Source organism: Tauraco erythrolophus, chromosome 1 (assembly GCF_009769465.1).
Source record: "Tauraco erythrolophus isolate bTauEry1 chromosome 1, bTauEry1.pri, whole genome shotgun sequence".
Classification (NCBI taxonomy): domain Eukaryota; kingdom Metazoa; phylum Chordata; class Aves; order Musophagiformes; family Musophagidae; genus Tauraco; species Tauraco erythrolophus.
The window spans coordinates 104,801,270-104,862,217 of record NC_141465.1 but is presented as its reverse complement, the minus strand read 5'-3'; the positions used below and the strand labels follow the sequence as shown (position 1 = coordinate 104,862,217).

At 41.9% G+C, this 60,948-nt stretch overlaps 1 protein-coding gene across 1 annotated transcript; it reads left to right on the top strand.

Moving 5' to 3' along the window:
- Positions 1–436: 436 nt before the first annotated feature.
- On the top strand, positions 437–22,676 carry SUCLA2 (succinate-CoA ligase ADP-forming subunit beta). The gene is made up of 11 exons (XM_086620550.1): positions 437–524; positions 2,434–2,614; positions 13,494–13,593; positions 13,792–13,954; positions 16,671–16,799; positions 17,240–17,378; positions 18,734–18,895; positions 18,977–19,119; positions 19,692–19,812; positions 20,116–20,204; positions 21,882–22,676. The coding sequence occupies exons 1-11, from the start codon at positions 438–440 to the stop codon at positions 21,954–21,956; spliced, it is 1,389 nt and encodes a 462-aa protein (XP_086476676.1). The 5' UTR covers position 437; the 3' UTR covers positions 21,957–22,676.
- The last annotated feature ends 38,272 nt before the right edge of the window (positions 22,677–60,948 follow it).

Here is a 60,948-nt window from a genome sequence, read left to right as displayed (position 1 = left end):
ACCCGAAGCAGGGATGGCAGAAGGCAGCTGAGGCCCTCTCTGCCTGTTTGAGAAGACACACGCGACGCCGGCCAGGGCCAACGCGGGTGGGACGGCTGTTGGGAGGACTGCAGCCCTTTGTAGGATCCCTGTTGGAAAAGAACCCTTTCGTAAAACAAGATCGCTGACAAACGAGAGGCTAGGAAGGATGGCGGTGAACCACCTCCCCGTGCGCAGTCCGCCCCGGCAGGCGGCAGCACGGCCGGTCCGGGCACGGCACGGCACAGCCCTGGGCGGCCATCGCGCCGGCCCTCCCCTGGCGCCGCGGGATGCCGTCATTGCGGGAGCGGAGTCGCGCGAGCGCTTCCTGCTCCACCCCGTTCCCTCTGCCTCCCGCCCCGTCCCGCTGGCGGCGCATGCGCGCCCGGAGGGGCACTTGAGGGCGGAGGGGCTCAGCCATGGCGGCCTCCATGATCTGCAGCCGGGTGTCGGCTGGGCTGAGGGGCAGCGGCCTCCGTGCCACGCTGGGCACCGCCACGGCGAAGGTAGCGGCCGCTCGGGATGGGGGTGGGACGGAGCGGGCAGGGCCGGGTCAGGCCCGGGCCGGCTGGGGTCGGGGTCTCTCCTTGCGAAGCGACGGCGGGAGGAGCGGCCGTCCTGCCCTGTCGCGGCGGCGGGGCTGGCAGTCATGTGCCCGCCTTTGGCGTGCTTTCCCCCGCAGCTGCTCTTCTTGCTTGCGGCAGGTCTTCTCGGCGTGGTTCCCTTTTCCTTCCTTTCCAAACCCCCCCTCCTCTAATTTGCTTGGAAATCCCAGTGTTTCCATCTCCGCCGTCCCCTTACTCGTACGAGGGGTCGGGCTGTGCCAGTAAACTCTTCTTCCAGCTCACATCTCCCTAGTCTCTGCTCTTGTTTCCTGCGAATGCCTTTTCGAGGTCGTTTTGTTGGCTGCAGAACCCCTGGGAAGCGGCGCAAACAAAAGCGCTGGGGAGTCTGGAGCGTGTGGCTGTCCAGGAGACTTCTCCTTCCACATAGGGAGGAAGGTCGCGCTGAGTTCCCCTCTCGCGTTACGCGGAGCGTCCCGGGCCCCGCTGGTCGGGCAGCGCCAGCGGTCAGCACCTCCCGCCTGGGTTTCGTGCCAAGGAAAGGGCCGGCTGTTTGTAGAAGGAATCCTTGGGAGGTTAAGTAGGCTCTTGTGGATTCACTAGCTTGAAATGCCACAGAAAAGCTCTTGTGTTGTTTGTGTGCCTACTTTATTTAATAAGAATCCAGTCCGTTAGAAACTTCCTAATACAGGCTGATTTTTGTGGTGCTTGTGCCAATGGTACATACCGACAAAAAATTTCCAAGTTTTCCTTGTATCAAAGTTTGTTTTGTAGTCTTTTTAGCTTGAGTCTCTCGGTGCTAATCTGTGTACATGGATTAGCTGAATTCTGTAGGTTTGCTTTTTCGTATGTGTATCAAGTTTATGTCCCGTTCCTATATAGTGAAATATGAAAAACACCGCAAACGTTTTTGACTTTTGTGGTTGATAATTTTCTTGTTATGAAATACAGTTGCTTTCCAAGGTACGCTTTGGAAGTCTGCCTTCTTAAAAGTCCATGGAGTAGCTGTACTTTTTTAAAAGGCACTGCTCATGTAGTACCACATCTGATGTTTTATAATAAAAATAGTTTTCTCCCTTTTTTGCTTTATACAAATATCTATCAGAAATTGTTGGAGTTCTGTACATCACTTTTGCAGATGAAATTAAGACTCATTCCACAGTGGAATTTTCAGGACTGAATATTAGGCATGTTTTATTTTATATAGCCTTTGAAATGTTAAAGTTACTTTTGGCAACCCTCTGATTCACTGTAGATGTTTGAAATAGGTCATAGCTAGTCTTTTCTGTTTCATGATAGTCATCTGAAGGCTGAATAGTCTGTTCTGTAGCAAATTGAATTCACTGTGTATAACCACTGAAGGTGGTGTAACTTAGTTGCTGCTGCTCCTCCTCCTCCCCAAGACCTAGTTCTTCGTTTGGCAGAAGGAGGTGATCTGCCAAAACTTTTGAACGAACCTATTCTGCATGCTTTTCTCTGTTCTCTTATGCTTCCAAACTTCCTCGAGGTTCTTCCTACAGAGATATTCCTTGATGCACTTAAATGCTAACTACATAGTCAAGAGTGTTTTAATCCTCCAAGTCCTTGTCGCTGCTAGCAACTTCCCCAGCTCTTTCCCACTGCCTCGATAAAACCTCCAAAAATCAGACCTGACACGAATGACTAACGTGGAAGGGTAATGTACAAATGTACGATAAAGTGTTCAGGTGTTTGCATTGGTACACTAAACTGTACTTTTTTAATATGTGGGCTTATTAACCTAAACAAAGAGAGCAGCTTTTCAAAACACAGTCATGTTCTTTTTTTGTTTGTTTTCTCTTTTTTCTTTCTCCCCCCCTTTCTTTTCCTTCAGGTACTTGGTGGAAGTCCAGGAATACTCAATAATGGGTTTCAGGTGCAACAACAGCAACAGAGGAGGCTGTCACTACATGAATACTTGAGCATGGGACTGTTGCAGGAGGCTGGCATTTCTGTTCCACATGGACTAGTTGCCAGGACACCAGACGAAGCTTACAAAATAGCAAAAGAAATAGGTATAATATTAAAGAGAACATATACAATACAGGCGTGGGATTGATACAAGGTGTAACTACTTTTTCTGTCTTTCCTGGTAAGACGTTTCTTGGAGTTCTGAATATACTGTCTCTTTAAGAGAGCCTTTCCTGCGAAGCAGCTTTCTTGCAGATTTGAGCATTTACTTTGGAGCTGATACTTTCCTAATATGAAGTTTTCTGATGTTTAAGATTGCTCAGTGCAGAAGCACACGGTGAAATCAGTTAAGTGACCTAGTTGAAAAGACACTTGGTTGTGTATTGCGACTGGATTATGAAGCTAAACTGCGTACATGAGATTCTAACAGGGAAGGACTTGACCCTACTTCCAGTGAAGGCTGTGAACATATGTTTCAGGCATCATCTTTCCCATATCCCAAATGCTGCAGATACTTTTCCTGTAACCTGTGAGTCTTGTTTAAAAGGAATGGGCAGGTATAAACTGTGTTAGCCTAGACTCATGCAACTACTTGAACTTCTTTGAGAAGTGTAATAGAATGTACTTTGTGCAAATCCTAGATTTCTTTTCACTCTTAAACAAGGTTAGAGGAAATCTTGTGTGAAGAGCTTCAGTGGTGGTGGTGACAGGTAAGGCTTCTGTAGTCTAAGACCTTCTGTAGAACAGAAGATGTGAAGGATGCTTACCTTTAGGCTGCAGAAGAAGGGTAAAATCCTATTCATTTGTGAACATGCTGTTCTGACAGAATGCAACTATATGCAGGAGGGGAGGACTTTGATAGCTTGTAGTTATACACTGAATTCCTGGCTTGCTGATGGAGAAAGCATCCAATCTCCTTTCCTTGGTGCTTCAATAGTTTTTGTTTTTGTTTTTTTTCCCTTGAGAGCTTTTTTTCCCCCGGGAAAAAATGTAGTAGGCCAGTCACACAGTTTTAATACAGGATGTTACTTGTCATATTCCACTTCCATATGCAAATACCTAAATCCATTTTAACCTCCAGATGAATACATTTTTAGTGATTCCTGAGGTTATAGGTTCGGTTAGATTATTTTCAGTTTTGTGTGTAGATTTAATGGAAGAAATGAGAGCTGAAAAAGAAGGTAATTTTTTTTCTAGAGCAAGTTATGCTGCTTTGTAATGTAGAAGGGAGTTGAAAACCTGCTTTTCCTTCAGATCTGATGTCCTAGAAATGCAGATATCTTCTGCCTGCCTTATTCGTCTTGTTCCCTTTAGAGAGTAAATGATTCAAAATTGTAACTCCATTAAAATGGAAAAAAGGTATTAAAATACTTCTGTTCTGAGAATGGTTTAAAATTCAGTCCCTCATGTTCAGTTAGGAGTGAGCTTGTAGCAATGATCTAAACTTCATAAATTGGGCATACCCTTTTGCTTACATTAATACCTGCACAGACCTCCTGCTAGTGGCAAATGAGGTAACCTTTGCCTATGGCTCTTTGATAGACTGTAGGGGAACTCGCAGGTCAGGCTTCATTTTGTTCCTTGTTCAGGGAGGAGACCTATAGCAAAGTAGGCATCTCTGCTGATTTATAGCTATGTCTCATCTGTGTGGCTTCATAGGTCTGCCTTTTGTCTGGAATATGTGACCTGATGCCATTTCTCGGGGGTCAGAAAAGTGAAGTTGTGAAGTGTATGAGTTAGCATCCTTCAGTAAGCTAGAATTGAGTCATTCAAGGGTTCTGGTTGTCAGCCGTGTACTTGAAGTTGGTGTGTGTTTGATACTAGAGATGAGGAAGGGAAGACTTCCCTAAAGGAGAACACACTGAAGGAGCTTGTGTTTTCAAGACACTGCTCGAACATTGTCCAGAACTCACTCTGAATGGTTACAAATTATACTTTGCTGCAGTGTTTTGGATTTCTTTGTTATTGTAGCCGTTTCCCTGTTAGTTTTCATTTATCATGTACTTAAAGAAACCCAAACAAACCAAAACCAAATGAAGCCCTAGCAGAATGAAAAAAAAAAAAAATCTCACTTTTTTGGGCCACCTGCTCATTGTTTATTGTTGTTGTGTAAGAGTTGTTGCCAGTAGATATGAGATTATCTTTCGCTGCTTTTTTTTGTGTGTTAAACTGGTTTTTCAAATGTTTGTCTAAAGTGTTACAAAGATAGTGGGTAACACTGCTTGCTCTGTCTCCCTAGTGCTGATTGATGTGCTCCTGATAACCTTTAGTAAGAAACCTGCTCTCTGTACGCTTGAGTTTGGCATTGGATTTCTTTCCTTTTGCAGATACCTCACTCCAGTCAGAAATGAGTAACCTTTTATCCTAGTGCATGGCAAGTACAACCTTGTCATTAGCAGAGATTAGTTTAGCTGTGACTGTAGCTAAATCTGTTCCATGAACGAAGCCAAAGCTTAACCATTCGGAGGATTATTATTCCTGCGAGGTAACTAGTGTGTGGTAGAATCAAGCTGAGGCATACGAATGTTGCAGTTTGTCTTAGAGCTTAGTTAGAAAAGTGCACTAAATATTCTTTAAGTAACAAAAATAATGAAATTTGTTAGAATTTAATTCTCAGTTATGCTTATCCTGAGGTCTGAAGTTAGATGAAATAGCCTGGAAGCCAGAAAGGTTGCTTCATCACCCCACCCCCTAGTCTTTTTTGTACTAAATATTTTTTCTGCTAAAGACCAAAGTGTCCTAAAGAGGGCAGATTGCTTACCTATATGTGAAATAATTTTGAAAGATACATGAAGTAAAATACAGTATTTGACCTTGCATTGTTTTCTTCCCTATAATGTTTTTCTAATATTTTTGAAGGAAACTGAGATGAAATTAGATGCTGTGAGCAACTTTTGAGCAATGATGACAGATCACTTATGGTTTGAGTCTTCAGGAAAACAAACTGATTTTTTTTTGCTATTTTAAAAATTCGATTTCTGCTGCAGCTATTAGTTTTCTTAAAGTGCTGGTTTCAACTCAAATTTCTATTGTAACTGGATGCTGCAAATGATTATTGGTTTGCTTCTATATTTTAAAAATATCTTCTGTTGTGTCATGGGAAGGCTGGCCATTGTAATTATTACAACATTGGTTTGCATATAGCTTTTTCTTTTCCTATCTGTCTGGCTGTTGAGAGTCATTGTTGGAATTTGTTACTTATCACAAGCAGCTTTTCCCTATAAAGAGCCCTCCATCTCATTTCAAGTAAATTGTTCTCGCACACTGGTTCATGAAACTATTATTTTAAAATAATCACTACTGAGTAATTCAGTCCCTGAGTGTAGGTTTGGACCTCCTTTAAACGTCACTGCTTGCTTAGTTTTCCTCCAGTAGTTCAGTGTCTCCATTCAAGACCTCCAGATCTTTCCTGTGCTACTGAAAGAATGCATTCTACTCAAAGCTGAGAAGACTTGTATCTGGTGAAGTCTTTAAAGTCTTTATTGATATAAAAAAAACCCCAAACTAGTAAAGTATTTTTAGTTATTTGTGAGCTTTGCAGTATGTGGCTCTTCATATGTTACATGAAAGTCTCATTTAAATTTTGAAAAAGTGAGCTGAGTAAACTCTGTTCCAGAGTGCTGGTAAGAGGCTGCAGTATGTCTTGATGATGGCCTCGAAGTTTATGGTTTACTCTCAGCCTATGATGTGTGCATTCCAGCTAGCACTGTGACCGGTCATGATTTAGAAGCTGGTATGCATTTGTTGTCAAGAACATGACTAATGAATCTAAAGACTACTTCTTGAAAAACAGATGCTTCATCAGTGTGATAGCAGATAGCTCAGCAGAACACACTCTGAAATGTATATTGTTGCTGTTTGTCATCAGACATCACCTATGAGAGCGTATGTATTGCTGTAACTGAAGTTTTGAAGCTTCCTGACACCTTCCTCTGTTAACAGTTGTGTGTGGGGGAGTGACATGTTGTGTGCCTGTAGAAAAGCCTGCTTTTCTTTTATGTAAAGCATATATTTCTATTCATGATGATTTGAGAGGTAAAACTTCTGCAGTGATTAATATCTTGAAGCAACTTTTGCGTTCTGGTAGTTTTGCAGGATTTTAAGATAGTGAATCTCACGGCTTTATGCTCATGGCAGACTGTCAAATTTTAGTAAAATAAAAAGCTTTACAGAAGAGCAGGTGTTGAGAAACTGAATGCATAACATGTCACCTTTCTACACTGGAGTTCTTGAAAGGCAGCTGAAAGCAATGGAGCCTGCTGCTACTTGTGCTATTTGAGATCTAGTCCATCCCATTATCAGTGTGGTTTGTAAGGAATGATCTTTTTTGGTATGCTTTCTACAAAATGACTCAAGTAGTTGGCTTGGCTGTATTCCTGCAGGCAGTTCCACGATTAATAGGTGTTTCTTCTCAGACCTTTTAAGTTCTTTTCAATGTTATTTTATTTTTCTGTCTGTTGCTTAAACCTACAACCTGTATCTGTTAAAAAAAATAAATTAATGCGTAAACCTGAGTAGACTTATAAATAGTCTTGTTGATCTAAACTTGATTTAGTGAGAATCCAAAGTCTAGTATGATATGTGCAATGATTTTCCCAGGTAAAATACTAGCTGTTTCTTTATTAGCTCTTCAAAAGAATAGGTATTCCAGGCACAGTGGCATAAAAGGTGGGATGGTTTTCTCCTTACTGTATGCCACAGCTTCCTTGGTAGTCCGATTAAGTTGTTTTTTCTTTGTTCTATGTCACACTGAAAACTCACATCTAGTTTTTTTGTTCCTAGTACTTTTTGATTGTTTTGCTATTACCAGTTTTCCTGGTTTTTGACTTATCTGCTTGACTGTTAACTGATATCTTTTTGGTTGTCTGTAGAATCTGAAGCTCCAGAGTGTTTATTCAGATGCTGTAGGACATGGATCATGATCTAAGGTGGTGAACTTGTGCAGAAATCTCCCAGGCTTTAAAAAAAAAAAACCCTGCTGTAGTGGTCAGTGCTAAGTAGTTTTTTTTCAATTGTGTTCCTACTTACTTCATCAAAATTTCTAGATAACCAGCAGTAGTAGTCTAGAAACCCAGCGTTTACTTGAATTCTGGCAAACACTACTTTTTTGGCATCCAGAGCTTACGTTTTGCTTCAGCCTTTGCTTTCTTCTATAGCATTTCACACCTTTGAAGTTCTAATGTTAAAGCATGTTGTCAATAATAATTCACTAATTCAAATAACTTGTCTAACCATCAAATTTGAATTGGCAGCTGTATTTTAAGTTCTTAACTTAGGTTTGTTTTTGGCAATAGCTTGTCTTGTGAGTTGATGAAAAACTTGATGCAGTTGATTAGTATCAGGAAGTATTTGTGTAGAAAATAATGTTTTGTAATAGGCATGAAACTTCTTGTTTGCTCTCCTGACTGGTGTGGTCCTTTAAGTGAAAGTATGAAGATTCCTGGCAAATAATTATTGCAGTAATCATACTTTTGATTTGCATGAAATGATCCTTCTAACACTCAAGGGTTTCAAATGCTGAAAAAATGTAATTTTGACATGAAATTTTAAATAACCATTCTTATTAACAAAACACAGACAGTATACCCTGAAGAGATTCTCTGCTTCTCTTAGCAGAGTTAGGGTCGTCATAACTCTTTATGTTGAGACTTCTGTTGATAATACATTGTTAGTTACAAGCCCATGTTTTCCCTCCGTAATTCCAGTAAATACAACAATTTTGTTTAAACTTAGAGTTTTTAGTATATCTGTGCAACAAGAAAAAACTGGTTTGCATTGCAAATAGAGAAATATTCTTCCTGGAACTAAAAACTTTTAAATACAGAGTAACTGAGGCAAAAGTTACGGGTCTCTCTCTCTCCCCCCACTCCTCCCCTGGGGTGGGTTTGCAGTTGAATGGTAGTTGAGAATTTGATTGGCACTTGTGTTATTAGTCTATCACTACCTTTTACTGTTGTCTGTTTTGCCAGAACACATTAGCCTTGCATAGTTATCACAAAGGTGTTTATAATATGCAGAAAGCAGTACTGCTGGAACGATCAATATCGGGCAGAGAAGTGGCAATTAAACTGATTTGACAAAAGTCAGAATGGAACCTATCAAGCAGAACATTTTAACAAAGGTTGTCTGCCGTAATCATCAGACTTTGTACTTGCACAGAAAACTTCAGAGATACAATAGAACAAGCCTTCTTGCCTCTTAATGAACTTATGATAAGATTGTATTTTACTTTGTTCGATGCATCCATGCAAGAAGGAAGAGACCTTTCTCCCAGAGTGAAAGCTTAGATTATGGAGTCATAAATTATTCCTTCCAGTCAATAAACATCAGAACTGGTAGAACTGAAGATTGGGCTGTTTCCTGGCTGTGTTACTCTTTCACTGTTGTGTTTTAGCCCAGCCTGCAACTAACTGCCACACAGCTGCTTGCTCACCCTTCCTGACCTCCGGGGAGTGGGGAAGAGAATTAAAGGGGAAGAGGGAAGGAGACACGAGTTGAGATAAGAACAATTTAATAATAATATAAAATTAAAAGTAATAATGATAAAATAATATGAAAATATATATATAACACAATATATGCAAACAAGTGATGCAGAGTATAATTGCTCAGCACTTGGTGACTGATGCTCATCTCGTCCCAGCAAACAGTCCTGAAACAGGTAGGTCCTGATACTGCAATCCTGGATGAGTGAGAGATCTGAAAAGAGTGAGAGAGAGAGAACTCAGAGATTGAGAGTCCAAGAGTGCCCTCAGAAGAGCCTTCTAAGCTTCCCCACTACACTCCTCTATGTGCTAGGCACAGCGTTGCATGATATGGAATACTCTGTTGTCCAATTTGGCCCTCAATCTTAAATTTAAGTTCAAATCACAAGGGCAGTTGTGGACCCTTTGTCCCAGCCATGCTCCCCCCCAGCCTGTTGTGCTCCTGTGCACTGACAAGAACATGGTAAGCTGAAGAGTCCTTGAAGCCTCAGTGCCAACTATAAGCATCAGTGCACTATCAACACTCTTCTCATAAAAAATCCTGTATGGAATCCAAAGCACAGAGCTCTTCTAGCTGCTAAAAAGAGAAACTAACTCCATCCCAGTCAAAACCAGGACAACTGTCTAGTTAATAAACCATTGCTGAAGGCGAAACCTGTAGTGTTAGTACTATATAGATTTTTGTTGTCCTGAACAGATTGATGCTAACTCAGTGTTCTGTGGATCATTGGTATCTACTCGTAATTTTCTGAACATTTCCTGGTTCTTTTCAGGCTGTTTTAGTGCTAACTACCATTAATACGGAAATGCAGCCCTTAACCGTTGCTTGTTCTGAGTGTTGTGCATTGGTCTGTAACTTGCTTGCCTGAGACATTAGCTGTACTAAAGGTTTGTTGTTTGTTCTAGTGCCCTGTGTTAGGGTTTTCCAGTTTGTTACTGCTGCTGAAAGCAGGTATCCTGCTTTCCGTCCCGCTCGCTTCAGTGTCCCTGTGCATGTGCTTGTCACGCAGTGCACAGCCTTGCAGAAGTACCGTCCGCTGGATTAGCTTTTGCCCTCACCAGAGTCACTTTTCTGATATGCTTCAAGACGTGTGATCATGCACATGCTTGTGCTGGCACAAGGGAGGCGACTGGTGTGAAAAGCCAAGGACAGGAGGCAGTATGGGACTGCTGCTGTGGTGTGGTGTTGGCTGGCAAAAACTGCCCTTAACTCTGTATGTGGGTACCTGCTCTAGGGCAGAAACTGCTGTTTGTCAATGAAACAACAGCCTGGCAGCATTTCAAAGCAGTGGAAGCAAAACAGAAGGGCACAGCTGTTGATACTGAGTAGAAAACTGTGTTAGCTGCTGGTTTCCAAATTTTTTTCTTGAGTTACTATGTATTAGCAGTTCTCTGCTGTGTCAGATTGTGTGATAGTGCTGCAGCTGTGACGCTGCAGGTGAGGTGTGTGACCAAACATTTCTGTCCTTTAGTTTTAGGGTTACTTTAAATAGGAGCTGTAGGAAAAAATGTTTATCTAACAATAAACTTTCTGCATGGGTTAAGTTAAAGTTTTCTCAGGTCAGGACATGTCATCTTAAATTTTGTTTCAGGTATATCTATGCAGCTTAATTGCTTGTAAACATAGCTGGTCAAATACTTGCTGAAGTGTTACGTGTTTATGCAGCCAAGCAGCTAGTTTGCTTGCAGTGCTGTAGGAGAACAAATTATAAATCATTACTATCCTGCTCATTTAATGCCACAATCGTTGCATTCTGTTGCATAAGGGATAGTCTAATGACAACTTTGTTATGACCAAAACTGATTACGAAAAGTTTAAAGTTTTCTCTCACACGCTCTTTTTCAGACGTCGTTCTATGTTACCAAAGCGTAATCATGCATAATAAAGAAATTCTTAAGAAATATCCTATGGGATCAGGGCAGTGGTGCATCTAGCCCAATACTCTGCCTCTCATGGTGGCAAAAGAACAAGCTGTTTAGGGAGATTGTTAGCCTGGCTATTTTCTGCAGTCCATACCCCTTATTTCCCCCCAGCGTTCATACTTGTCTTGGGAATATCAGAGGGAGCATCTCTACCCGGTTACTTTTGGGTCTCCTATTCTTCCTTCCTGTCAGGCTTCACTATCTTCTGTGTGAAGTGTCTTTTTTTCTTGCAGTTTTTAAAAATTGACTTCCCTTGGTAGGTGTCTTTTGGTTTTGGCTGGTGCAGAGCAGGAAGTATGATCTACTTGTAGTTGTGTATTCTTGCTCCACCCCTCACCAGGTACGACTAAAGACTGTAATAATGTTCCTGCTTTGTTCTCCTTTGAGAGATTTAAAGTGGCAAGCTCTTTCAGTCTCTTCTTGGAAGGGAAACTTTTCATTTCAGTGATCATCCTAGTAACCAGTCTTTCCCATTGAAAATTACTTTTATGATCATGCCCAGAGCTAAATGTAATGTTCCAGCTGAGATCTTACAAGAGCTTCAGTTGGCATCTAGTTCTGACTTGATCAGATTTTAGGCTTTATTGCTAGGAGGAGTAACACCTACAAAGAAGGTGCCTGTAAGTGAACTTCATGACTTTCCTGAAAACTTTTCTGTAGAAAACAGCCTTTACCTCTGGACTTAGTGTAGGAGATGAAAAATAGGGTAGAGAAATAGGACCCTTTCTTCTGAACTTCTTAGTAGACTGTAACTTAAATCTCTTAGTCTTGATTGCTAAGTATATCAGTTCTGAATCTTTGTCAGATATAAAACTTCCACAGAAAGCTCAAAATAGTAAAATAATACTGTGAATATTTTAAATCTTAAATATTTGAGTCACTTCAGATGCTTGTTTAGGAGCCCAAGTGAATTCTGTGTGAGCCAGGGAGCAAGTGTGGGGTGTGTTGGTGGTGGTGTTTTGTGGTGTTTTTTAAGTCTCTTCACAGAAAAGAAAGTATTTTTCTCTGTCTTTTATACTAACAGTAAGAAGTCATGCTCTACTAAATTTTATGTTTGAATGTATGTACAAGGTAAATTATTTTCAAATGGATGGAAATTTATTTTTGAGTTCACATGTCAAAGTACGTGACTTCATTTATCCATGACGCTACTATTTATAATCTTACTCATACATGAGGCTTCATGTTTCCTAAAACAAGCTTGTGCTCAAAGTAGTTACACAAAAATTGTCTTGTTTTGTGTGGCTTCTATAAAGCATGTTAATTTACTTGATTGCCAGTACTTAGTAGCTATAAAAAATAGTTATCTTCAGGAACTGAGTTAAATATTAGATAGTAAATCAACATAACATTTATGCTTCTTGTGCCAAAGAACTTTGTGTCAATTGTGAATTCAGAAATCTGTTGTTATACAGACAGTCAAGAAGTAAACTCTACACCTAGCTAGTTGGGAGTAGTAACTTGAGCATTCCCTTTGCTTATAGCCACCCTGATGTATGGTATTATACAAGTTTAATTTTATCTGGTCAGGCAGGATGCAGGTCAAAATAGGAATCAATGCAACTTTTTGTGTCTGTCATACTCTTTTTCAGGATGCATAGCAATTAGTTTTGCTTTAGTACTTTAATTTTTCTTAGACTTTTCTGTGGTTGTCTATTCACATCCAAGAGAACAGCAAGTTCTTTCTTTGCTTGGAAAGACCAGGGTGGCATGAGAAAAAATGGGATGTGCCACACAAATGTGAATGGGGCAGGTCTTAACATCTTGCAGACCAGCTGCTCTCTGCAATGTAACTGAACTTGAACAATAACTCAGGGCTTTGTTTTTCTTCTGTTATCACCTTACATGACCTGATGAACTTTTTTCTTTGCGTTTTGTCTTTCAATGGCATTTCAGAATATTCCAGTTGATTATGTTCTCCTACTTTACGTTTCAAACCCAAATGCACAGTCTCTCCTACCTAGAAGAATATTTTGTAGAGGATTTTCAAGAGTTAAAGGCAAGTAAAGGGCTTACTTTGCCTACTCTGGGAAGAATAGTGGATTTGCTTAGGCCTCTGACTTCTGCAAAGCACTGAAGCTTATGCGTCAGTGCTCTGCTGAATGGAAGCCGTAGTGGACCTGCCAGTTGACTTAGGTAAGTGCCATAGTTACATATCATTGCTGAGAAGATAGTGGTTACAGATATAGGATACTTGATTGAGGAAAATCTTGGATTATTGTGTGTCTTGTTAACAGTCTGTGAGATACTGGCCATTTCTTACTGGATGCTTAATCATTCATTATTCAAACATATGCTAAAGATATATCAGAACAGTCAAAGTACCAACGCTTTTGGATGCTACCTCAGCAAATTTTGATCATAGAACAGCATAAAGCCCCAATTTGTGGATGGTTTGAGTCTTTTGGAATAACCTATATGAGTTACAATACAGTCTTTGATTCACATATTTGTGTTTGGAATCCAGGGGAGGTGGAGAAGGGGGGATAAAATGAAAACAGCATTTATTATTCTACCTGGGGCAATTTGTTTTAGTAGTCACAGATGACAAATTTTGGGTTTTCTTTCATTCTAGGTTCAAAGGATCTTGTGGTAAAAGCACAGGTTTTAGCTGGTGGTAGAGGAAAAGGAACATTTGAAGGTGGCCTCAAAGGAGGAGTGAAAATAGTTTTTTCGTAAGTTGTTTCTAAATTATCTGACCGAGTGGAAAAACTTCAAAGTTTCACATTATAAATGGAACTTTTTGCTTAATTTAAACCCAGTCTTTCAATCATTAACCTTAAATAATAAAAATATAGATAAGATTTTTTTATTATGCTACTTCTGTTTTTCCAGCACTTTCTTTGTCACATTCTGAGCTTCTTTTATTCTAGTCCAGAAGAAGCAAAAGATATCTCCTCCAAAATGATTGGAAAGAAGTTGTTTACCAAGCAGACAGGAGAAAAGGGCAGGATATGCAATCAAGTATTTATCTGTGAGCGCAGATATCCCAGGAGAGAATACTATTTTGCAATAACAATGGAAAGGTCTTTTCAAGTGAGTAATATTAGAAATAGAGGTAAAGTAATTAACTTGTTATAGCCGAATTTAAAAAAACAGAACTGTGTACTGTACTGGTCACTTTTGAAAATCAGAAATATACATGAGCTAAATTTTGTTTCTTAGTATCTCTGACTGTATGATTGCCTTAGTGTTTAAATACTTTAAAAATGTAGTGCTACAAATTAAATTTAAGGAATAATAAATGAGTATCGGTAGCCCCAGCTGAAGTTCAGAGTCGTATGGCTGAAGGGGAGGTGAGTGGAATGAGAGAGTTATTTTCACTTTGGTTTGCAGTTATCTATCAGATGCTTATACTAGAGTTTACATTAAAAATGCAATTATGTGTGTGCATGTGCACACTATTTAAGAATGTCAGGAACAAGATAAGTGGTCCTGGAGAAATCAAACATCCTTTTTTTTCCAATGTGTGGAGGTTTCTAGTGGTGCAGAGGTGTGTGTCTCAATTTTGAGAGTGTTGGTAGCTTATGCCAATACTCCTCAGCAACTGGTTGGACAACTTGGGCCTAGAGGTCTGTCTTTAAAGCTTTCAGGAGGACAAAGGCCATAGTCTCTTCTGCTTGTATGTTCTGTGTGTGTGTGAGTATGTAGCTTGTTAGGCTACAATTCAAACCCAGTTACTGAAATGTATCAGTGTTTTCTGACAGACTAGTGTTCCATTGTGGAGCATAGAGCATAAATTTCTAAGTAACTTCAACAAAGTCACGGTAAAGCAGGTCTTGGAACTTTATTTTCTGAAGCTCAACAAAAACCGAATTTGGTCTGTTCAGGTGCTTAAGAGTTTGCAGAGGCACTGCTCTGTGTAATTAGAGGTGTATCTCTGGCATGAGTATGAAATAAATTTTCTGTGGAGGAATGAGGAAACTAGTCTTACTCTTTTGTTGTTGTTCAAAATTAGGAGTTAAATATTGCATTTATTCCATCCTCTTCCTCTGTACTGTTCTTTCTGATAGGAAAGTATCAGTTTTGTTGGGTTTTAGTACAATTATGTGACTTGGGCACCTACGTCCTCTGTAATAGAGCAGGGAAGACCTAAATGTTACAGTACACACTCCAGAGTTACCACAAGGTGGCATTAGAATACTGTAAATGACTGGATTTTGTAATTTGAAAATTGTGTAAGCAATAAAGCAAGCATCCTTATGGAAACAGAATTTACTGTAACTGATTTAAGCAAATTAGATTAAGAAAGAAAATATATTTTCCTGACTTGTTCTTGCTGTCGTATAAAAAAATAAATCTTATTAGTGTATATTGAGCATAAGTGGATTATTGTCTTTTGATAGGAATGTGCTTTGTTTTTACTGCTGACTTTATAGATCATGTTTTTAGATGTGCTTGTAATTGCTGTGTCTTGTCTTGGATGCTTTTGATGAGGAAATGCTTTTCAAAAGAAGGAAGTGTGAAGGTTGAATAGCACATAGTGTGTATTCCTGATGTTGTTGCAAACCTTTTCCTTTAAGGCTGGGAAAAAGTCTGTAAAATAATCAGTTGAAAGTGGAACTTGATGTCTCGGTGGTGTTTGCCAAAAGGGGCAAGAATTCTTATGTTTTAAGCAAAACTGTTCACTTTGGTCAATTCTGTGGAACATGAGTTATTTTTATAATGTGTTTGTAGCTTCCTAACTGTTCAGGATATGAATATCTAGAAATGTTCGTTGTATTGAACCTTAGTATTAGATGTAGGATAATTCACCATCTATGTGTTTCCATTTGGAAGGATGGTGATGGGAGGGGAAGGGTGTGGTTATTAAGCATGTTCTCTGAACCAGTGTCATGCTTTCTGTAATTAATTGTCAGCAGTTATAAGGCTGTTTAATGTTTAAGACCTGTGCTGATCATATGAAATGCTGCCTTAGTACACCAGCTGTCATAATCCATGCAGGAGTGGTGACAAGGCAAGGTAGGGTGAGATGATACAAGTGAGTATGTCTTTACTGTAAACTGGAGGACTGTTCTCATGGAGGGAGGTTTTTAGGTTCCATGGTAGTGAGTCCTTGATGCTTTTGTTGAGATTTAGATAGATTTTTAAAAAAAACCTCAGCTGCAAATTTTATCAATTCTGGTTTCTTAATTTCTTTTATTATAGAATAATTGAGTGCTATTTTGTCAGAACTCGGTGACTTACTTTTAGTGTAGGCTGTAGTTACTGGGCTTTGTGATGCTACTGAACAGGAATAGTTTGCAGTCATTTGTCACTAGGTTCTGCAGACCTGGATTTGTCCTTGGTGTTGGAGCATAGCGGAATGAATAAACGAGTGCCTGGCATTCGATGTGTGTTTGTGTAGGGGTGAGATGAGAAGACTGTTCTTTTTCTGCTGACAACCTGGAAGATAAAATGCATGAGATTGCTAAGTTGAATCTTTCTATTAGAATTTAAAACTAGTATGTCTGTGTTAATTGCTCTGTTGCTACAGTGTATAGAAAGCAAAGTTTTCCTTGTTAAAAGAAATTGGACCCAATATACACCTTAAAACTTGAAAAGTATTATTAGAAGGTTTTATGTAGGTGTGTTGAATAGAGAGTAAGATTGTCCACAGAGCATACGAGTAAAATGCCCAAATCAAAAAATTTCCAACTAAGAGCAAGGTTTTATTACTGTGAGGTATGGGAAGAACTAACTTTCAATTATGTGGTATAAAATTACTTACACTGTTTCTTTTTTTTTTTTTTTTTTCTCCTTTTTCTTCTAGGGTCCTGTGCTGATAGGCAGTTCTCAGGGCGGTGTTAATATTGAAGATGTTGCTGCAGAGAATCCTGATGCGATAATTAAGGAACCCATTGATATAGTAGAAGGCATAAAAAAGGAGCAAGCTGTTAGGGTAATTGTTAATGTGGAAAAGTACACATTAGTGAGGATGGGAGGGTTGCTTCTAGATTTTGTAAAGTGTGCATGCATTTAGCCTGCTGAGTTGTCTTAAACCCTTTTGACATTCTGAAACAGAATTGAACTAGATATTTAAGTATTTTCAGGTGATAGTCAATGTAAATCCAACTCTGCATGGCAGTGCTTTACCTAGCTTTGTAAAGGCATATAATGGTGCCTTTTTGCTAGCTCTTTTTTAGGATAAGTTTAGTGTTTTTTATTGAAAACAGTCTTTTCAAATGCAAGAGTTAACATTTTTTCCATGAAAACAGGAGAGGTTCTGCATCTACAAATTCAATTGACACTGAAATAATAGCTATAACTGGGATATTCTTAATTTGTAACTAAATCAAACCCTGAACATCAGTGAATTGATTACCAATCTTTTACTTTCAGCTTGCCCAAAAAATGGGATTTCCTCCTAATCTGGTGGATGAAGCAGCTGAAAATATGATCAAATTATATAATCTCTTTCTGAAATATGATGCTACCATGATAGAAATAAATCCTATGGTGGAAGATGCATCAGGAGTTGGTAATGTTTCTTCTTCATATTCTTCATGTAACAGCTTGAAATTTTTGTAAATCTTAGTTGCTTTGCACTGCTAAAACTTCAGCTGTATAGAGCAAGAAGCCTTAGTATTAACACGGCATGTTCAAAACCGAATTTAATAGAGTATAAATTGAGAATCTAAGCATAGTAGATATCTGTTCTAAAGTGCTAAGTAGGTTCTTAAGTTTAAATAGTCCCCTTTTAAATTTTTTTTCTTTATTTAAAAAGAACACATCTTCCACTCATGAGTATTTGGCTACCCAGCATACAGCATTCCTAGAAGTTAGGTCTTTTCAAAATTCATAAGTTGAAATTTGAGCCATCTTGTGTATTGAAAGTTGATACTGAAAAGGTAACCAGAATATTAGCACCTTCTGGAAATCTCCTGCCTTTACTAGTCAGGCATCAGAATGACTGACTGAGTTTGGTGTTTGATGTCTTGAAAGACTATAGATGTCTTGATGTTTATCAGATTTTTAGCATATCCAGTTGCAGAATAGTTAGTTAATATTCAATCACAGCCAATTCACCTCTCACCAACAAATAAATCTGTGGAGAATATTTGTACTTGAACTCAGGTACAACAGTTTTAAATTTAAACATGAACATAGCTTCTTCATTGAAGCTTACAATTACTGTTTTTAAAAAATAATACTGCTTAGATGAACAGTGTGGAGCAGTCTCTCCCATCTGTTTCTCATGCCTTGTCATTTTTATATCATCTGCAGTGAGGGGTAGAAATGAAGTCTCAGATTTGTACAGACAGAAACTTTGTTCTTATGTAAAGAATACTCTAGGGTTTCCACGTCACCTGCTATATCTAAGTGAAACTCACTTTTGTGTATGTTCTTCTGATGCCTTTTCTTCCAGCTCAGATGTTTTTTCATTGTGTTTATCTGTGCTTACATGCATGCACACACACTATATATTTAATCTAAAAGCAGAAAACTAAGAGGGATTAAAAAAAAAACCCAAAACAGAGACCTTCTATAGGGATTAATTTTATTCCAATTACTGAATCATAATTTATCCAGATTTATCAAACAGCTTGTTGTAAACTTTTTTGATTTTTAGAATGTCTCAAGAAATACAGTTATCTTCCTTTTTCATGCAGTTAAAGAGACTTAACTGATTGTGTATGTGTAAACTAGAGACAAACTTGTATTTACATGAAGTGCTAAGTGTGTCTTTTCTGCAAAACTTTGGGGGGCGGGGGTGAAGGTTTGGACTGCATGAGCTAGCTGCCGAGTTTGACTTAACATACTTTAACATATTCCTGTAGCAGTCGAGCTGTTATTCTAGTATAAAATGATGGTTTGGGTTTGTTTTCCTTTCAGTGATGTGTATGGATGCAAAGATAAACTTTGACAGTAATTCAGCCTATCGTCAGAAGAAGATCTTTGATATGCAGGATTGGACACAGGAAGATCAAAGAGACAGGGACGCTGCAAAAGCAGATCTCAACTATATAGGATTGGATGGAAACATAGGCTGCTTAGGTATGTGCTATTTAATGAATTTTAAATGACCTAATGGATTTGTAAACTGAATTCCTAAATGTTGTCTTTATTCTCATATAGTCAACGGTGCTGGTTTAGCTATGGCCACAATGGATATAATTAAACTTCACGGCGGAACTCCAGCAAACTTCCTTGATGTTGGTGGTGGTGCTACAGTGCAGCAAGTGACAGAAGCCTTTAAGCTTATTACGTCTGATAAAAAGGTGAGGGAAGAGTTGGCGTATCAAGGTCCTACGGTGGTAAAACAGGCTATGATTTGAAAGACAATACTTAGCGCATGTTCTCCACAAAACATGTTTTTATAAGCATAGAATTAAGAAGAGAAGAAAACGGAAATGTTAGCAAAAAATTAAAGGGCATCTGGTTGATTTTCTGTCTCAGGGAAACTTAGAGTTCTGAATCTTTTTTTTTTTTCCCTAAAGAACCACTTAGTTATAATATTTGATTCTAAGCAGGAAATAATTCACAGAGAAATGAGTAAGAGAATGGCTATTGCCTGCAACTCATGCTGGTTTGAAGGACAATGTGGAGGTTTCCTGCGACGGACATTTTTGCAGTAGGGTTTTCCTAAAGTAACTGTTCTGCTATGTGTGACTTTACAGAACTGTACTTTTGTTGCTGATGTTCTCTAGAGCAGAAGTGTTCCCTGTCTTTTGCGGAGTCCCTTATTACACTTACGGAGCTTGACTTTTTCTTGGACTGAAAGGCCGACTGGCGCTTTTATCTGATGTGCCTCTGGCCGATTTTAATGTGAATATTGTCATTGATTCTGTAGGTACTGGCTATTCTGGTAAATATATTTGGTGGCATAATGCGATGTGATGTGATAGCACAAGGCATCGTTATGGCGGTAAAGGATTTGGACCTAAAAATACCTATTGTGGTACGGTTGCAAGGTGAGTGTGCTTCAGTATGTAAATACATTTCTGTCCATGTTGACAAATGTTCTTGAGCTTATATATTGCATAGCAAGTTGCCTGTAACCTGAAGACTATGGAAAAATAAGGCAGACCTTGAATTTAAATGGTGAAGATTGGCAAGTTAATAAAAAGATATTTCCTGCTTTTATAACTACTGAAGTTGTCTTCTAGATTTATTCACTAACTTACTTTTGGAACAGGCTTCCTTGAAAATATGAAAATACTTTGGAAGTAGTAGTCCCCTGATCAGTGAGAGTGGCATTTTATCTGTTTCTTAAGGTACACGAGTTGATGATGCCAAAGCTTTAATAACAGCTAGTGGCCTCAAAATCCTTGCGTGTGATGACTTGGATGAAGCTGCAAAAATGGTAAGATAGCTGGTTAAGAATATTCTTTTTGGAATACTGAAAAATTGAAACCCCATTCAATCAACTAAAGGTAGCTTAGGATAAATCACAGTGCCATTTATTATCAGGATCTGAAGCAAATGTTTTACAAGTACATATTTTATAAGGAGAACTAAGCAGTCGGAAGCTATTACACCCTAGAAATTTCTGTGTTTGGGACTTAGACTCCACTCTGCCCTCTGAAAAGCCGTTCAAAAGTAGTTTTTTTGAGGAAAAAACCCCCACCATAAACCAAACAGAAACAGGTGAATGACCGGATCAGTCACCCTCCTTGGTAGGAGAATGGCTAAGAGCTTAGCTTTGTTAATTGGAAGAAAATACTTAAATTGAGGTAGCTGAAAAACGCAATATAACACTTCCTGTGATAGACCACTGTATTTCAGTATGCATGATTAAAACCAAACGTAGTCGACCATCCAGTTACCTCATAAGGTAATTAGATAATCAAATATTCAGACAGGTTGTTGTGAGGTTTTTTATTTTTTTTGTTTTGTTTCCTGAAGTTGAAGCTCTAGAAGCAGCTGTGGGTTGCTTGGAGGAAAAACTTGCCTAGCCTCAGTGTGGCCCTCTGTTTTAAGGAATAGTGTTAAGTCCTGCTAGGCTGATCAAGCTTTGGTTAGGTCAATGGAAAACTTCCCTAGTAGTACATATGTGTTTTTAAGCTATATTACATCTCTATAATGCATCTTCTAAAGCTCCTGATGAATTGAGTTCTCAGCTGAATCATGGAGTCATGCAAATGGAGTATAAATTAGTTTGGTGATCTCAAATTATGTGTATCTGTAGAACCACTTTTTGAAAGGTTTATAGTTGTTTTTGTATATTGCCCATAGGTAATTCTTTAAACAGGTTTATGTAAGATGATGCAATGAGTGAGATAAACAAATGGATGAGGATAGATCAGAGTAATAAGCTTAGCATTTGAAGCAGTGATTATAACCAGTGGTGTTAAAAGTGTTTCTTTCTACCTAAATATTCAACAGATGTCTACAAATTATTCTAGCTAGCTAGTATTTTAGATTCTTTTGAAGTTAGGTAATGTGGACAAGAAAAACATACTACAAGTGTAGCAACAATGAAGATGAAAATTTTTCATCTGCAAAAAATTAAAGGGCACCTAGTGGATTTTGTATCATGAGGAAACTTATAGTTCTGAATCTTTTTTTTCCCTAAAGAACCATTTACTCAGTTATAATATTTGATTCTAAGCAGGAAATAATTCATAGAGGTTTTGAGTAGGTATGCAAGAGTTGAGGCTCCTTAAGTTATCAAAATAAGATTCAGAAATTCTTGCAACAAAACCTCAGAGGAGAGATAGCTTCTAGTTCTTGTGAGTGGATACTCCAACACCTCCCAAGAAAACAACATGGCACATAAACTTTAAAACTTGTGGTGTTTTATCAGGATATAGATATTGGATTGTAAATGAGAACTAGACATTGTGTGAGATGTTTTCTGAAAAGGACTTGACCGATCTTTCGTTTAAAGGTGATTAAGAAGCACTGGACTAAGTAATGATCCCCCACTCCTTTAAGATCATGCTGATAGTTCTCTGGCATTACTTGGTTTAAAAAGATTGGTTCAGCTCACTCACGTTAGGATTGTTTTGAAATTAAGTCTTTATTTTCTGTTTTTCAGGTGGTGAAACTCTCTGAAATAGTAACCTTAGCAAAACAAGCTCAGGTGGATGTTAAATTTCAGTTGCCGATTTGATCTGGGAAATGTCATGCCAGTGTCTAACATGTTCTCTGAAATACTGTGTTCTGTGGGATATTTTTCATTTTTTTTGTGTGGAGGTTTTGATTGTTTGACAGGCGCACAAACTGAAGTACCTGGTCTTTAATGTTAACATTCAGAATGGTCAGAGTTCTTGCAAGAGCATGTATTGCTGATATTTAGTCCTTCTTAGTTGTTGTTCTCAAGCCTTCAGCTTCTGCTGCAGAATGTCACTTGCAATATACTTCTGCGTTGTCCAAAGCAAAGCCTCTGGTTGAAAAATAATTATTCTGAATAAAATCTAAAGTTACTTTACTTGTAAATTTGTATTAGCCTTGGTTAAAATAAATATGACTAGATTATCTAGTTGTCCATGTGGATAAAAGTGCTGAAACGGTATTTTATATTGGAGACAGTTGTACTTAGCAGTGTAATGGACATGAACACACCAATCATTATTTATGAACAGGTGCATTTGAACTTGATCAGAAACATTTTTAGAAGTGCTTCACTGAAGTGGCTGGTAACTCTTCTGGACGATGTGTTTAATCACTACAAAATATCCTGGTAGCACTTAGATTTTCATGATTTCCAGTCCTTACAAAAAAAGCATTGTGTAGTTTTATATATGAACAAGCATTTACCAAACTTCAAGGAGACGGATTACATAGAGAATTAAAATGTCTATTGTACCTCGCTAATAAAATTGTACATTAATAAAATATGTCCCCAAACTTCTACTGTCTTTTTCTTTTTATGTTACCATTTTGATAAATTGCATAAACTCATAGATTAAACCATAATTTGAGATAGCAAGCCAAAAGCTTTTTAGGAGTAAATTTACAATACCACGTATGTTAATTTTTTTTCCTCCTTGAATTGCATTGTGTGATTGAAACCATGTGAACTCACTCTGTGTTGAAAAGGTTGGACAGATATCATAGAATCATAGAATGGTATGTAGAACATCTTGCTAAAGTGGCACTAAGTGATGTCTGGACAAATGAATATGCAGGAAAATGTTGCTTTTTGGGGAAATGTTACTTCTACTAACAAATCTAGTATTAACCACTAATTTTTTGTCACCTTACAATGCTGTTGGTTTTGACATTACATGGAACTTGGCTGATGATACATTTCCAGCTTAGTTTCTAAATGATATTAAATTATTATTACTAATTTTTTGTTTGTGTTTTGTAGGTTTTTTTGTTTAAAATGCTGTTGTCTTGGCTAAGGATAGTGTAGTTTTTATCAGACAATAATGAAGACTTGTCTATGATGGGATTTCAAAATGGGGAATCCTATAATAATGAACTAAGGACTTAAAGAATTATATGAAGTGTAGGGAAACTTACAGTCGATCAGTTTTGAGGTAGGTAGGGTGATAAATGAAGAAACTTTAAACTACTGTGGTATGTTTCAGTAGTATTTTGGCAGTACTAAAGAAAACCAGCAGAAATTAAACTCGCTCCGAATTCAGACTGGATTGTTTTCAATCCTAGTTGGTCTCTCACAACTGACTACTGTGTGCTGTCAATCCAGCATGCTAAATTGGGCTTGTGGGTATGCTTGGAAGTGGGTTTATTCAATGGCCTTGAATGGATTTGCAGAGATAACTAGTTTGAATAGATTTGTTAAGCATTGAATAATTTAGAGAATATAATTAACTTCTAGCATGTGAGTTTGCTTCTAGCCTTGCTTTTTTACTTTTAAAATCTGTGTGGAATGGTAATGTTCTAGGTTCATAAGGGGATCTCTTTTTTTTTTAAAAAAAGAAAAAACATACCAGCCTAATTATTTCTAAATCAGAGGGAGGAACAATAAGAAAAAAGTGACTTGATGTTGCCAGAAATGACAAGTAGAAATAGTCTTAGTACAAATACTGGACTAAAATGGAGGCAAAACTAGATCCTGCTGTTAGTCTAGAATTTCCTTATACCTTACTTGAACTGTTAAATGTAGTTGAATAGGGGAGAGGAAGCCGAGGGAAAGTAATTTCATTTTTGAGAGGAATGTAAAATACTGACATTCTCAGTAACCTATTTAACCAAGTAATAGACTTGACAGAAAGCAGTGTTTTGCTGTTAGGGTAGGTCTGAAGCCCATAGTATTCCTTTAACAAAAAGTGAAGAATAGGTGTGGGGTAGGAAGGTGGCTGCCTACAGTTCGCTGACGAGAGTGTTCAAAATATACCAAATCACTCTTAATGCTAAAATAACTGTGTAGAGTGGAAGATGAGTTGTAAACATTGCTGAAGTAACTTAAGGCTTTGTAATCCGAATACTTCCTGATTGGAAAGAACTGCATTTGCCTTTGGAAACAGCATTGTGTAAGGGGTTGAATATGGTGTCAGAGATGGAGTGGGAGGCATGGAAGGAGTGTGAACGGATGAAGGACTTGTGACCAGGATGGTGTATATAGATGGCAGGCATGCCCCTTTCCCAAGATAGATGTCTGGAAACATTATTTCTTGTTATTTCACATGAAGAAACAGAATTAGTGATTGTCTGATTTGTCTTAAGCATCTTGAAACTAAGTAGGCGTACGGAGATTGCTTTAATTAACAAGGTGCTAGAGTGCTGTGGGACCTTTTAATTATGTGTATGTTTTAATCGTTCTTCAGACTGTTTCACCTAAATCAAAGTATGTTGCAGCCAAGGAATGTTAATCCATTTGGTGTGTAGTTGATAATTTAAAGGCCCAAAGCTGATGTAGGAACTATCTGAATAGTATTAAAAAATATATTAAAAATATGTATTTATATATTATAATATATCAAAAATATAAAATTAAAATATATCAAAATATATATTTATAAAATATATTAAGATATATTTAATATATAAAAATATATTAAAAAAAAGTATTAAAGCCTTGTAAACAACTTCCTTGCTCATACTGTATTGCAATATTAATAATCAAAGATGTGTAAGAATGGAAGCTTAGTAAAATTAGTGTACACAGCCAAAAGCAAAATTTATAACAAAGTAAACAAAACATGAAAAATGTGTAAATAATTTCTTACAGATAAGAGCTTCAAAGGAACAGGAATTTTAATGGCATTAAATATTAAAAATAAAAATGTATTGGAGGACTTGCTGCCTTTTGATGCAGTTGTTATCACTGCAGAGTTTTGTAACTGGTTTGAGCTATCATAAAAACTAATGCCTTTTTGTAAAAGTAATGTAACCACCACCAACCTTGGAATTCAGAAATTGGCTGTTTTCATGTTTCACAGCTACCTCAGCGTTAAACTTGTAGCATGTTGTAGCCAATGGGCTTGAAGACAGCTCTGGTGGAAATTAAGGATAAATCTTATTCTATAAGTGTTCAAAAAGATTATCTCATATTTTTTATTTTTTTAGTATGTTATCTACTGAACCAGTTTCTATTTAATGTATTAAACCACTTTTTACTGTGATACTTCAGTGAAATAATTGACTTTCATGGAAAAACAGACAGTAGGATTCTAAGTATCTATTAATATAGATAGTGGATGTACTCTGATTTTGTTACTTATGCTAGGATTCTGATGATAAACAGTTAGAAAGAAAAGTGAAAAATGAAGCACTGAAGGAGCTGAGAATAAAGGTGTGTTTTAAATTAGTAATTGGTCTAACGCCTTTGATGTGGGGAAGGCCTGTTATAGTAACCCCTTGAAGAACTCCCTGCAGCAGGGGGAAAAACTCCAGTTTACAAAAGTGAAACTGCTTAACTTCAAGTAGCTAGTGAGCTTCTTACCTTGCAGCTGAAAAAGTATCCCTGGATTTAATGGAGGCTTAATTGCAAGGAAATAGTGCTATTTTAAAACAAATGCTTAAATTCAAATATCAAGCTGATACGTACAAAAGAGAAGGTTGATGTAGGATGTGGACGAGGCAGTAGCTCACCTTAGAGCTGTGCAGGGTCTGTAGGCAGAAGGTAGTGAATTGCTACTATTTTGTGGTGGGGAACCCATGATTCAGCATACCAAGGCTTGCTTCTGAAGACAAGGTGTCAGTCTGCCTGGGCAACCTCTTTGCCTGACAGAGACTGCTGTCACAGGTGGCATCTTTAACATCTGCTGTATCCCACTCATGGGAAGCTGCAGTGTAAGAAAACTTCTGTACTGGCCAGTGTTTTGTGAAAGCTGTGTTGTAAGGTTTTCATCTTGGGCGATGAGGTAGGGAAGAGGAAAAAAGTGCAGCTCGAGCTCCCTAGTGAATAGAGACTGAGGCCAAGGCAAAGGAGGAGGTGCCAACGAGCTATCTGTTCTTCCCAGCAAGTTATCTGGCAATTGGTCGAAGTACCAACTGCCTGAGGATGAAAGAGAAGGCTTTTATTACTAGATTTAATTTGAAGCCTTGCTGTTCCTGGCTACTCTGGATAGACATCGGCAGCCTTGGTGTGTACTTGCTGCAAAACTTTTACAATGAACTATAAATGCCACTGAAATTCAGTTACTGCTGTTGTTTGTGACATGGACTGACCGCGTGGGTTAGGCAGAATGTTCATCTAGTAGGGGGTGCCTGAGAAAGGTATTAGATTTGGATAAGCAACAAATGATGCCTTGCAAATATACTCTTCCAGTCAGCAGCGATTTGGGGTTCGGAATATTGTGAGTCAGAGATGGAGGCAACTGAGGCAAAACTACTCAGAACTGGCAGTGGCTGTGCCCTGGAGTTCCTGGTCTGCAGGTGAGCTTTAGCACATCAAGTGCATTTATTTTCATTTGAGGTGAACAGCTGAAACACCCTGCAAACTAAACTACATTTTTTTTTTTTAGTCAATTGAAATAATTCGTTTTGTAAGATGGTATGTCATAATTAAGTAGTCTTTAAAATGTAATGAAAGATTTTCTTCAAGTGTGTGTTAAAGTGCAAGAAACCTAAAGAAGGGCTTACACACAGGTGTTCAACTGCTTGATTTGTGGTCTTTCTTTCCTCTCCCATTTACAACCAGTGGCAACATACACCTGTAAGCAGGGAATGATAAGGCAGGCAGGCAGGTGTTTTTTCCCATCAAGAGCAGGGAATAGAGGAGTAAAGTCACTCAGGTGTAGTGGATGATACGAGGCCAGTAAACATTTTTGCTCATAAAAATAAAATCTAAAAGACAGACCTTACTGATAATTGATTTCTTGACAAAGTGGTTTGTATTTTGTTTTGTTGTGTGTGTTTTTTTTTCCCTGACTCCAAATTTCCCGTGTTAAAATACAAGAAACTCTACAAATGTTTACAGAGACAGAGTGAATGAGATGTGAGCAACAGATACACAGTGATGGGGATAGTTTACTCCTAATACAAAGTTGTGGTCTTTTGTGACTGCAGGGCAGACAGTTTCTGGAATGCTGTCTCTGGTTTCACAGGCAGTAATTAGCTCCTTGGCTCTAGGAAAGCAGAAGTTTGAAGTGCAGGAAGAGAGTTTGAGGTGCTGTGTATTAGATGCTCCTCCATTTCTGGTAATTCAGTTTCCTTAAGGGTTTTTTATTCCTCCCCCTCACTGTCTTCTGAACTTGTATCACGCTCTGGACTGAAATGATCTTGTTTGGTCTCCATCTGCACCAAAGTTAAAAAACACTGTGAGGGGCCTTATCTATATTTCAGTTTCTGCCTCCTGTTGTAGCTTCCGCTGCTGCTTGAAGTCTTCACCAGTCTGTCCTTTCCTTCACAATGATTGCTGATATCTGCAAATGTTGAGCGGTAACGTGGAGGGAAATGAGAAGGGATCTGAATGGGTACAGCTGGAATAAAAGACTTAACTGCAAATAAGATCAAACTATTTGTATTGTTTTCATGTTTCACTCAGAGAGTGTGTGCCAGTAGTTTAATGTATGTGTGTGTATATGTATCCGTGTGTATATATGTGCATGTGTATGTATAAACATATTGACAGCGAGGTTAATATTTATGAATTTGCAAACAGTGTTTATCAGTTTACTGTAGTGCAAAGTACACTACGTTAACGGTAAGTGATCTCATTATTTGTGGCCCACTTAAACAGAAAAGATGTATTGGTTGGGGGAAAGAGCCAGTATTGCTTCTTATTTTGAGCATCACCCGAGAGAGGTGATGTGCAGTTGTTGCACTATGCATCTCTCTGCTGCTACTAACTTTGTTACCTGTTTAAGCGCTGCTCACAGAAGGTCTGGGTTGGCAAAGCTGTCAGGAGCATTGGGAGTGAGCTGTGTGCTCAGCACTTCACAAGTTCAGTCTGTAGAGAGAATGGAGTTGTGTTCATTGAAAAATAACATCGTACCTGAGGGAGAAAACCAGGACATGGGAGGTCCTCAGTTCTATGAGCTAGCAGTAAGAAAGCTCTTTCCTCTTTGCCCACACTTGACCTTTCCTGCACTAGGCAACTTCAGATCTTTTCCCTGAAAAGAGCCACACCAGGTGTTGGCTGTGACCTGATCTTGTGGCTCAGCTTGGTCTGCTGACTGCAGCTGAGCAGGTGAACAACATTTGTGGTCCTCACAAAGTTGGCTGGTACTGGAAGGCCCAAAGCTGCTTCCTTGCAAGCAATCTTCAGCAACAATTTTCAGGTCTTTGCCAGCTACTTTCACCTTTTCTCTGAACTGATCATCTACCTTGCCCAGGGGAACAGCAAATAATGCTTCTAATGTTTTCCTTGTATTCACTTTTAATGTACCAGGATCCCAAAGGCAAGCAAGCTGCAGTGTTCCAGTTTATGATCCTAAACAGCTTATGGTGTTCTTACACTAGAAGGGCCAAAAAAAGAAGATAAATCTAGTGAAAATTGCAGCTGTGGGATCCTGGGTGGTGCTCTCATTGCTGTCACAAGGCTAATGTACCCTTCACCCTCCTGGTCTCCCCAGCATGTTCTCTACCCAACCTGTCATTGCCATGGCAGGTCTATTGCAATTTGGAGCAGCCCTGTGATGGGTGTCTGCAGTGCACCATCACTGGTGGTGGTGAGGCAATCCTCTACTGTTCCTTAGCTCTCTCTTTTACGGAATGTGGGGAATGTTCTTAGCTCTTGGAGTGGATTTATCCCCATCCTTAAGCCTGTAGCACAAGAAGGTGAGGGGAGACCTTATCACTCTCTACAGCTACCTGGAAGGAGGTTGTGGTGAGGTAGGTGTGGATCTCTTCTCCCAGGTAGCACATGATAGGATGAGAGGAAATGGCCTCCAGGAGAGGTTTAGATTGGATGTTGGGAAAAATTTCTTCACCAAAAGGGTTGCCAGGCATTGGAACAGCTGCCTGGGGAAGTTCTTGAGTCACCATCCCTGGAGGTATTTAAAAGATGTGTAGATGTGGTGCTTAGGGACATGGTTTAGTGGTGGACTTGGCAGTGTTAGGTTTATGGTTGGACTCTATTATCTGAAGGGTCTCTTCCAACCTAAATGATTCTTTGGTTCTGTGATTCATGCTTCTGGGACTGAGAGGCTCCTGAGAATCCTCTTGATGAAACTGCATTTATTGCCTAGTTTTCCTGGACTGGCGTCACTGAAGACAGCTTGATCTCCATGATTATAGCTATACTCGTAATTAAAAGCCAGGTGTAGATTTGCATTGACCCTTCTTTGGGCTACCTTCCTCCAGGGCAGATATGTCTTGGAGAAAGCTGGTTAGAGCAGCCCAAAACAGAAAGGCAGTGATCTAAGAAGTAATCAGTGTGGACAATGAGGGGTCCTCAGCCTGATTCAGCTTAGCAGAGCAGATGTATGTTAGATCTCACTTCACCTCCCTCCTTGTTGGAAACTGCTTCCTTGTTTCTCGCTGGCTGGGAAGCCCATTGCCTCCCTCAAATTTTCAGCCTCTTTGACAGGAGAAATCAAATTCCTTCAAGTCCCCTGACACTGCTGCTCTCAAAAACACAGTCTGTGTTCCACAATTAGAGAGGATTTAAAGGGAGAGAGAACCATTTTCATGTAAAAAGAAAATAATGTAGCAGCCATGGAGGAGAGAGGTCTGGAACTACAGCTGCATGACCCTCGGGTTTAGCTGCATCATATTTGTGTTGCGTTATCCAAATGTTCTACTGAAGTCTTTCCCAGCTCACGTTGCTCTGCTGTCCTTCACTGTGGGAAGCTGTGACCTTCTCGGAGGGCTGCTGGCTCTGTCCTAGCACTCTACCTCTGCCATCAGCTCGCTCTGGCCACATACCCCTCCGGACGGCACGGCTGCTGGGTTCAGGTTTCCCTCATTCAAGTAGTGTGCCTGGCAGCAGAGCGTGGGCATGTTGCATGTGAGCAAGAGCGGGGCAGGGAGAACATGACGGCGCTTTCTTTCAACTAGCAGTCCCAAAGCTGAGAGGCTTGCCTTGCCTTTTATACAGTCTATATTACCTTGCCCTGTATTATCCATTTACTGTCTCAGTGATTTGCATAATTCATACAGGCTAACGTGGCTTCCTACATGTCTACCTGTTTACATTGCTCTGAAAGTGCAAGTTGGTTGGAAGTATCCTGGGTTTACCAGTCCCTGCCTGCAATTACACAACTTCATCAATACTGTGAGTGTTAGCACAGCTTCTTATACCAGATCTGTAGTTTCGTGCGTGTAAGGATTCTGACCAGCTGACATGCACACTGAAGGGGTTAAATCATCCCAAACCTGCTCAAGAAGCGTGACTTTGTGTTTCAAAACACCCATCAGATTAACACACAGACACAACTTTATTTGAGGCTCTTATCTATTTTCAGAGTTTGTTTTCCTCTGCTTTCACCACCTTTTTCATGTCCTCTTTTAATTTGGACAAGTCCATATTTGACCATTCTGAGGAATTTTACCCGTGTCAAGAGGGGCAGGAGATATAGGACTTGGTGGTGGCAAGTTAGTAGGGAGTCAGCCAAGTCTGGAGCTTTCTAGTGGCTTCAGGTGATACCGCCTACCCTAAGCATGAGCTGACACCAAGTGTATGACAATGGTTCCTTGGAATAAGTGGAACTTCCTTGCTTTTCGTCTGGATGCAGCCTGGAAAAATAGTGAAGTATTCGTCAGATGGAAATCAGGCTGCGGAGAACAGTTTAGACAGTCCTGGTCTGCACCTTGTAGGAGATCTGCATCATCGACTCACATCTGTTTGCAGCACCAGCCTGCCAGGAAGGTGGCCATCCTGCAGGTCCTGCATGCCAGGGTTGCACACCTCCTGCACGTGAAGGTCCCACGTGCTCTGCACACCAGGGCGAAGTGACTGAGGAGCATTGTGGCTGCATGCCACTCTCCTGGGCATCTTCAGGGACTGGAAGTTCATCCTGAAGGAATGGAGTAGCCTGCTAAGAGAGAGTCTCAGGCCCCAAGACTAGAGTTGAGGTGAGATGATGCGAAGTGACTCAAAAGACAGTGCTGCCCAGATGAATTTTTAACCTGTTAGCAAATATAAGTGTTCAAACTGATTAAGGCCAGATGCGGTAAAGTTTTAACACTTGCTGCCTTCTTTGCCTCTTTTTGTCCTGTTCAAATACCTGAAACCTTGACTGAATTAAAACCCGAGCTTCTGGTCATGCTCCAAAGTTGAATTTTTGTCAGCAACTGCATTTTCTTGGTATTATACACTTCTTGTGCGTAGAGACATGCACATGCTGAGCAAATGCACTATATTTGGAAAATAAACCAAATGCCCTAAGTTCATGCAGCTACTAGGCAGCAATTGAAAAAGAAGAGATGTATCTCGTCCCCTTGTTTGCGGTATCTGAGCAGCGCTCAAATGCAGCAGCAAACAGCTGTACCTGCTCCAGCAAAACTCCTCTACGGCACCCGTAATCCTCTGAGGCCATGTACACAGCAGCCAAGGAAAGGTGTGTGGGACCTCTTTCTAGCTCTGAGGCTGACTGATGTGGGATGGCCTGTGCCTGTGAAGTTTGACTCTCTCACCCTTCAAAACGGAGGGGACACGAAATCATGCCTGACCAAATGTTGCCTTCTGCGATGAAACAATGAAGTTACTAGCTCAGAGGGGAGAGCAGCAGATATTGTTTATCTTGACTCCAGCAAGGCTTTCAACGCTGTCTCCCATAACATCGTCATAGAGAAAGGGATTAAGTTCACAGTAAATGAACAGTGAGATGGATTCAAAACTGGGCATAAGGGGCTGTGATCGGTGGCAGATGATCCAGCTGGAGGTCAATCACTAGCAGCATACCCCAGGGATCCATGCTGGAGCTGATGCTGTTTAACATCTTTGTTAATGACTTGGATGGCAGAGTGTGTGCTTAGCAAGTTTGCTGATGACAAAAAGCTGGGAGGAGCAGTTGATAGACCAGGTGGTTATGCTGCCATCCAGAGAGGCCTCAACAGGCTGGAGAAATGGGCTGACGGGGACATCTTGAAGTTCAGTGGTGGGAAATGAGAAGTCCTGCACCTGGGTGAGACAGTCCCGTTCACCAGCACGCACTGGAGGGTGACTGACTGGAAAGCATCTCTCCAGGAAAGGCGTTCAGTGTCCTGTTGGACAACAGGCTGGCTATGAGCCAGCAGTGTGCTCTTGCAGCAAGGATGACCAACAGCCTCCTGGGCTGCATTAGGCAGAGGATCACCAGCAGGTCCAGGGAGCTGATCCTTCCCCTCTGTTCAGCACTGGTGAGGCACATCTGGAGTGCTGGGTCCAGTGCTAGTGAGGCACATCTGGAGTGCTGGATCCGGTGCTGAGCTCCGCAGTACAAGAGAGATGTGGGCTTACTATAGTGAGTCCAGTGCAGGGCTGTGAGGATGATGAAGGGACTGAATCATCTCTCATTTGAGGAGAGACTTAGAGAGCTGGGCTGTTCGTCCTGGAGAAGAGAAGGCTCAGGCAATCTCATCCATGCGGGTGAATGTCTGATGGGAGGAGTAAAGAAGATGGAGCCAGGCTTTTCTCATTGGTGCCCAGGGACAGGACAAGAGGCCATGAGCACAAACTGAAACAGCAAATTCTGCCTGAATATAAGAAATTTTTACTGTGAGGGTGGTCAAACACTGGCACAGGTCGTTCAGAGAGACTTTGAAGTCTCTAGCCTTGGAGGTATTCAAAATGTGCCAGGACACATCCCTGAGCAACCTCTGGGGTTGTTGGGTGAGAGGAGTCTTTGTAAAAAGTTATTGTCATGCTGGTAAATTCAGCTCGAAATGAAGAATACTTTTCCAATGAGACAAATTTTTTGGCAGTATTTGTTATTTGTCATATATGTTTTATCAGTGTTTCCTACCAACCAAGAAGGGTTAGCTTGAAGCGTCATATTCTCACACCACTGATGTCTGTAATGTCACTTTTCATAGGATGAAAGCTTCCAAAATGTAACACAGAAACATCACTTGTAATGAACCAATTATTTTACAACTATTCTTAGGGTGGTTTTGTTTTTTTGCCTACTTAGACACCTACTGTTCTTCTCCAAACTTCCAGATTTTTGGATGAGCACTTTCTCCATTTTTATTGCATTTAAACAAGAGGGAAAGTTTGTAGCTTGGATGGTAATTGCTCTCCTGTGCTATGTTTTCAATTCGCGTTCCAGCTGCTGGGTCATAAGGAGCAGTTTGAGTTGCAGAACAGACAGAGGGATTCCCAAGGGAGGTGTCAGCTCTACTTTTCCAGCAGGTGAGGGACTGAATGGGGCACTTGAGGGAGCTGTTCACCTTCCCATGGAAGCATTGAGGAGAAGAGATATCCACCAGCCTCTAGAAAAAGCAACTAAACGAAAAGAAGAAACTTTTAAAAAAAGTGTCAATTATTTGTTTTAAGGGGAAACTTGTGCTGTTATAACTCTGCAAATAGTTGTTTGAAATACATTAAGCAAAGCTGTGCTATAGGTAGGTTTTCTCTTGGTTATGCTGGAATTAGTACTGGAGCGAGCCTAAATTGTTGAGATAATATATATTCACTATAGATTTTGAAAGTCTGCCTTCAAGATGTGAGGGCTTTTTGCACAGAACTGTAGTGCATATAGCTGTCTATACCTGCAGATATATGCCTTACTAGGAGGAGAAAGGGATAAAAAGCTAATTTCAGTGACAGGGGGCCAGTGTCTCATTCTTTTGATAATTAGAGGGGGAAATTGAGCTTGACCAAAGCGAGCAGCAGCCTCACTCCAGGTTTTCCAAAGGTGCCTGACATCTCCCTCGTCAGGCCCCTATCTTAAGTCTGCACTTAAGAAGAACCTGTCTCTGCTGATGATATGAGAGGCCATCAGCACTAGGCTTAGCGAATGCCTGTCTAATTTCAGAAGCTACCAGTGCCTGGCAGCTTATTTGGGTAGTTAAGTATCTTTAACAGGCAAGTCCTTTGCTCTTTCTTGGTTTTGCTGTGAACACCACCGAATTACTGAAGTCTGGTACTTACCGGGGGTGGGGAACACCAAATACTGGGAGCAGAGGTACGCCTTGCAGATCATCTAGCCAAATGGAGATGTAACAGGTGCCCTTGGATGCCTGGGAAAGACCTCAAGGGATTTGCATGAGCAGCCACAAAATGCCAGTCTCTCCACCAGTGGAAATGGAATGAAATCCTCCTAAAGTCAAGCCAGGTTCTGCTTAAAGCCAATAAAAGTAGCTAGTTAACGGACCTAAACTAGAGAAGTGTGTCATAGAGATTTACAAACATATGTAAGGAAAACAAAAGAAAACTATGTTTTGCTGATTTATTCTAAGATCATGTCTCCTTGCTCTGCATTTGGCCATGCTTGCTTGCCCAGGTCACACTTTACTTTCTGAGACTGATTAAATATGCTAATATTTAGATTAGATTTAGATTAGATATAAGGAAGAAATTTTTCACTCAGAGGGTGGTGAGGCAGTGGAACAGGTTGCCCAGAGAAGTTGTAGATGCCCCATCCCTGGAAGTGTTCAAGGCCAGGTTGGATGAGGCTTTGGGCAACCTGGTGTAGTGGAGGGTTTCCCTGCCCATGGCAGGGGGGTTGGAACTACATGATCTTTGAGGTCCCTTCCAACCCTAACCATTCTATGATTCTATGATTTAAAATGTTCTTTGAGGTCTTTGTGAGATCTCCTTTGGATTTAAATCTTCCCTAGGTCCCTCTTTCACCCCCACTTCTAATGGATCTTTAAGCCAGGGTGGGGGTCATGCCTCCTCCGCATGGGAAGCACTCATACTCCTGTGGCAGGTCAGATGTCCCCTTAGGTTCTCAATGAGATCATGAATAAATCATTAATCCACTAAAAGCTGAAAGGTTCTTCTGTCCCAGAGAAGGCAAGGTGGAAATAGCAAAGTGAAATGTCTCCAAGCACTCAACCTTAAGTTTTCTATTTATGGGTTTGATGGATGGACCACTCGGTGGATAAGGAATTGGCTCAATGGCCGCACTCAGAGAGTAGTGGTCAACGGCTCGATGTCCAAGTGGAGACTGGTCACGAGTGGCGTCCCTCAGGGGTCCGTGTTGGGCCTGGCCCTCTTCAACATCTTTGTCGGTGACGTGGACAGTGGCATGGAGTGCACCCTCAGCAAGTTCGCCGATGACACCAAGCTGTGTGGTGCCATCGACACGCTGGAGGCAGGGATGCCATCCAGAGGGACCTCGACAGGCTGGAGAGGTGGGCCCGTACCAACCTCATGAAGTTCAACCAGGCCAAATGCAAGGTCCTACATCTGGGTCGTGGCAATCCCAGGCACAAATACAGACTGGGTGGTGAATGGATCGAGAGCAGCCCTGAGGAGAAGGACTTGGGAGTACTGGTGGACGAGAAGCTCAATATGAGCCGGCAATGTGCTCTTGCGGCCCAGAAGGCCAACCGCATCCTGGGCTGCATCAAGAGGAGCGTGGCCAGCAGGCCGAGAGAGGTGATTCTTCCCCTCTACTCTGCCCTCGTGAGACCTCACCTGGAGTACTGCGTCCAGTTCTGGAGCCCCCAACATAAGAAGGACATGGACCAGTTGGAGAGGGTCCAGACGAGGGCCACGAAGATGATCAGAGGGCTGGAGCACCTTTCCTATGAGGACAGGCTGAAAGAGTTGGGGCTGTTCAGCCTGGAGAAGAGGAGGCTCCGGGGTGACCTTATAGTGGTCTTCCAGTACCTCAAGGGGGCCTACAGGAAAGATGGGGAGAGGCTGTTCAGGAGGGCCTGTTGTGACAGGACAAGGGGTAATGGTTTTAAAATAGAGGGAGGTAGATTCAGATTGGATATTAGGAAAAAATTTTTTACCATGAGAGTTGTAGAACACTGGAACAGGTTTCCCAGAGAGGTGGTGGATGCTCCATCCCTGGAGACGTTCAAGGCCAGGTTGGACGAGGCCCTGAGCAACCTGATCTAGTTGGAGATATCCCTGTTCCTTGCAGGGGGGTTGGACTAGATGGCCTTTGAAGGTCCCTTCCAGCCCTAACCATTCTATGATTCTATGATTCTATTTCTGCACAAGCTATCAGTCGTACCTGATACAAGAAATTAATGTGAGTTGTTTATTACTAGTTTCTGGCTGAGAACAGGCATGTTGGTACTGTCTTGCCTTATGGAAGTAGCAACCAACTGAAGGTAAGTGACTTCTTGCAAGGCCATCTCTGTCTCAGAGGGATATATACTATGCCAGGCAGGAACAGAGAGAGAGGATTGTGGTGGCTTTTCTCCTTCATAGTACAGCCAGCCTTGGGAGGACCTGGGAGACAGAGACCCATCATCTGACTGTAGATGGGTACCAAGCATCTTTGTTGTGATACTGGAAGGATGAAGGCTGGGAATCAAAACTCACCGAGGCAGATGTGCGTGAGAATGCTGGAGTTGTGCTTCACTGGGCTGGAACACTAGGGCAAAGAGGTTGGTTCCTCAAAGAGCCAAATACGCTGTTTTCTAGACAAAAGTAATTTCTCGGCTGTCAATGACAGCTCCTATTTAGGAGTATCCTGTTTTGCAGCTGCAAATGAAAAGAGCCGCTTGGCAGCCAGCCAGCAGCACAGCTACTTGATATACCAATGAAAACTCTGAAGAAATGAGGGAAGTTTGCTAGAAAGCAAGTCTGCAATACAGCAGGCTGTTTCTCCTTCATGCAACAGAAAATCCAAGAAAAATTTGAAGGATCACAGAAATAGATTTCGTGTACCCAGATTTACTGAACCATGCAAGATTTAGCTGCTACAGTAACTAGAGTACGCAGAGCAACTTTGCATTTGCCTTGGTCCTTTCTATCCTGTGGGCCTTTCCCCATGACTGATAGCCCTTGGACCACCTTGGACCTCCTTGGCTTTAAGGCAGTCAGGCTTTTGCCCTTCGTGTAAGCATAGACTGGTTCTAGCTTGCTATGCCAGGAGCACTGCCGAATAAATATATAGATAAAAGCTAATTTCCTGAATGTTTTCTCCTGGGATACATTTCACTGCCTGAAGAGTGAGTGAAAAATCTTTCCTAGAGAAGGTCTTTCATGGCTGGATGTAAGTACACAAAGACACGAGTGGCAGCTGCAGGACGATGATTGCAGCCCTGTGGGCAAATCTTCTGGGAGACAAGACCTGTCAGATCATGGCATTGCTGAGAGCTCAGAGACCACATCAGCAGGACAATCACAGCCAAGCAACCGGGAGGAGACCATTTGATTCGTGATGATCCTTGCTGCTAGAACATGCTTTCTTTTGGAGATTCTCCCCATAAAAAAACACCCTTCATGCTGCCTGCTGACACCTGTCAGCTGTATGGACTTTGCCATGAGTCAGCCACAGAACTGGGCTCAGAAATGTAAATTTTCATTGGAACAATATAATCATTATGTGACTCCAATGACATACATCTCAGTTGGCAACCCTTCTTAAGCATAGGCTCATGGGGCACTCCTTGTCTTCCCAGTATACCTCAGCTTACCCCAGCTGGTGGTACAAATAAATTCTGTGGGTTATTTTTTTTCCCTCAGCACCCATACATCCGAAGTTTACACTCCGCTTCCTTGCCCGTGCCTTACCCCCAACAACTCCAGCTGTCTCCTCTTCACCCACATCACTACCCAGTGATTTCTCTAAAACTCCTGTAATGCCCTTTGGCATTTCTCGCCTGAGATTCCACAGCAGAATGAAAATTAAAATTTAGGGCAGCATCAAGTTAATTAAACTTACCATCAAATTAATAACACAAGGAATACTGTGCAGACTACATTATTCATTTTCATGTTTTATTCAGTAAAACCTCCATTTTTAATGTGCTTAGTATTACTGGAGGATTTCTACCCTGCTCTGCTAGAGCTTCATGGAAATCTTTGGCACACAGAGCTTCGGGGGTCCTGTATGTAAAGTCAATGTAATTTTCACTCAAGTGGTAAAAGATTCATAACTAACAAAAGTAATGAGAAACCTCTAATTTCTGGGAAAGAAAAAAACAGTCAAACATGGGAGATCAAATTCCTGTATGGTTAAATGAATTAATTCATCGCCTCTGCTGTTATCTCGTTTCCTAGAACTCCTACTATTCTTCCCACCACCAGTTTTGTCCATTGACAAAGTGCCAGTTTTAAAGCTTTTTCTAAAGATCTTGGTGCTGAAGCCTTGCTGCACCATTGTGGCACATCCCATCATTATCTGTACAGCTCTGCTCCTGACCACAGAGTAGGAGGTCATTATTTATGAATAATGCAATGAAATGCTATGTGGTATGAAGTTAAGACTGTGAGGCTGTGTGCTCCCTCAGGTTGATTTTTTTTTTTTTTTAAGTGCAGCCAAGCAAAAGCTGAATAATGTGGTTCAAAGAGCTACGGCTATTCCATTCCAAGGGGATTGTGGATTATGGTCCAAAAGATCTAGTGCAAAATGAAATTGTGGGCGCAATAACCCGATGCATGCTCTGGAAAGAGGCAGTGGGAATGTAACTTCCCTTGGAGAAAGGAAGGAAATTAATGAGAACTGAAACCATGGCACAGAGACAGCATTTTTAAGAAGGAAGGCATAAGGAAGGAATCATTAGGAAATATGCAGCTATTGCTGCAACGGAGTGCAAGGGAGAAAGAGAGCTCAAATTAGTACATTAGGTGCTTCCTTGTTTAATTGCTACTTTTATTAAAGATTGTTGTTGATACAGGAAGGGGTAGACCTTCAAGGAAAAGCTGCTGCTGGATGACAATGTTGAGGTTCAAACTTAGTGCCATGTCAGGTGCAATGTGCAGAGCTGCAATCAAACTAGCAAAGCTGCTTTCTTACTAAATCCTTCTGCTCAGAGGAAGAAGGGACCAGGTAGCTCAGTCTCTGTGGAAAAGCACTCGTCCAGTTTCCTCAGGATTGCTATATCTGCCTATGAACCTTGAGAATTTCTTGTCTGTGAGCCTTCATCTACTTGTCTGAGTTTTTCTAGGTTTGACAGCAGCATAAAAAAAAAAATCACTCTTTTAATAGTGCTAGAAATATTCTGATACCTTACTATTAAAAGAGAAGTATTATGAAAGGCAGCATGCACATCCAGCATGCTGAGTCTCTGGGTCAGTGCTGAACCTGCTGAGGAAGAGGGGGCTGAGGGGAAATATCCCCAGCATCTGTGGTGGGTGAGGCTGGAAGAGGAGGAGAAACGCTGCAGTTGCTGTGGTTGGCTTCCTCCCACCCGGCTGCCTGTACATTTGGGAAGCTGCAGATGGTGTCAGTGCAGCCGAGGAGCTGTGATGGCACCCAAAGAGCCTCGGGCACAGTGGAGACCCTTCCCTACACCCTGTTCAAGCTGCAAAGTTAAAAGGGGCTCTTGTAATACAGTTCTTCTGCCTTCAATCTACTCTCTTCGCGGCGGCTAGAGGCCCTAGATTATGGGCTGTTTCATCTGTGGAGAAGCACAAAGGTGCTGTGGACAGCCCAGCAGAGTTGGATGGTTTTAGGAGTGAGATTGCATCAGACATTGTGTTTCCCAGAGCTGGAGAAGGGCTTTTTCCTGCAACACATGTCCATGTGAGTGCTCATGCATGGAGCCTTCCTGATCCAGAACAAGAAGACATCATGTTCACCTCTACCTTTCATCTTTTCCTCTCTTTCTTCCCTCCTCTACCTCGTTCTGACACCTGCCCCCATTCATGTTCAGCAAAGTCTTTGCATTTACAGTATTGTTTTCCTGACAGTTGGAAATAATGTTTAAAATCTTCATTTAAAATAAAAATGCAACGTGAACCCACCCAGCCAGGACTGCTAAAGGTAATCTTCTAGACTAGCTTCTTTATTTGCCTTTAAAGCAGAGTTTTTTCTTGTTCTCAGTCACTTCATGAATTTTTATCTTCTATACTGACATTCTTGTAGCATGAAGGTTGGTAGACCTTGCCAACATGCTTCAAGCCAGAAGCCTGGGGAGCATCTTTAGCATCAAAAATAAAACTCTATTTCTGTGGCTGTTTGAAGCAAAGCGTGAAAAGCGGACTTTCGTGGTGTGATATTCAAGTGCTGCAGTGCCCAGAACAGAGCTGCTGTCTCCAGGAGGGGAATTCACAAAGTTGAGTGACACTTAGCCAGGGAAGGAGGGAGAGCTGGGTGCCTTAAAGTGGCATTAGCACCCTTCATTAGACTAAGTGGGGAAATGAGAAAGAACCAAGGGTGTTCCTGAAATAACTGTCTACCTGCTACCCTGATATTTATACCTGCTCCTTGATACACATCAGCTGGGACCTTCTCCTCTTCTCTTTAGAAGAGAGGATGTGAGAAAAGATTGAATTCTTTTTAGTAACTTATTAGGTTTCTCACTTAGGAAATGAGAAACCTGATTTCTAAGTCCTCTTTAGTCTGAAAAGGCTTGAACTCGTGTTGCCCCTGTCTCATTTTTGCTAAAACTTGCAGACTACAACAACAACAACAACAATGACAACAACAACAGATCTACTCAGGCTAGCCATTTACTCCATGGAAAGACTGGCTCCAAAGGCTGTGTTACAATAACGTTGCCACTATAAAGAGAATTCTGGAGATGGAGACCATGATAGCACAAGACAGACCCAGCAAGCTAGGAGGTGCCTTCAAGACATCTCCCCTGTCCTATGTTCTCAGCCAAGTCCAGACCTTCCTCCTTCCTCAACATATACCTCCATCAGGACGTTTAACTCAAAATCTGAGGGCTCTCAGTCCTCATGGGTCAGGATAGAATGACTAAGCCACAGAATACCGTAGAGGGTACAGTGTTGGAATGAGGGTTTGGCTCAGGAGCTGCTGGGGGTCTGAGTAGGAGCTGTTGCCTTGCATGACTGCAAGGTGGACCCTTGCACGGAAGGAAGATACTCCTGCCAGCTGCTTGAAGGCACTGACCTGATGCAAGTACCTGCTGAGGTCAGGAAGGTGCTGGAGCTGGGAGAGTCTCCTGAGTTTGCAGCTCCCGTGCCCTTTGTGGCTTGCTCAGGTTTGCAATACTCCCGTGTACAGGGCAACTTTTGTCCTGCCCAAGTGCCCAGCTCCCTCTGAGCAGACAGCACCAGCCACATCTCATGGTGAGAATATTTGCCTAAAAGCAGCAACCTGGCCGTGGGTAATACAAGTGATGGCAGAACCTGTGGCTGTGCACTGGCCTGCTTGGGGCACTGCTTTACACTGACAGAAAATTTGCCACTGAAAAGGTAAGATGGATGTAGCTAAGGACACACTGACGTAGTGCCCAGGGCTTCTCAGCATCTGGTGCTTGAGAGCGTTTGCATGGCCATGCCACCAGAACAGAGACATGTGACACAGTGACAACTCAAAAGGAGCATAAAACCGGGTTCAGTTTACAGCGTGCCGTGTGAGCTCACTGACCCGTTACTCAGGGTGATATTTTTCATTTACTGGCCATGTGGCAGGGCTTGATTTAAAAGGTGCAGCTTCAGATACCAATCCTGCCAAAGAACACAATCAGTGTGGAGCAGATAGGAAAGCCACATTGCATGGTCTTTTTCTGTGGGCAAAGGGCCCAGCAGTGCAGGTGGCTCATCCAAGGAGTGAGCGCTCTCAGCTTCTCCGTGCTCATGCCACGGCACGTCTTCGTTGGCGAATGAGGGAGATCTGCACCTTCTGCATCCAGGCTGGAGATGAGGCTCTTGCAACATCAACTGCTTTGTCTGTTGCACTGTTGTCTGAGTAGTGTCCTTGGGAGAAAATTCCAAATGGAGACAGCTCGTTGTCATGAATTATACAAGTCCCTGCTTTCACATCAGGACTCTTCAGCAGCCGTGGAAATCCAAGGCTGACAGTTCAAAGCAACTCTCCTGTGCCTCTTTTGTTGCAAACACGGGAAGAGAGGTGATGTTATGTACTCCAGTGGGCTGTTGGACTGAATAAATAGATGCTTTTGGATGCAAAGTTCATACAATGGCATCTGAGGATACTATTTAGTAATTAATCCTGTGAATAATAAGGCATTGTGGAAAGCATTCAAAAGTCTACATAGTAACTCTGGATGAGGGCTTTGAGAGAGACTTGCAGCAATACTCATAAATGTCAGCACTGTTTTGGGGAGGCGGGCAGTGGAGGAGTGCCGATTGATAAGCTCTGGTTTTGTTTTTGTGATGTTTGCGCTGTTTGTTTGGGTTGCCAGGCTGAAATTCAAGAATCAATCAGCAGGCTATAATGGAGGTAGTTTCATTATGGCACAAGGAGCCTCAAGTGTCTTTCACTCGTGTATTATTCACACAAATGGATGAACAAATAAGTGATCTGCTACAGTATGCAAATCCCAGAATATCTGCACAACCTAACACTATTCTGAGGTCAAGACAAAGCCTCCACTGGCTGCTGGGCAAGGCTAAAATTCTGGATTATTTAAGAAGTGTAACCTCTTGACGTGTTCCTTTTAACTCAAGTGCTGGGAGACTGCTGGACATGGAGGTGCCAAATGTCTGTATGCTGAGAGGTCTTTGATGCGTCTTCAGGATGGACGTTAAGATCCTTTCCACCTCTAAACAGTCCAGGGGACATAGTCTCACTATGAGGACAGAGCAGTCACCACTGAAACAGAGAGGATGCTTATATTTGTGTGCTGAAGAAATAAATACCAGTGTTACATCAAAACTATCCGGTTGTGTAACAGTGGTCTTGAGACTAATGCTATATGAGGAACCTAGATAGAATCATTTCCAATTATTCATATGTTTTCCAAATATGAGAGATTTTTCCCAATTTCTATTTTTAAATGTTTATTCTACCAGGGAACTATATAGTTATGTTCATTGAAAGTCAGTTGGGAATTGTTTTTACACATTTTCTAGGATTTTGTGTATAAGAGCTTGAAGACGAGTTCTCTGCAATGCTTTCTGAAAAGCCTGTAAAGACAGGACTGTAAACTGCATTTTGTGGGAGACATTGGCTGGTGTGCAATGAGCAAAGCAGAGATTATGAAAGAAGAGCCTCGGAGCTTCCTCAGAGAGCCAAATCCTTGCCCTGCCTCTGCCATAGACACAACACATGAATGTATTTTGGTCTAGCGTTTCCCTGCCCGCACGCTCCTTATTTTCTGGATGGCTGAACTGCGACTCAGAGCCTGCGTGCTAAGAGCTGAAACTTTGGTCGGTGGGAGATGGGTTTTTTTTTGACTGTGCATGTAAAATTCTATTTAATGCCAACTACTGAAAGATCTGACATTGGGTTTCCCAACCTGAGGACCTGGGATTTACAGGTGTCCCTCAGCATCTTGCCTTGTCGCTTCTTCTCCCATCTATGAAATGGGAAAACGCTCCCTCGACACAAAGGGGCTTCATGCAAAGAAATCAATGTGATAATTATGAGTCCATACAAACATTTGGGTGGCATGAGCAGGGCTTAAATACCACACTGTGAGTCAAGGGGTGAACTCTGAGCAACAAGAAGAGAACAGCGTGTTGACTTGCTGCTCATGAGCTGAGCACCATGCTGGGCATGCAGTGAAGGAGATGAGTGTCCTAAGGAAAAAAAAATCCATACAATTATGTGATTAAATATCAGCATGATGCAGGTAAACAGAAGGGGCAAAATGGAACCTGCACAGGGCTGCCTTTGCTGTGTTATTTGCCACGACTTGTCCAGGATGCTGCTGCACGTTGCCTGGATGTTTTGCCTCAGGGTATCAACAGGTGCTCGAGGTGAAACAAACTGTATCCTGAAAATTAGTTTCTGGGTTTATTTCCTTTGTGTTGACTTCATCTATGTTCTTATGGCTACAGACAGATGGCATCTGACTGGACATGTTTCTTTGGTTTTTTTGGACCCATTCACATCTGAAAGATTTTTTCTCTTTAGGTTTTTTGTTGTTGTCGTTGTTTTGCTTTTTTTTTGTTTGTTTGTTTAAAAACAGTATATATCTTCACCTTGGTGACTTTTGTTACTCTTTCCTTTTCCCAGTCACCATGACAGCACAAGGCTAAACGCTACTGAATTATTGTTTTCTTTGTATTTTACAGCAAGATCCTTGACTCTCCAAATAAGAACATGGAAAGAGAAAAGAGCTCATGGTTTCCATCCACTGTAAAACTTCTCACTGAAATTGTTGCCCTATAAAGCTGTATGTACTGTGCTACAACTTGCTCTGAAACTGCTTAAGAGAGGCAGAGGAAATGGACTTTTACAGAGTGTCTTTAAGGGAAAGGAAAACAAAAAAGAGACATATTATTGCAGCCAGATGCAAAGATTTGACCCAGATTAAGGATGGGATGGAAGAGTCTACAAAGTCCTATGCCCCTGCCTTGAAGACTGCTGTCATTTTGAAACTGTTGCTCTGCTGTACATGCTGATGCAGTTTGACTACTTTAGAAATTACAAGTTTTCTTTCTATTTTTAATGCTGTTTTTAGAGGTTACCAGAGTAGCATAGTAAATGTTAATAAAAAAAGCAGAACATTTTAAGAATATGTTTCATTTTGTTCTAGGAAAGAAACAGCCTGGCTTTAAGCCATCATGCTCCAAGGGCAAGTGGAGGGCTGAGAACTGGAGTCATCCCTTGATGTCACCAGCAAGCTGGGATATGTCACTACCGTTGCCTGACAAGTCAGACCCACACTGGAATCCCAGGTGTTGTTCTTGAATCAATATCTTTTCAAAAAGATGCTGGAAAAAGGTATGAGAAAAGAGTCTCCTCATGGAGTGTCCACTTCACTAGCAACCAGTGAACTCTGATTGCCACCAGACCAATTCAAGGGCAGATTGGACTGTAGGCAACTCACACTTAAAATGGACGTTCCTGACACAAATCTAATAATAATCCAGAAGAAGAACAACAAGCAAGGTAGCTAAGAAAATACAAGACCTAAGTAATTTTCCAGCTTTCCATTTGTTGCTTGTGGTGAGAAAGCATAGCAGTTGATGCATCCATTGCTACTTCTAAGTATGCCTCCAAATGATGCACAGTATTCCTCAAACGAATTAGTATTCCTCAAATTTTTGCAAGCCTAACATCCTTTTCACTGCACTTGTCTTCTTGGGATAACCCTTTACACTTTCAGTTGTTGGCAGCAGCTCAGTTCCTCAAAGTGGAATAGGGGAGACAGTTGCAGAGGTGCACACTTGTTCCCTATTCCGGAGCAACACAGCCACTACTGGCAACCAGCCATCATAGTTTGCGTTCCTTGGTCTTCTGAAGAAAAGACTGCAACAGTTTTCCTTAGGCCACCTGTGGCAGATGTGAGCCAGACCAGTTAGTTTGTTTCCAGTTATTTTGTTTTGTAAGGCCAGCAGTATTCACAGGGGTGTTCCTCCTCCGATTGCCTGAAACCAATTCAGAAGCTCCTTTGTTGTTTAAGAATCATTATTTCAATTTCCATCTCACTTAAAACACATCTTTATTCTCCAGTAGATCAAACTTAAACAAGTATAATGGAGCTTGAAGTAAAAGAGCAGCATGAAGCCCACAGTAAAGCCATAGCAATTTTGTGGAACCATCTATTTTTTTTTTTTTTTTTTTCAGGGAGATAGTTTGTGTTCAAATAAGGGTATCTTCATTATTTCCTCTTTTAAAAGCTGGTTCTTACTGAAATGCAATTCACTTTTCTTTTCAGGAAGGTCAATACTACAGATCACTAAGGAGTGCCATATTATGACAAAGCACTTGCCCTTCACAAGGAAACATAGAGGTAGGTGTCAACCAGTGTCAGAGTTTGGAGCATTGTCTAGGGCAGTTTCCTTTCCCTCCCTTGATCTTTTTATCAGTCAGGGGACTTGTGCTGCAAGTTGACCTAACCCTTGGAGATATGTTCTAAATGCTGAAAGCTTCAGGTCCTGCCCCTTAACCTCATCCATTTCCCTTCAGTTCTCCATTTGCACAGGAGAAGTTCACTGACAAGCCCTGTGCCTAGCAAGAGTTGCTGCTTTGAGCTGATTTGAGATGAATTTCTTTCATTCTGTGTCTCGTAGCCACGTGAGTTGAGCAGAGGTATCACTAGGAACTATGCACAGGAACACAGATGATCCAGGCTGGAAGGGACTTCAGGAGGTTTTTAGTCCAACCGCCTTCTCAGTCAACATCAATGTCATATCAGACATGATTTAGTTTATTCTTAATCTTTTCCTTCACTGATTATCCTTCAAAAAGAAATCTTTATTACTGTTAAGAATGATCATCTCCTCGGCCTAAGTGTGGACAAGCATGCAGGACAGCAGAATTTGCTAGTCAGCAGATACTTCCTTTGCATGGGTCAGGTTTCCTACCTGTCACCTGCTGGAGGGTCTGACTTTTAAAGCAAAACGTTCACATCAGAGGTGTAAGAAATGTCTGAAGTTGGCTGTAAAGAACTGAGACAGCTGTAATAATTACTTGCTTTTGAAAATTTTGTGCATCTCTACAGTAAAACTCCTATCCTCTGAGTTCTAGAGAAAAAATGCTGCAGATTGCATCAAGTCTTTTATTTGTCTTACTCCCACACAGAGGAGAAGGACTTGGGGTTATTGGTGGATGAGAAGCTCAACACGAGCCGGCAATATGCGCTTGCAGCCCAGAAAACCAACCGTATCCTAGGCTGCATCCAAAGAAGCGTGGTCAGCAGGTCGAGGGAGGTGATTCTGCCCTCTACACTATTCTTGTGAGACCCCACCTGCGTTCAGTTCTGGCGCCCTCAACATAAGAAGGACATGAACCTGCTGGAATTAGTCCAGAAAAGGGCCACAAAACTGACTTGAGGGCTGGAGCACCTCTTCTATGAAGCAAGGCTGAGAGAGTTGGGATTGTTCAGCCTGGAAAAGAGGAGGCTCTAGGAAGACCTTCTAGCAGTCTTCATAGAATCATAGAATCGTTAGGGCTGGAAGGGACCTTCAAAGGCCATCTAGTCCAACCCCCCTGCAACAAACAGGGATATCTCCAACTAGATCAGGTTGCTCAGGGCCTCATCCAACCGGGCCTTGAACGTCTCCAGGGATGGAGCATCCACCACCTCTCTGGGAAACCTGTTCCAGTGTTCTACAACTCTCATGGTAAAAAATTTTTTCCTAATATCCAACCTGAATCTACCTCCCTCTATTTTAAAACCATTACCCCTTGTCCTATCATAACTGGCCCTCCTGAACAGCCTCTCCCCATCTTTCTTGTAGGCCCCCTTGAGGTACTGGAAGACTGCTATAAGGTCACCCCGGAGCCTCCTCTTCTCCAGGCTGAACAGCCCCAACTCTTTCAGCCTGTCCTCATAGGAAAGGTGCTCCAGCCCTCTTATCATCTTCGTGGCCCTCCTCTGGACCCTCTCCAACTGGTCCATGTCCTTCTTATGTTGGGGACTCCAGAACTGGACGCAATACTCCAGGTGAGGTCTCACGAGGGCAGAGTAGAGGGGGAGAATCACCTCCCTCGACCTGCTGGCCACGCTCCTCTTGATGCAGCCCAGGACGTGGTTGGCCTTCTGGGCCGCAAGAGCACATTGCCGGCTCATATTGAGCTTCTCGTCCACCCTTCCAGTACCTAAAAGGGACCTCCAAGAAAGCTGGAGAGGGACTTTTTACACGGGTATGCAGTGATAGGACAAGGGGCAATGGCTGTAAACTGAGAAAGAGTAGATTTCGATTAGATCTAAGGAAGAAATTTTTTACAATGAGGGTGGTGAGACACTGGCACAGGTTGCCCAGAGAAGTCGCGGATGCCCCATCCCTGGGAGTGTTCGAGGGCAGGTCAGATGAGGCTTGGAGCAACCTGATCTAGGGAAAAGTGTTCCTGCCTGTGGCAAGGGATTTGGAACTAGATGATCTTTAAGGCCCCATACAACCCAAACCATCCTATAATTCCATGAATGTGGCTCTGCTCCTCCTTTCTCTGTGCATTACTCTCAGTTATTCTCCTTCATTTAACCAAAGAGATATGCAATGCTATTGAGGTCTTGTATTATTCTTTATTACTGATGTTTTGTGGTACGTAGTTGGGAGAATAAAGGCAGAGAATAGCAGATGGGTTTGCTGCCAGACCAATGAGTCTCAGAGTCAGAGAGATGAGAGCAGTGCTGAGCGGATGAGTTTACTTTCTTGCTTACCAATCTGGGAAGCCAGTAGGCCAGAGAAAGCGAGAGAAAGCCAAGAGTGAGAAAGAGTAGGGACAACCCTGGTGAACTTGCCAGCTAGGCACAGACTGGGCTCCTGTGCTCTACCCCAACGGAGCCAGACATCATTAATGGTAGAGGTTTGACCTTGTACCATTATATGAATCAAACACACATGTAATGTCTTCATACAATAAACTAATGAGAGAAAAAGCATTACTTGCTTTTCTCTTTGCACAGTAGCGTATGGTTAGCACTACTGAGAACAATCATTTATATATATACGAAATCCTTCAGGGGAAAACTTCTGCACAAATTCATGGTATTGCAATGGCTGGAGAAAGAGATGGAGTGTTTCAGAGCTCATCTGCATTGCTAACAAGTGACCTTCTTTGTTAGCTGGTTTAATAAGACTGACAAACAACAAGATTTTGTGCAACTTCCCTGCTGATAAATGCATGGGAAAAATGTCAGTGATTGACGTGTTGTGGCAAAATGTATTCATCTTCTTCAGAAGCCTTGAGCTGACAGTCTTTTTCATGCACAGCTTGCAAGAACAGATTTGATTAAGTGATCCAAAAGGCTCAAGCCACTATATTAGTTTCTTTTGCATTAACTTTACTGACGTCCTCCTGCTCAGGAATAAATACAAATAATCAAACTGCCTTTTGAAATGTATGAATGGCCAGGGCCAAACAAATGATGTCAGACTACAAGAATAAAAGCAAAGTATGAAAAGATGCAATTTATCACACACATTGTAACCAGCCTCCTTGGATATGCCCTCTTCAGCTTTCATTGTGAAGAGCTTTATTCTAACCAGTGACTGTCATTTTTCTACATTGAAGCTCATTTTTTTCCCCCCTTCTCCTCCCTGAGAACAGAACACCCAGAAAGCACATTTATTTTCTGATTCAAGTTTTTGCATGTTCCTGCCAGTGGGAATCTGTTAAAAGTGAACTGAAGACTTCTGTGAAAGTTCAGGTTCATGGCTTCATCACTTACCTCATGTGGATGTCTCCGTAGGATTCCTGGCTCCGTTACACAAAGTGCTATGTAAAATTGAAGGAGGACAAAGTAGTCTTTCTAGTTTACAAAATTAAAACTATGAGCAGCTCGTGAAGCAGTTGGGCTTTTGGGTACCTTGTGCACATATTGACTTAGCTGTAATTACATTCCTCTAAACAGGTGCCTCCCTCTCCCTCTGTGCCAGTAACTTCTGGATGTTTCACAGTTTCTCAAGGTAGATAAAGCAATGGAGGCAGGAATAGCCTTTTCAAACAGGCAATTTGTGCAGAGACACTCTGCTCTATGTGTGCCAAGAAGAAATTATATCAAAGTACTCTTGCAAAGGGATGGGAAAGGCCTCAAAGGTCAAGCAATATTTTAATTTGAGGATCTCCAGAGGGATATTGCCTTTGCCTGATGTCAGTGCTGGATAAGATGGACATGGACACGCAGACTTCTCTTCCTCTGAAGACATTTGAGGACATCTGCCTCATTCTCTGTGCTGTAGGTAGGGAGCTCTGGCACTTATTTTAGGCACTAGTTCAAGCACTCACAATCTTGATGTGAAATGGATCCCTCCACTGCTTTTGTATTTATAGCCAAGAGCAGTAGGAACGGTCGAGCTGAGTCATATCCAGGCAATTTGAACTCTGCTTCTACCTGGCAGGCTGTCTTGTTGCTGTTTTGAAGCAGGTCAGATCCTCCTGGAAGCATTTATATGGCACCAATCACTATGCAATTCAGCAAGCGAAGGCTCACAGAAAGCACCATGGTATTTCGGTTACTGTGGGGGATTTCGTCTCATGTCAAATATAAAATATACAGCTATTTAAACCGGCTGATAGTTTCTCGATCTAATACGTGACTAATTTTTGTAAACCGTGTATTATACGAGTGTGTGCTTTGATTTAATTTCCGTGCCTCATTAAAGGTTGCAGACTTCAGTCCTAATAAGAACTGTTTGTTGCTCTTTGAGATCATGTAAGAAGATATTCAGCTCTTGCTGAGGAATTAAGAAAGAAAATAAACCATTTTCCTGTTTTCCTAGTTTGAATAGATATTTAATTAAAGTGACATGCCTTGGGCAAAACCTAATTAATACATCATCTCTCTATAACTAAAATTAACGGAAGGCTTATGACTGCTGAGCTGCAGAAGGGACTGAAAATTTCTTTCCTGTCTTACTCATTTTTCATCTGACCATCCGTCATTATTTTCTCATTGGAAGAGGGAAGCTTTTTTTTCCGATCATTCAATTTTAATATGTACTGATGGATAATTCCCTACTAGCTCCACTGCTCCGCCAACTTTTCCACTTTAATTGTTTCCATTATGACTTGTAGCCTGGGCAAATGCTATGGTAAGGCTTTGCAGTGGTGGTAGTAAGTGCCCAGTTCAACCAACGCTTCCTCACATGAGTAGTTTTCCTTGTGGAAAGCCCACCTGTGGGTGCACTGTCCAGTGCGTGGGACGTGCTGCCTCCTGTCATCTTCCAAGATGGGGTACGTTTGCTTTCTGCTGGTGTGGCTCCTTGGGTTAGGGGGTTTCCTGAGGAGAGCAGGGTGGAAGGCTAATGGGAACTGTGGAATGTCTCAGTCAGTTCATGGACAACGTTGGGAAAGGTGTTGCACCCTCTCCCTGGGATGCACTTGTAACAAGCTGAGAGGGCAAGGAGAAGTATACGTCCTTCTGGCAAACACAACGGCTATCCCATAGTAATGCAAATGAACATGGATGTCTTTACACCTTCAACTACAAGCCCTTGGCTCTTCCCCCTGTGGCACTGGAACCAGTAGCACCTCATTAGTAATTAAGATGTCAGAAGGTGTCACGGCGTCACTGCTTTGTGTGAATTAATGCAGTAACTCTTAACACTTACAGCCATACAGGACATGGTGATGTTATGGATGAACCCTTTCTCCTGTGGGAGAAACCTAGTCTAGACTTTCCCTTCCTTGCATGCCTTCTTGAAAGCAACAGGTTTGAGAGCTTCACCACCAACACAGAATCATAGAATCATAGAATGGTTTGGGTTGGAAGGATCTTTGGATCTCAAAGATCATGTAGTTCCAACCCCCCTGCCATGGGCAGAGACACCCTCCTCTACACCAGGTTGCTCAAAGCCTCATCCAACCTGGCCTTGAACACTTCCAGGGATAACATGCCCATCTCTATCTTCTCTATCCTCTTCCCATTTTTCCTAACTCCTGTCCATTGCTACCATTGATATGATGAGCCTTTCCTCCGTTCTTCCCTTGTTTCTGTGTGAAGTTAGCTCATCTGTTTACAATGAGAGCACTTTCTCGTCTCAGCTCCTTTGGTGCGATCTACTGCTGTCAGGATGCCCATGTGTACCAAAACCCTCTTATTTATTGAACTGACATGTGTTGTCTTCTGCAGCACTGCTGCTCTGTTCCTCAGATGTTTTGTTTCACCTTCTGCTCCTTGAAGTGGTCTGTAAACTCAGGCTGATGATAATTTTTATAGACTGTAAAGAAACAGGAGCTGACGGTATTGACACAAGTCTAAGACCTGCCAGAATGATACTGTCCCCACAGGGCAGCCAGATGTTGATGATGGATAGTTGAACTAGATTCGTTGTAGGCTGGTGCTCCGTAAGGATCCTGGATAAATGCACGTCTGTAATACCATAGCAGGAAGTCTTTTCATGAGATGGACTGGGTAGGAAGATGAGAAAAGCAGGATATGAATGAGAGAAAAATGGAGAAGCTGAGTTGTCTCGCAATATGAAGAGGTCATACCTGAGGGTGAGTGACAGCGAGTGGAGAGGACACTAAACTCTTGCTGCGCATGAGAAGAGCTGTTGGTTTCAACAGGCTGGCAGGAATGTGGGGGAAAATCTTATGAGGCTTGTCCCCTGCCTTGGACCTCTTGGGATGACAGAAAAATCTGAATTTGTCTGAACTTCACCTGATAGTCCTCATGTAGGTGCTTTATTCCTTTTGTGTATGAAAAAAAAGCCCTGTTGTGGAGATCAGTTCTGGGGTTTCTGGACATTAGGGGAAACAGCTGTGGAGAAACTTTCCTCACCTCTCAGCATTACATCCTGCACCTCTACCTGTAACTCATACTCCTTCTCCACCTTGGTGCTTTATGAAAGGGGGATGTGTATTCAGTAAGACACATGCCAGAAATTGCTCCAAAGAGCCTTGTTCACAACAAAAAGAGATGTTCTGGCCGAGACCCTCAGCTTTCACAGCAAAAGGAAGGAGGAGGGGAGGAGAGAGGCAAGTCTGAGAACATGGGAAATTGAGAGGTTTCTGGCAACAGAAATACATGAGCGTCAGAAAGGAAGGGAGGGAAAGAGAGGGACGGATAGAAAGGAGGATTAACAAACAAAACCAAAATAGAAACAGAAAATAGGGATGTAAGAGATATGAAACATAAATATGCTGAGGGCTATTGTAGCTTTTCTTATTATCACATTTCTATTTCATGCTGACAACAATACTTTGTAGTGAATTTGTTGGATCATTTCCAGACAATAGCTCCTAATCTGTCGGCAGAGTTTTTATGAAAGCTTGTGCTATTTCTGCCCCTCCAGAGACTGTAATTTGCTCCACTGAAGATCTGAATTGTCCTCTGAAGAACCTCATGCCGTTCCATTAGTCTCCTAATTAAGGAGACTTAAGCTAGCTGGAATGAATTTGCACCTTAGTGATGCTTCTCATTAAAGAAGGAAAATGAAGTTGAAGTTGGTAAATCCCATGATTTAGGATTTAGGACGTTTTGTAACTGGAATGAAGCATCATTGATGGATTGCTTCACAAGCATCAGGTTGAGTGTTTCAGGCAATATTATTCACTGGATGCTGTAAACCATCATTGCATTCTCCTCCTGGAACTGCTATAATTTGGAATGAAATTTAGCTCTGCTGCCCTGTAGGGCAATTGGAGTACCTTGTGCAAGGTGAGACTTTGGAAAGTTTAATATTTCCTTCCTGGCTCGCATGGCAGACAAAGCAGGGCACTCTTGAGCTCTGGCTTCTGTGACATGCCCACATTTTTTTTGGTTATATGTGTAACATTTCTTAGTTCCTGGATCCCAGAATGAGTGTGAAATATTCAGCATATGGAGAAGCAGAATTATTAGCACTGTGAAAGTGAGGGAAAGGTTTGTTACTCTTTGAAGCTCACAGGATTAGGCAATGGGTAAAGCGAATACAGATCGACTCCAGGGCTGGGTTTCTGCAATCCTGAAGGGTGGAGACTTATGGATGGAGTTGTGGGCATAGCAATTGTCTTTACTGCCACCCTCACCCTTCCTCCAGGATCACAGATGTGCTATCCTAACCCATCACAATGTGGCATGAGGTACTTCCCATCCATGGTGATAGATAAATCTAGCTGCAGAAAGTGTTAATGAAGAGCCTAACTAGTTCTTTCTACAGGTGTGACCAGGCAGCGATCTAGAAATGGTCTGAGAAAGACCAGCAGCAGTGAGATGAAGAAGTGGTGAGCGCAGAGTGAGAAATTTAAATGGGAGCATGTGGAGAGCCAAAGCAGAGAGAGGAGGAAAACGGTGTCCTTACCACCCCAGGGAGGAGGGTTTTCCCTGGCCCTGCAAGCTGTATGCAGACAGGCAAGGGGGAGGTCAGGAACCCACAGAGATGTACTGCACTGTGCTGCAGCACTGACCTTCTTGTGGGTATGACTTTGTGGATCTGCCTTCAAGAACCTTGTGACACAGCCCCTGGGTTTATTTAACAGCCTTCGGCAGGAGCAGTAGGTCAGGACACTGAAAAAGACCTTTTTTTTTTCCCAAAGATAATGTTCAAGGTGCATTTATCTGTGTTGATAACTGTGTTTCCACTGCAGCATCAGACCTTCCCTCTCCATGACCCACCCCAAAGCATGAACACATATTTCTCAGCTCGCAGCAGTATGAGCTGTGTTCCTCACTATACAGCTAGCAATAGATGGCATACCAGGAAGAGGGAAACGTATAAATACTTTAAAAACAAGATGGTGCCATTCCCAGCAGACTCTGTCCAGGATGCTGTGTTATGCATCGCAACATACACTGTTGCTGGAACAGCACTGCTTTTACAGGTAGATGCAGCACTGAAAATGGAGGTGCATCTGGCACATGGCCCCATAGTCCCTTACTGACCATGGCACCTGAGTCAAGAGGCACAATGTAACATTACCACAGGTCTTTACACTGTGTTCTCTCCAGTTTGCTTGGGATGAGGCTGTTGTGGTTTAACCTGGTTGGCCACTAAACACCACACAGCTACTTGCACACCCTTCTCCACTCCCAGGGATGGGGAAAAGAATTGAAGGGGAAAAGGGAAGGAGACTCGTGAGTTGAGATAAGAACAATATAATAAATGAAATAAACCAAATTGAAAGTAATAATGGTAAAAATAATATATGATAATATAAAAAATGATAAGAATATATACAAACAAGTGATGCACAGTGTAATAGCTCACCGCCTGCTGGCCAACACCCAACCCATCCCAGCTCTGATCCCAAAACAGAGAAGTTCTGAACCGCAATCCTGGAAGAGCAAGAACCCCAAAGACAGATCTAAAAAGAGGGCAATCTGAAGAGAAGCATCTGAAGAGAGCGAACTTCCTACCCAATCCTCATCTATATGCTGAGGATGACATTACATGATATGAAATAGTCCATTGGGTGATCTGAGCATCAATCCTAAGCCTAAACTCAAATTCTAAACTGGGAGTTGTGGGTCCGTTGCTCCAGCTATGCTCCCTCCCAGCTTGTTGTGCACCTGCACACTGGAAAAATGCAGAAAGCTGCAAAGTCCTTGATGTCTCAGCAACAACTATAAATATCAGTATGTTATCAATGTTCTTCTCATACCAAATCCCACATTAAATCCAAAACACGGCGCTATTACAGCTACCAAAAAGAAAACTAACTCTATTCCAGCCGAAACAGGGACAGGGGCATTAGGTGCTCTTCAGTGTTCCAGCTGCAAATAAGCCTTCATGTCGTTATGTGTGGTCATGATCATGACTGTGGTCAGACTAAAGTACTGTGACTTCTGCAAATTGTGAAATTTTCCGACATGCAGAAAAGAACCAATGACCAGTCAAGGCAGGAGTCAGCTCACCCAGCTTTACCTAAGAGTCAAGCATTTATGTTACACTGGTTCTCTCAGCTTCCTCCATAATCTGTGACAGAGCTAAGCAGTTCCAGAGAGAAGTCATTCCCACCTGCCTTGGAATATGAGACAAGGAATTGCTACATAAATGTAGATGATTGATATAGACTGAACACCTACTTTCCAGGTGGCTAAATATACGGGGAAATGATCTCTCTTGACTTCACTTTTTTGTTTGCAGGCTGTCCACAGCTAGACTGACTTTTATAAATGCCTTCTTCAGTGTTCAGACTTTTTTCCAGTTCTGCTGAAAAGACTCCAAACTATAACTGTTAGCAAAATCTTACTTCTTTGGAGGACTCCTTTGAGGGTTTCTACTTATATCATACTTTGGCTTGCTGAATCTGTTAATACATAAACAATTCTGTGCCCGGCAAGATCATGGAGCATGGAATTTATGCTAAGGCACATGGAAAATAAGGAGGTGATTGGTGACAGCCAACATGTCTTCACTAAGGGCAAATCCTGCCTGACAAATTTGATGGCCTTCTATGACAGGGTTACAGAGTTGGTGGATAAGGGAAGAGCAACTGATGTCATCTACCTGGACTTATCCAAAGCATTTAACACTGTCCTGTGTGACATCTTTGTCTCTAAATTGGATAGACATGGATTTGACTAATGGACCACTCAGTGGATAAGGAATCGGTGGGACATTTTCACTTAAAGAGTTGTGGTCAATTGCTTGGTGTCCAAGGGGGGACCAGTGATGAGTGGTGTTCCTGAGGGGTCAGTACTGGGACTGGTGCTGTTTAACATCTTTGTCAGTGACATGGACAGTGAGATTGAGTGCACCCTCAGCAAGTTTGCTGACAACACCAAGCTACGTGGTATGGTCAACACGCTGGAGGCAGGGGATGCCATCCAGAGGGACCTTGACAGGCTGGAGAGATGAGCCTGTGAGAACCTCATGAAGTTCAACAAGGCCAAGTGCAAGGTCCTGCACATGGGTCGGGGCAATCCCAAGCATAAGTACAGGCTGGGTGGAGAATGGATTGAGAACAGCCCTGAGGAAAAGGACTTGGGAGTGCTGGTGGATGAGAAGCACAACATGAGCCGGCAATGTGTGCTTGCAGCTCAGAAAGCCAACCGTATCCTGGGCTGCATCAAAAGCAGCGTGGCCAGCAGGTCGAGGGAGGTGATTCTGCCCCTCTACTCTGCTCTCGTGAGACCCCACCTGGAATACTGTGTTCAGCTCTGGAGTCTCCAGCACAAGAAGGACATGGAGCTGTTGGAACGAGTCCAGAGGAGGACCACAAAAACGATCTGAGGGCTGGAGCACCTCTCTTATGAAGACAGGCTGAGAGAGTTAGGGCTGTTCAGTCTGGAGAAGAGAAGGCTCTGGGGTGATCTTATAACACCTTTCCACTACCTAAAGGAGGACCTGCGAGAAAGCTGGAGATGGACTTTTGACAAAGCATGTAGTGATAGGACAAGGGGCAATGGATTTAAACTGAAAGAGGGTAGATTTTGATTAGATATAAAGAAGAAATTTTTTACAATGAGAGTGGTGAGGCACTGGCACAGGTTTCCCAGAGAAGTCGTAGATGCCTCATCCCCAGAAGTGTTCAAGGCCAGGCTGGATGGGGCTCTGTGCAACATAAGATCATGGAGAGTGTCCCTGCCCATGGCAGAGGGGTTGGAACTAGATGACCTTTAAGGTCCCTTCCAACCCTAACCATCCTATGATTCTATGACTACGAACTTGAGCAGATGTAGTAACAAGCATTGCTCTGGATATATCAGTGGAAATGAACTCTGTTTAATGACTGGGCAAGTTTGTGCCGGTCACTGTGTGACTTTCTTATCCAACACAAATGCAATTCTCTGCACAGCTATGTGACTTGAGACTGCCCTGCACGTGAGGGCATCCCTCAGGGCACCGGAGTCTGGGTGTGAGGGCTGTGAATACTTGGATTAGTGCACCTGACACTACAACTAGGAGAACCAACACTGCTGTTGTGCTGTGCTGTGTCTCTACGGGATTCAGTCATCGCTGTGTCTGGGATAGCTCTTCCTTCACAGGCAGGAGGAAACCTGACCCACTGGCATTTTTTCTCCTCTGAATCCTGCTGGCTGCAGTCAGTGTGGTGGAAACTTTCCCACTGTCTTAGTCATTCAGGGTGCTGCCTGATCCCAAGGGGCTGGGGCAGGTCATCCCTTATATTCAAATGCATAATCAAGAATTCCCCAATGAAATTAAACAAATAAAGGTGAGCTTGCATAAGTTTTGGTGATTGTGTTTCCCACTTCCCAGCCTTGTCTGTGCTGCAGAGACAGCCATGGTGCTAGGATCAAAGTCTATGAAAGCAGCTGGTTCCCAGTCCCAGATAGCCAAGCACTAGGAATGTATTTCCAAAAAAAAAAAAAAAAAAAAAAAAAAAGGGATTTCTAGAAGGAGCTTTCTGTGGGGCTTTTTCGTGGCAATTGCAGAGGGAAAGACTCCTTTTTGCCTAGCTGCTCTATATTGTAGGAAAAAAGCCATTTGGCTTTACACTTTCTATCACAGAGGTTTGACTTTATTCCCAATATTGAGTCAATCTTTGTATTTCATGATCATAGCAGAGAAGGAACACAAAGTGCAGCAGGCTTCAGCCATGCAGGCTTTGAACTCCACATGGCTGAAGATTCCAGCAGCTCCGTAGTCCGGCATTCATGCACAAGGTGAAGTTGTCTGACAGACTTTGCATGGGAGAGAACCTTTTCCATCCCCCTTTGCTCAGTGCTCACAGGATTTTTTTGATCGTCACACTGTGCCCGTCAGTACTATCAGAGAAATGAGCACTCGGATAACAGCAGAGGGGTTACTACACATCTTCACAAAAAGGAACCTTTCAAAATCCTTTTGGCATATGAATCATGCGGTGTCTTTCCTGTTCAGGTTGTCACCAGTCATGGTTGAGCAGGTGTGCCACAGGCTGTGCTATGAAGAGGAATGGGCACCAATGCTTCCTTGAGCTTATAGATGGGCAAAGATGTTCCCTTCCTCTTCCTCCCTGACTTCCAGCTTCTCCGGAATATCAGTGACACAAAAGGACAAAAAATTCCTTATGAAGGCATGAGACAAACACAGTTGAAGGCACTCCGAGCAATTTTTAAGGCATTTGGTTTAAATTTCATCCCCGTACATTAATAACCAGTGCTGGAGCATTGGCTCAGTCAGTGCTCTGATGGGAAGAGAAATGTCTGGCACCAGTGCCCTGAAACACTAGGAAAAAAACCTAACTATTCCAAACAGACTGTGCCAGAGGCAGAGGGCTATAACAGAGGAGGCACTCTGTTTATGATGTTAAATTATTTCAGAGACAACCTAATCTCATTTGTTTATGGTAGCGGTACCACCCATCAGCCAGGCTTCAGCTAACCCTGGGTCTGAGCTACCTGTGGAAACGACTAGTGGATGATAGGTAACTCAGTATTTTGGCAGCATCTCTGCTACCCCATACTGCATTAACATCCTGGAGGAACACGTCACAGTCTGGAACATCTCCTCTGCAAACTGATATTTAGCGAAACTATTATGTTCTGTACTCATGCACAGCAACCCCTCCACTCTTGTTAAGAGAGACACTGTGTTCAAGGCTGAGCCATAACAGAGTGGGCTGTGTTTCCATGGGCTGAAATGTCTAGAAGAGGCTCTTATTCTGCTTTTGTACTGTTGAGAAGAAGGAGAAAAGTGATACAAAGTCTTCTTACTTTCAGACACAGGCTTGGTACTTGCTGCTGCACAAATACTCCTAGGTCTGTCCAGGGAAAGCACTGAGTGATTACACCTCCAGGGTGGTGGTTTCATACTTTTCCGGAGAAACTTGCACCCTGGTGAAGCACAGCTAACACCTGGCTGGAAGTTACACACCTGACACTTGGCATTTGTCTCTGTTTTCGCTTGGACCTGAAGCAGGGTCTGATCCCAAGAGCTGCATTTCCCAGCCGGGGATCTATGTATGGCTGTACACAGTCACTGAGCACAGGGTATGTTCCCATGTGCCTTTCCACAGTTGTTTGCAGCCTGATGCTGGTTTTCGTTGCTGACAGTTTACTTTTTTCATGAAAAACACCTTTTGCTGATGACCTCTCATTCCCGAAAGTGTGTCTGTATTCCTGCAGAACTCCTAATAGAGAAATGCTTTCCTGGCTAAGTGTAGTGAATGTCAGCAATTACTTTCTCTCAGCTTACCACAGTTCTCAGGATTAAGATTAATAAAACACTGACTCTCAGCAAGGAAGCTTAAATAAAGGATGAGTACTTCAAGTTCAGCCTGCTCTACTGACTGGATAGCTCCGTTTATTTTCCCCGGTTCACCGAAATAGTTGGAGGCTGTTGCATAGCATAGGCAACTAATGTCAGCTGTGCTTGAGATGGAAGGTTTTTGACTCCAATGCCGTTGAGAATAAATTTAAAGTGTTGTTATCTAGACATCACAGAAGGGAATAAAATCTAGAGTGTAAGCCCTGAAGTAATGCAGACAGATTGCTGCCAGACACGGAGCGAAGGAGGAGGGCTGGCTCTCTAATAAAGCACATCTGACTTGTGTTCAGCCTAGCCCGATGCCACCATAGCAGGAGGAAAATGCAGGTGACAAGATTGCTAAACCCAACAGAACTAGGAAGTAAATACTGATGCCAAGGTAAATGTGGCAGAGCCTCTGACAGGATGAAAGAAATTGGTTCTGCAAAGCAATTAGGCACTCATAAGGAACAAACGAGGAGGACAGGACAGTGGAGAAGATGACCCAGCAATATACAGTGTTGGAAATAGCACAGAGATCTGACCTCCCATGAAGTGACACTTTTTAATTGGTGCATGCTGAGGCTTTTCCTGATTGTTTTTCCTGCTGTATAATTTTCAGCAGTAACTGAAAATGTGTTTTTACCACCTTGCTCATTTCTATCTCAGGGGATTAGGGAGCAGCTGAAGCTATTCCTCTGCTGCTCTGACCTTTTCTGACTTTCAAACTTTTATTTGAAGAGGTTGCTTATTTTCCAAATCTCAGTAACATCCACATTCAGCAGATACCATGTGCACACCATGTAAGATTTGTATACACGGTCTCTATTACCTCGTGTCACCAACTCACAAGAAAAACAGCTTAGGTGAAAGCGTGCAGATATAAATCATGACTTTACTCAGAATAACTGTTAAAACGTCTTTGCCTTATGGTGTAATTCAAAGTGATTGTTAAAATCCTGGCATGAAAAGGTTTGCTGACATTTCTTTGAAAGACCATTCTGTGGACAGTGAAGTAGTTATCATTTTATTCCATTTACTCACCCCAAAAATAGTATAAATTGCTCTGTCCTGCCAAGGGTTCATCTTTGAGCACTTCATTTCATAAACAATCCTAATGTCATGCCATCTTTTTTTTGCCACCTCCAAAACTGGTTTTCAGATGTACAAAGGCTATAGATGATTCCTTGGGGACTTGCAAGGCAAAAGCAAAAACACCACGGCATGGTACATGCCATAATGAAATCACGTAGAATAATCCACAAGATGCCTCAGGGAGGAGCAAAGGAGTGAAGGAAACATTTTAACAAATGCTGGACACCCAGCATTTGATATTTTCACCCAAAGTTTATCA

Coding starts and splice junctions, on each gene's coding strand:
- SUCLA2 (XM_086620550.1), top strand. CDS start 438: ATGGCGGCCTCCATGATCTGCAGCCGGGTGTCGGCTGGGCTGAGGGGC. Junction 17,379..18,733: donor GGAAGATGCATCAGGAGTTG/GTAATGTTTCTT, acceptor TTTTCCTTTCAG/TGATGTGTATGGATGCAAAG. Junction 19,120..19,691: donor TTATTACGTCTGATAAAAAG/GTGAGGGAAGAG, acceptor TTGATTCTGTAG/GTACTGGCTATTCTGGTAAA.